This window comes from Cavia porcellus, unplaced genomic scaffold (genome assembly GCF_034190915.1).
Source record: "Cavia porcellus strain 051 isolate PalLab524CR breed Dunkin Hartley unplaced genomic scaffold, mCavPor4.1 scaffold_5, whole genome shotgun sequence".
NCBI classification, from domain to species: Eukaryota; Metazoa; Chordata; class Mammalia; order Rodentia; family Caviidae; genus Cavia; species Cavia porcellus.
The window spans coordinates 29,727,500-29,799,588 of NW_026947488.1; the positions used below are offsets into that span (position 1 = coordinate 29,727,500).

The 72,089-nt window shown below is 39.3% G+C and overlaps 3 protein-coding genes across 3 annotated transcripts; 2 read left to right on the plus strand and 1 right to left on the minus strand.

The window, feature by feature from the left end:
* The first annotated feature begins 13,981 nt into the window (after positions 1–13,981).
* LOC100735126 (beta-defensin 119) lies at positions 13,982–19,784 on the plus strand. Its single transcript, XM_003476337.3, has 2 exons — positions 13,982–14,166; positions 19,522–19,784. Exons 1-2 carry the CDS (start codon positions 14,109–14,111, stop codon positions 19,707–19,709), a joined length of 246 nt encoding a protein of 81 aa, XP_003476385.1. The 5' UTR covers positions 13,982–14,108; the 3' UTR covers positions 19,710–19,784.
* Positions 19,785–23,033: 3,249 nt separating this feature from the next.
* On the minus strand, positions 23,034–28,314 carry LOC111753409 (defensin beta 118-like). Its single transcript, XM_023560112.2, has 2 exons — positions 28,191–28,314; positions 23,034–23,702 (listed from the first exon to the last, which is right to left on the minus strand). Exons 1-2 carry the CDS (start codon positions 28,246–28,248, stop codon positions 23,443–23,445), a joined length of 318 nt encoding a protein of 105 aa, XP_023415880.1. The 5' UTR covers positions 28,249–28,314; the 3' UTR covers positions 23,034–23,442.
* Positions 28,315–50,347: 22,033 nt separating this feature from the next.
* Defb116 (defensin beta 116) lies at positions 50,348–59,403 on the plus strand. Its single transcript, XM_063249467.1, has 3 exons — positions 50,348–50,397; positions 53,366–53,433; positions 59,237–59,403. The coding sequence occupies exons 1-3, from the start codon at positions 50,348–50,350 to the stop codon at positions 59,401–59,403; spliced, it is 285 nt and encodes a 94-aa protein (XP_063105537.1).
* Positions 59,404–72,089: the final 12,686 nt, after the last annotated feature.

A 72,089-nucleotide genomic window follows, 5' to 3' on the forward strand; every position in this document is an offset into this window, starting at 1 on the left:
AGCCGCCCAAGGAAGAGCAACTGTGGCATTTGTCAAGCGTATTCTAATCATGAGGACCAAAGAAAATAAAGCATTACGAGTGGGGACCATGTCCATGCTGTTTTCTTAGGAACACGAGGTCCCAAATGGATGAAGCAGAAGAGGGAATGAAACATCAACCTTGAGCAAATGGTGTCATGGAATTGGAATGAAAAGAAATGACTAAAAACAGCATTTCCTGAAGCACTGAGTGTGGTGGTGACTCTTAATATTTCTCCTACTATTTTAAAGGATTGTAGATGAAATCCTCCCGGTTAGCATATTTCTTCTATGCATCCCTGCTTGGAAAGGATACAGTTGGGAATGTGCTTGTGTGGAAGATTTGTCCAGAATCCAGCTCCTCTGCAATATACTTACCCAACCTTCATGCAATCTTGGTCTTTGTATATATTTCCCCCAAACCACAGGCTCTACTTGGAAGGTGAGAGATGGCATGAATGCACAGAAGTGAAAGATGTCCTTCAGAGGATGTAATTTTACAGTTCTCACTTATTTTGCTTTCTGATATTTTTATTAATCTACTAGGTTGATGGAGGAAGGCAAAAGTTCTGGCCTGCGCAGAAGCCTCCCTGGGAACTTGATAACCAGTGCGTAGTTCCCTACACTTCCTGCTGTGGGATTCAGACTGCAGGATGTGGGTGGTATCTTAAGAACTTAAAAATGCAACTGTACAATTTGGGGCGGTGGGTGGTGCCTGGTCTTCAGAACTGGTAAGGCCAGGCTGTACCTGAGTGGGAGAGTTAAGAAGTCTGGAGCCACAATAGCATAGATCTTGAGGTTCGTGGGGAGAATGATCATGAAAGGATGAGACAATGAAGAGATGAATGGGGTCAGGTGGAGCTCCGCCTCTCTTGATGGGAGGAAAGGAACTGCTCCCTCACTGTAAGGTATTTATTTATACATTTAACAACTTAATATCACATGACACCCCATTGCCCGGTAACATGCATGTATGGGCATGATGTTTTGGTGCTTGGAGTCACTTGTTTCTACAGTTCACCCTAGGTGGTCTTTGGTTTTGAACCTGGTTGGCCAGCTTCCACAGATGTGGTCAATTTCTAACTTCAATGGCTCCAAACACTTCCCACTTTTCTGTTTTGTTGTAGCAAAGAATGAGTGATCATTTGAAGCTGGAGGAGCCATGTTTGAAGAACTCTGTTGGGAGATCTTTTTTATTCTTGCACTCTTTCCCTTTTGAGTAACCAGTTAGGTTAAAGATTTCCTGTCCAAGGATTTTAAGTCTCAGCATTTAGCAATCAAAACCCTGTATAGTCCAATTAATCCATAATAGTAGTCAGATATCTGTGTAGCCAGAAATTGTCAGAAGGTGTTAGTGATGTGAGTTTCTTTTATAGCTAACATTTACTATGACATTGTTTACACCTCTTGTAGTTATATTTTTCGGCAGGATGTTCAAGACCAAGTTAAGGTGAGACCTGTATTAATTATAATCAGTTTCTTACTATCTATCAAGGTCAGTTCAAGTCTCGTCAGGAATATCTTGGGACCATTCATAGAACATTTTAGCTCTTCTGTCTGTGTCAGCCATCTGAATGAGTCACAACCATTGCTTGAACAAGTTGCTTTCTGTGAAAACTTGGGAGATTTTTTTTCTCCTGGTAACTCTCCTTAGGCTTGCTACACACTGATGATCACATTTCTCTGTGGTCTCATAATCTTGATCAGAAGACAAGGACTCATTGAGTACAGGATGATGTAGCAGAGGTTCTATTATGTACTAGGTCCTCATTGACCTCGGAGGGCTAGGGCCAAAATATTGGCTAACCTCTAAGCCCATCTGTCTTTAAGTTTTGGTCTCTAAATCTCAGTTGTTGAACATCTAGAAGTAAATATTGATAAGAGTACAGTATAGAACAGGCAGTAAGTTTAACATTATTATTGTATCTAAATATCAAACACTTTGGAACATAAAATGAAACCATTATTAATTGATTAATTAATTAATTTTTATTTTAAAGAGAATAAAACCAAGGTTAATAAAACAGAATAAAGCCAATCAAAACAAACCAGTGTAAGTGATACAGGACTTCAAAACATTATGAAATCAACAATAGTTACCATAATGCCTTTTGTTGTCTTTGAAATAGCTGCAGATACCTTCGGACATAGTAAAAATCAAACAGAATAGAATAGAATAGAAATAATAAAAACAAAACAATGAATACAATAAAGGACTTCAAAACAAGCCAATAGTAAATCCAAAATTGCTGCCATAATATATCTTGCTAGTTTTGAAATAGCTGCTCGTGCCATCGGATTTAACATAATCAAACACAACAAAGGAGAATAAAACCCAACACAATAGAACAATGAAAATGATATAGGACTTCAAAACAAGACAATAGGGAATCAACAATGGTACAACCCTCAGAAGGTGATCCTCCTCGATGCAACACTGCGCACTGCTATCCTCTGAACCTATGATCAGACCACTGGCGCTAGACCTGCAAGGTCAGGAAAACACCAAAGGACCACAGCCATCTAATTGCATTTCACCTCCATAACTGTCATCACAGCCTGTGTTTCTCCAGATCAGCCGGGCACTTATGTGTGAGGGGAGGGTTTGGCACCTCTTGTTTTCCAGCCTCACCCTGGAAGGGGTTTGGATGTGGCTGTCCCATCTGGCGGTGGCCTGGGCATGGCTCTGGTTCCCAGACTGGGTTTACTTGCTGATATGGCTTTGTTCTCTCTCCCTGAAGTTCACAAATGTCACTGACTCATGGGGGAAGACTGGGGTCTGCAGTCCAGCAGTGACCCGTGCATGGCACTGGTTCCCAGTGGTGCTTGCTTTTTTTTTTTTTTTTTTTTGAGATGGGGTCTCGCTTTGCAGTTCAGGCTGGCCTTGAGTTCACTTTGTAGCCCAGGCTGGTCTCAAACTCACAAGGATCCTCCCACCTCAGCCTCCCAAGTGCTGGGATTACAGGTGTGAGCCACCACACCCGGCTGGGGCTTGCTTTCTGGTGTGGTCTTGTTCTCTCTTCCTGCAGTCTGTGAACGGCCTATTTTTTTTTTTTTTAATTTTGAAAAGCAAAACAGAAAACAGGTAGAAATGATACAGAATTTTAAAAAAATAGTAGAAAATCAACACTAGTTCATATATTGCATATGGTTATCTTCAGGTTACAAGATCTAGGCATAAGGAACAATTATTTTTTACTGAACATTGATGCATAAACATTTGAATCGCTATAGAATGTTAACAATCAGTTACATATTTTACACAGAAAAATAGAAAGCAAACTCATACATGTTGTAGCACAACAATCATAATGATATTTTGTCATGAAATTTCATTTGGTCATAAAATACCCCCTTCTAGTCAGTTGTCCCTATCTAATACATAAGAAAGTTTTATCCTACTTGTTTACCTTTAATGGGATGTACATCTGATAAGTTTTTGTTAAAGGCAGAAGTCTGAATCTGAAACAAAATTTTGTCATCACAAACAAACCCTGTATTACATTTTGGAAGACCTGTACATGTGGAGACATGAATAAATTAATATGCCATGAGGTTAATGACAATCATTTATTATAGCCATATGAAAACCTTTGTATGAAAATCTTTAAATCAAAAACATTGTTGTCTAGAAAATTAATCTTTGGCAATGACCAATATAAACATATCACAATAATATATTTAATAACAATTATTGGAGTGTCTCTCATAAGGCTCTGGAGATCATTGGGACCTCTCATTAATGAACATGAACTGGTTAATGTTACCAAGAAGTCATTTTTTCGTTTTTTTTTTTTCATGCAGGGTTTCAATATATAGTTCAGAATAGCCTTGAACTCACTTTGTAGCCCAGGATAGCTTTAAACTTGCAGTGATCCTCTTGTCTCAGCCTCCTCAGTGCTGGGATCATAGGTGTGTGCCATTAAGTCTGGCTTCCACTGTTTTTTTATTTATCAATTGAAGTCCTGTCTAATAATCTTGTCTTACCCTAAGAGATTTTTGTTTAAGTAACTTACTAATTTTTTGATGATTTATGAAGATGCAGTCACAACATTTAACACATTATTTTTTAACAAGTTGTAATAACAAAAATACACATTTCATGTACACAACCAATTTTAGCATCATTTTACTAGCTGAGAACTCAGGTGGATGGGTGCTTTTTAAATCTGTAACCAAAATTAAATTTTGAAATGATTTAAAAATGTAAAAGAAAAGAGAAAAATATTGAGCTCAAATAAAAAGAGAACAGCTGTTTATGGCTGTGACAAACAGATGAAGAAACAAGGGTACAGATTGTCAGTGTCTCTGAGAACTCTCTAAGCTTACACCCCACGTTTTAGGGGCTGGAACACCCGTTCACCTCCAGCACCTCATGCACTCAGGACTCTTTTTAGGCACTCTATGCCCTTAGGGCACTCCTGTTGGTGTGCTTTTGGGTCTGTATGTGTGAATGATCACTAGCTCATCCAATTCCCAACAACAGCTTAACAGACTGGACAAACAGACAAACACATAGACAGGCTGACTGACAAACATCTTACAACATCAGAGTCCACTCAAGTAAATTTTTTAAACCATATTGAATTATGTTAACTTCACACAATTGTAGAACTTATAACTATAAATAGATTAGTCAGATTTTGTTGTAGGACAATAGCAGAGATCTCTTGTAAAAAGAATCTGGAAAGGTCAAAATCTTATCTATAATTAATTTGTATTTTATCTTAAGAATACTATTGACTTTTGTGTCCCCTTATTTCATGTCACTTTTAGTTTGGTCATCTCTGTATACTGTTGTCACCTATTACACATTTGGCTTTGGTTTTTTGTTACCATCTTTTGGGTATTCTGGGAATCCTGGGTCAACTAAGATTGATTTTAGCCACATTCTTTTCTATGGGTTGTGGCATTGTGTCTGAGGCATCACTCTTATAGGACTGAGCATCAGCTTTTCAAGAGGTGAAATCAACTTCTTCTCTGGGTTTGGGTTCATGATATTGCCACACAACATGCTCTGGTACCTGGAGAGGCCATTCAGCAATTCCTGGAAAGACACAAGCATAGTCTTGACCTCAAATTAGCACTGGGTACTTTCATTGTTCAATATAAAGATCTTTCCAAAGGACTCTTTTGAGCTTTTATTTGATTGCATTATTTTTCTGCTGTAGTACTTTCATCTTTATTAGAATTTAAAAGATGAATAGTATATACATCCAAGTGAAATGTACTATGAGTTATAAATTTTTAGGTAGAATTTCCCTTTTTGTGACATACTTAACAACTTTTAGATCTTGAGGATTATTAGGATTTTCTGTGTAAAAGTGTAGAGAAAAAACACCTGTATTCTGTATCAGGCATACAGGCTCTAGCTTGTCATTTGTCACTCCCAGCTTGGGCTGGCTGGTGGGCAAGCAGGCTGCAGGGCTTAGCTTGACAGTGGGCAGTGCTGAAAGGAAGAGATGTCCACGAAGTCCCAAGCCACCATGGGTGGTGCGAGCTTGGAGCTGACTGTAGGTGCTGGGCACACCAGCTGTTGCTCTCAGTCTGGTCACTGGAGGTCCCACTGCTGCTGAGGGTCTGAGTGCAGGCCATGCTGATGTCACATAAACTTTCAATGCATGAAGCACAGGTGCAGTTGGTGGTGGGGAGAGCCATTTAAAGGCTCAGCAGGTTCCAGCAGAGTTCATGCCTGAAAACACCTACTCCACAGTGCAGATCCCACCTCACTAAGCCAGGCTGGGCCAGACTGCCCCAGGGAAGCTCTCTGTGCCTTACATTACTTTCTGCATTTTCAAAAGCCAGCTGTTCTGGTGAAAGGTAACGAGCATGGGAGTGGGGGAGAAGCAGCCAGCCCACTTCCTGTGAGTACACTGGCTGCCATCAGGACTCTCCTGTGGGTAGCCAGTGTGAGCCAGGAGACTAGCTAGCCATGCCTTGGAGAAACCATGAGGGTCTGGAATAACCAGCCCCACACCCCCCTGCCTCCTGGGGAACCTGGGTTAGGAGAAACTTAGGTGCCGCACCCAACTCCCTATACTGTGGCCAATGTGGTAGCCAATGTGCAAAGCACCTGGGACCCTGCAACCTGCTTATCTGTTGGAGCACAGGAAAATGTCAAGACAAAGGAACAAAAGATGATTTCTGGCCTCCAGCCCACACATAGCAAGCTCAGGAGATATGGACATGGAAAAAAGGAGAAGTTACACACCTCAAATTTCTGGGATGAAGTAAAGAAACTACTTCATGAGGCTATATTAAAAAAATCAGATCAGAAACAATATCTCAGGTAAAAGAAGAACTGATGAACATAACAAAAGTGTTGCTGAGCGTATCTAAAGATGACATACATACAAAACAAAGAGAAGCATAGGAGAATGCAGGAAACCTTGAATGAACAATATAGAGAAGAATTGGAATGCATGAAACAAACTCAAAGAGACATCCAGGAAATTAAAAACCCCATCAAAAGCTGGCAAAATCACTTGAAAGAAACTGAAGATAGACTTTCAGACCTTGAAGACAGGATCACATCTAGCAATTGTGAAAGGAAAGATCACTGAAAACTAAAGAGGAACCAGGAAATAACAATCCAATGACTGTAAGTCAACACAAAGAAAATAATTTAAGAATGATAGATGTCAGTGAAAAAGCAGGAGTCAACACAAATGACATAGAGACTATTTACAGAAGTAATAACAGAGAAGCATGGGAAAAGGATCTGGCATACAGATAAGTGAGGCATATAGAACTCCAGCTAGCCATAATCAAAGTAAATATACACCCAGACATATAATAATCAAGATCCCAGAAATTCAGCCCAAGAACAGAATTTAAAAGGCTGTGAGGGAAAAGAAACAGATCACCTATAAAGGAAAACCCATGACAGACTTCTCAACACAAACCGTCAACCCAAAAAGAACTTAGAGTGAAATGTTTCAAGTCCTGAAAGAAAACAACTCCAACCCAGAGTGATGGACCCTGCAAAACTGTCTTTCAGAATTAATGGAGAAATAAGACACTTCTATGACAAAGAACAACCTAAGGAATTCATGACCACCAAACCAAGCCTACAAAGAATACTAAGGATATTCTGGAGACAAATAAGAATGACCACTGTCCCAGTAGCAACTAAAGCAACTAAAGTCACTGAGCAGGGCAGACAATTCAGTAGAAGGGAGAATTAGGGAGCCAGTGGCAGGAAAAAAGTGTGGCAGAGATGAATCAGTGCATGTTGGCCATAACCGTTAATGTGGATGGCTTCAATTCATCAATAAAAGAAACACAGGCAGAGTAGATCAAGCAACAAGATCCATCAATATGTGGTATAGAAAAAACACATTAACTTGAAAGGAAATTCACAGATTGAAAGTCAAAGGAGAGAAACCAATGTTTCATGTGACAGGGAATCAGAAAAAAGCAGGAGTAGATTGCCCATCAACTGCAGAACTGATAAGAAAGATATAGCGTTTTTATACAATGGAAATCTACTCAGTTATAAAGGAGGATAATCATGAAGCTCTCATAGTAAAAGGATGCAACTTGTGACCATGCTCTTGGGTGACATGGTTCAGACTTACCTAGGTAAATGTCAGGTTGTCTTCTTAGAAAAAAACTGAAGGAGATACTGTGATCCAAAATGCACAATAGATATTGTGAAAGTGAAAGGAGAGGAAACATCTAAAAAGGAAAGAGATAGCCATTGTTAATTCCCTGTAACTTTGTTTTAAAGTCCTGTATTATTTTCATTGGTTTTATTCTTTTTTGTTTGGTTTGATTTTATTATATCTGACGACATGGGTAGCCATTTTGAAGATAACAAGAGGCATTATGGCAGCCATTGTCCATTTCCTATTATCTTGTTTTGAAGCTCTGTATCATTTTCACTGTTTTTTTAAAATTTGCTGTATTGTTTTACTCTCTTAAAAATAAATGTTTTTTTAAAAGCCAGCTGTTGAACTATTAACTAGCTAGCTTTTTTTTTAACACAATTTTTTATCAGCTTTCAATAAAAGTGCTGCAAAATCCTGAAATGGTTCTTCCAGACTCTGTTGAATAGAAGTCAAATCTAGGGATGCCTCCATCCATTGCAGGAAGTTCCCTCCAACCACTAGTGGCTAGGATTCTAAATTGATCATAAATTTGCAACTCAAAAGCAAGTTGATTTCAGGGGATAGCAAAGGCACATTCTACATTTAACATATCTTTTGTAATGGCTATGTTTTGAACAGCACAGATTCATGTACAATTCAAAAAAATTTCCTTTCAACAACAAATAATCCCTCAGACTGAAACATGTTTTAGCTATTCCCTTCCAATCATTTGAGGCCATAATCTGTTTTAGGAGCTTCACAAAACCAAAGCAAAGGGGCTGCTGGGCCATGTTGTACTCTAAGGAAAATAGCTTCATTATATTTGTGTTATAACAAATCACCTGTAACATGGCCATACTGTATATATGTTTTCCTTCTCCCTCTGGGTGACCTAATTGATATGTTAATCAATGCTCTCCTCTGTAAAGAAGTGCAAAATCTTACCTAATTGATATGTTAACCATTGTTGCCCTCTACAAATAACAGATGTGGTGCTAAAATAAGGTAACAAAAGGTTGTTAATTACTGTTAGACTTCTCTATTCTCTGCTGAAAAAAAAAGATATTTGCTTAATCTAAACTTGCTTGTTTGCAGGGAAACTTGCTTGTTAGCACAACCCTTACCTGATCTTGCTCTCCTCCCACCCCAAAAATGTAATCTTGCCGTATTTCTGTTCTGTAATGCACCCCCTCTTGTTCTGTATGTGCCGAAAGGATTAAGTTTCAAATCCTTGTAAAAACTTAAGTTTCAGCTTCTTGTAACTTTTGACCCCTTCTCACATGTTAGTGCTAACAAGTTGTCCCCAAATAATTAACTTTCTACTTTCTTCTCCGAATGTTATTGCAGATGTGCTATTCTGAGATAACGCTTATCTGCAGACTGGGACTAACATGAAAGGCACCAAAGGCTCCCGATATTATTAGAACTAAGTGGACAGCTTTACAGTTTCCAGACTTGAGTCAACAGCTTATCAGCTCTGTAGGGTTTTTTTTGTTTTGTTTTTTTTCTCCCTCTCCTGCTTTTAAAATCCCTTTCTTCAGTCTCTGGGGCGTGCAGTCTCCAAATTGGCTACCGGAGGCTGTGTCACCAGGCCTGGCCTAAAATAAAGCCTTTGCTCCCCAAATTTTAATTTCTTGCTTCCTTGGGTTTTATTCCAGGGTCCGAGCTATCACAGGCCACAGGTGGTGGTGGCCTGCCTCAATTTCTCTAAGAACTCTAAAGGTACTGCTTCATGAAGATGTACAACCTGTGCCCAGACTATTGCAGACTGCAGTTCAGCCACATGATAGACATGCGGAAAACCCTCCATACTTTCCCCTGCCCATCTGGCTTCTTTGAGTGCTATTTGTGAGAGACAGGGGGTGGTGGGGGAGAGAAGAGAGAGAGAGAGAGGAGAGATAAGGCAGAAGTTCCAATTTGTGGCTCAGCAAAATTTTTCTGAGCCAAAAAGGTGACAGTTGCTGCTTGTGGCTCAGTTAAAGTTATTGGATGTTATAAAATGGAATTTCTAGCAAAGCTCAGCTCCAGCAGAAAGGAGTCATCCTGTATCACACTTTTCTTATCTACTTGAGCAAGGCTAGAGTCTTAAACTCTGTCAGGGTTTCTGTTGCTCTTCCATCTTTTTCCTGCTCGGGGCTTGATTTTAAAATAGTGCCCAGAGCCAATTTCTTTGTGGCTGTCTCATCAAGCTTACAACCATTAAGATACTTCCTAATCCAAACCCACAAAAGAAAGGTAAATACAGAATCAAGCATATAACAGACACTTTTATATATACCTGAGAGGTTCTTGCCCCAGTATAAATTACTGTGCAGTTATGGCAGTGGTCTTACGTGTCAGAAGGCCAAAGCGGGAACATCATCACTTCCTCCTCCTCCCTCAGCTCTAATTGCAGCTCCCTTTCCTGTTTATGTGCAAAGAAAATTCCAATCAGATCCTCACACATCATCAGTGTCCACCCTCTGTACCACTTCCAATCCGAGGTCATGTAACCCTCTGCCTCTCTGTATCTGGTCAAAGGAGACCGCCCACCTGCCACGGGGTGTGTGCTCCTTTCCACGTCCTCGATAAACCCATTCTTTTCCTTTTTTTTTTTTAACCTTTCACTTCTCTATTGCACTAGAAAACTAACAATATCTATATACATCTGTGGTTCTTTATAATTTGCTTTCCTCATGTCTAACAACTGATAAAATCAATACTCCTTCCTTTGTGGTTGTCGTTTGTGTTTCTCACGAAGCCTCTCATAACTGTGGCCCTTAGAGAATCTGCCTTTTTCAGTGCCCCAAGCTTGACACCTGATGGGAACAATATAAATACACTGCAGAGATGAATACTGGCCTTTGCTAGCGCACTTCTCCCTCTCGTTGTACACACGTGAGAAGGCTTCTCGCACCCTCTAGTCTCTTACCCCACATATGATGGCATATGATGTTAAGGCATCATATGCCATGACCGGCACAGCTCTTGAGGGTCTTGGGGAGAAGGACCGTGACAGGATGAGGAAATAAAGAAAAGATGAAAGCTGGGTTCAGGTGGAAACCTTTCTCTCTGGATGGGAGGAAAGGAACTTCCCCCTTTTGTAGGGGTATTTATACATCTAGCAACTTAATATCACATGATACCCCATTGCCTAGTAATATACAGGTTTGGCAACCTAAGGGCTTGATATTTTGGTGTTTGGAGACACTTGCTTCCGCTGCTCGCCCCAGGCAGTCTTTGCTCTTGGACTCTGCTGCCCAGCTCCTGCAGGTGTGGTCAATTCCCAGCTTCTAGAGTTCCTAACAGTCTGGGACTACAACTTGTCCTAAATTAAAGGGGCTATGTAGACTTCGTGGTTTGTTTTTGGTCCCTGTCTTGCCAGGCTGAGCATGAGCTTGGTCCCCTCCAGCTCTCCAGTCCTGTTCACAGAACTGTGCTATGATGACTTCTCTAGATTGTGAATCTTTTCTCCAGGCCCAAGCCCCCAGCCTGCAGAGGAGCTGAGACAGCAGGGCCAAGCCAGTTCAAGGCTCCCACAACCTCCTCCCACACACCAGCACTGAGAAACTGATGTAAGGATTAGCCTCTCACTCCCTTCCAGGTGCTCAGCTAAACACTCAGCTAGTTGTGATTGAACAGTGACTGCAAATAGGCACCAAGGGTATTTGGGGAGGGATGGGATGTTTTAAAACTTACACTACAGTGATGGCGGTGCAACTCTAAATTTACTAAAATTATGAAATTTATATGGTGGTACAGTCTAAATGTACCAAAAATCATGGAATTTGTACTTAATGAGAAGTTTGATAAATCTGTTATAAATTATACTTTGATAAATCTATTAAAAAAGGAGGTCACAAATTTCTCTGATCTTATGTTCACCTTTTAAATTCTTCAAAGTGAGACTCCCTAGAGGCTTCTCACCTCCTCACCTGGCTGGACCCGGCTTCCCAGGAGAAGACAGTCATCACAAGAAGCCTCCTGTTTGGGGACCAGTCAGGCCTGGGTTCACACCCACGATTACACCATGTATTACTTGGGCAAGATGTTCGCCCTCCTGAGTTTTGTTTTCTTAGTGCAGTGCTACGAGATTGGAATGAGACAGCACAATGAGCACCTGTCCGCAAGACTAGTAGAGTCAGTGTCCCTTAGCTTCTGTGCAGCTCAGCGGGGAGGGTTTTTCCGGAGGGCTCCAGTGCCCTATGATATCTTTCTTCTCTCACTTCCTTTGTGCTTATGCATTGTCTCTCAGCCTCTGTGCAGTCCTTGTCATTTCACTGAGATATGAAACAGCCTTTACTAATCCTCCCTGCCTCGCCTCTGCCCTGGGAATTATCTTCAACATGGGCTTTAGGTCCTCGATACATGTTCTAGGTCACACTCCTGTTAAAATACCTTACAACTTGCTAATGCTGATACCGTGGATCCCGAGCCCTGACATGGCCCGACAACCACGCAAGGTAAACGGGTCTTTCGGCTTCACTCCCCCTCTGTCTTAAGTCTTGTAGTCACAGCTGCTTACTAACCATTTATTTTCTGGACTTCTATGACAATTTTATTCCTGTTTTCTGTTCTTTGCTCCACCGGGGAATCCCTTGAACAGTTAGTTCCCTTTTTCCAGTGGAGTTTCAGTTTTGTCCTGTATGAATTAGGGTTTTATGATTTCTTATCAGAATTGTTTGGGGGGTAATAATGATTCATATGATCATTACAATAGTAACAAGAATCAAAAGCAAGAGTAATGATTCAGTACCTGCTACGTGTCAGGTAGATTCTTAAGCAATTTATAGAATTTATCCCAATTATTTAAATTAGACGGTGTTATTAGTTGTATTTTATCATTGGAAGCTCATTCAGTTTAAGGCAATAAGCATCAGGGGCAACACCCCAACCTAAATCTGTGTGAAATCAAGATCTGTTCTCCAAGTCTGGCATGGAGTGGTGTTTAGTGAGTTTTTGCCTTTCTTTCTTCATCTTTCATAGTCTCTTGTTTAAGTTCTGACAGAGGGTATGGCTCCTATCTTGCTTCTCCAGAAGCATGGCTGGAATGGCTCTCTCTCTCTCTCTCTCTCTCTTCTCTCTCTCTCTCAGGTGCTGATGAAAAGAACCTAGGGCTTTGTGCATGCTAGGCAAGTGTTCTACTGAGCTACATCCCTGGCCCCAACGACTCTCTTGGATATTAACTGGGGTTTCTTGAGAAATACATCAATTTCTTCCAAGGGCAATGACTCCATGACCTAATTACCTTGCACTAGGCCCATTCAAAGGTTCCATCACCTTGCATCATGTCCACACTAGGGACCAAGTTTTCAATACAATACACATGGGGAGGATGCATATCCGTATCCAACCCATAGTCCAAGGCAAATTTCTGATATTACATGAAGAAATAAAGGCTAAATATAAATCTATAAAGATCACAAAACCACCTATGATCTGGAGTGGCTGCAGGTGGGAGCGCCGCCACCTAGCATGCCCAGCCAAAGCCTCTCCAAGGTGGGCATTTGAGATGAGGTGGAGTGAGTGGTAGGAGATGTCTGTGCAAAAGTGAGAAGGAAGAACTTTATAAGGAAACTGTCGTGGTTGATGGACTGTGTCAACTTGAGACAGTTAGAAGCTTAACAAATGGGTTTAGCAACTCTACACCCAAGGATGTAGAAGGCCCACGCTAGGGTGGCTCATCACCTTGAGGTATAAAAGGGAAGGAGGAAGGATGAAGGTATTGCATTCTTGGAGAAGCTCCAGTCTTCACCTTTGGGTTGGACGTCGTCTCCTGGCTTCCAGTGTAGAATCTTCAGCTTTCCGGCATAGACTCTTCAGCCTTTCATCACAGAGCCTTCAGCCTTCTGTCGCAGACCCATCAGCCTGCTGGTGTGGACTTGTACAAGACACTAGGGTAAACTCCAGACCTTGGGTTGCATCCTTCGGCCTCCAGTGTGTAGACACCCTCTGCAGGCTTCCTCATCAGACTCTGTGGCTGACCATCATAAGCCAATCTTGTCATTTCTTACACATTTGTATAATCTTGTGTTATATCTGTTTTCTCTAATAAAACCCTGACTAATACAGAAACTAAAAACAAATGCTAACTCTGAAGTGGGAACAGGATTGGCAAGTTCAAGATTCAGAAAGATGTACAGGTGTATATCCTTATGTCAGAAAGCTGAGGATAACTAATTCTTTTTAAAAATTAAATGTTTCTTGACATACGTTTATGTGTTAATTAATCTTCTAATTCCTTTGAGGCTCTTGAAAGGTCAAATGGCTTTAGTTTCCCTGTTTCCTTATCAGGAGGGAGGCCTCCTCTTGCCAGGGTGCTGGCCAATTTCCCACACGGCCATCCTGTGCTGAAACATCTGCTACACATTGTCCCTTAGCCTGACCTTGTACAAATTCCTTCCTGTTCTAACTCACTGCCTCTGGCCTGCTAATAAAAGGAGGCTCATCCTCACTGGAGAGAACTGTATTTCTAAGCCTCGCTGCTCAGCTGCCACCTCCTCCCAGGTCCTGTGAGCCATGAAGCTTCTTTTCCTGTTTCTTGCCATTCTTCTGGCCACGGAACCAGTGATGCCAGGTAACACGGGATCTCTCAGGGCTCTGGGATCCTGGCCTCTACCTTCTCTCTGCCCTCTCACTGGAGGCGGCATCCCAGTCTTTGCTCATTTTGTGCAACCTTCCCAGGGTTGTGCCACATTAACATTTCTCCCTGATTCCTTCTTTGCTGACTGGTGGGATGATGGAAGTTTGAAACATCTAACACTTAAGGGCAGGGATGGCATCCTGGTGGGTGCCTGAGAGAGCTTGTGGCTGAAGGATGGGGTGCAAGTTGGGGGTTTGTTTGAGATTAGACTGAAGGCTGGAGGTGAGTTGGAATAGGAGGGACCTTAAGGTTGCAATGACTGGAAACATGAGGTTGAGCTGGAGGTGAGGAGCCAGGATCCATTGATGGCATGGGGCAAGTTGGAGAGGGGATGGAATTTTGACTTGGGTGGAGCTAGTGCTGGGCATTAAATTTGGCATGAGTTCAAGCTGGGAGTTGGTGCCTACTGTGCTTTTCTTCACATGATTGTTGGGTGGCTGCTGGGAGTTGATTATATTTGAGCTTGGCTTGGAGTATCTGATGTTCAGGGGCCATTGGGTTGAGTAAGACTGGGAGTTGGCAGGGTTTTGAGCTTGCACTAGGTAAAGGCAGAATCAAGGAAGGCTGCAGACGGGGTTGTGGCTCGAGCTAAGGTTCTGTGACAGAGACAGTCTCTTCATAAGGAGTTGGGTCAGTTGTAATGTGAGTGAATCTCCTCCATTGACTAAATTACAGGCAGACACCATTCCAAGCTTCTTTATTTGCTGAGAACTTCAGTAGCATCCACACTGATTCTGAAGTAAGGAGGAAAAAGTTGGGGAATAAGATGATAGAAGAGTGGAAATCCTCTCCTGAAAAAGGCTTTCTGGAAAACATTGGAACCTCCAGTTGGAACAAATATCTTCTTGCTTTCCTCTTTCAATGTCTTTTCTTGGTTTTCTTGGGACCAGGTCCACCCTTACTTACTGAATCCTCTCTTCTCTCCCCTTTTCATCCCTACTCCCTTATTTCTCCCCATCTTCCTTTTGTCTCCCCACATGAGTGACTAACATCTGCTTAATGACTGCTCCTGTGCCTGAAATACAGCGTTGGAAGGATGGACACTGCTGGCTGGTGTGCAGAGATGCTGAGGACAGCGTCATATGCTGCTGGGATTGTAAATGACTCTTATTTAACGATCCAGCCAATAACAATTGATGGAGACCTTGGTTAGACCAACCCTATACAGTTCATGTGATTCAGGCCAAGAAAGAAAAACAGAAATCACAGATAAAAATGACTTTGTTCTAGGTTCTTTGTTTCTACATTTCGTTAATCTCACAAATGTGTTTCTTATGTCAGTCAATCATAAAGAATGACACCCAATATGGATTGAAGGTGAGAGATAGCAGGATAGGCCTACCTGGTAGTAAAGAGAGGTCATTAGAGCTGGACCCAGAGAAGCTTTGCTAAATTGTCCTAGCTGGCTTTGAATTTTTGACCCTCCTGCTCCAGCCTTATGAGTAGCTTGGGTTACAGGAGTGTACTATCATGCCCAGCTACTACAATTTTAGTTTTGAAGAGGTTCCTCATCTCCAGCCCCAAGACAGGGCTGAGTCAGGGGTACATTGAGGGAATTAATGTGGGAGGAGCTGTGAGATTTAAAAGCACATCAGGTGCACGGAAATTGGGAGAATCCTTGGGCTGGAGAACTGGTCCATCTTGTGGTGAATGGGCATGGGGTGGACAGGGATGAGGTGGAGTGCTGAGTGAAGCTTGTCTCAGGTTTCCTGGAAGGTGGGCTCAAATACTTTCTCATTCTGCCTGTAGCCCCAGGGTCAGAAAGTTCCCAGGCGCTAAAAAAGATAAAGGATGTACATTTTCTCATTTACATATTAATATATGAATTAGTTCATTATTCATTTTTTAAAATCTTGTGTGTATTAATTTATTCATTCATTCATCTCTGGTCTGCCACAGACTGCATAAACTAGCAGACTGTATAAAACTCTCAGAATCTGAGCTTCTCCATCTGGAAAACTAGAAAATAGTATTAGCTGCCTCAATGTATAGTTAAGAATGAAATGAAGTAATGCACAATGTACTATACATAGAAAGCCCTTGATACATGTTAACTGATGCGACTGTTCAATGATCTATTCAGATATTCACTGAACATGTACTACATGCTTTCTGACTGTGCTAGACTCTGGGGGGACAGAAGCTTATCTAGTTTAACAGACAACTTAGCCTTGGAGAAGACTAACTCATGGGGAACATTTCAAAATCCTGCCTGGAAATCTAGAGGACCTGAGTGTCTTCCCAGGCTTTACTATCCCAGACTTTGTTCTTAGGGCCTTATTTGTCCCAAACAGTCCTTTTTAGGGACCTGGGTGCTCAATAAAGCACTGTGCATGGTACTGAGATAAGCAGAAGCCCAGTGCTATCCAGGAAAATATTTTGCTTTCAATTCAACATTTCTTTTTTAGACCGTAGAAAGAGAGACCCCTCTCCTGATCCTGGTCCTATTCCAGGGCTCCTCTAGCTAAGCCCCTTCCTGTAAAGGCAGGAGTTATTGGAAGAAGAGGGACACATCTCTTGCCCCAAGCCTGTGACTGCTGTCCTCACTCTCTGGAGTGTGGTGTACCTGTCCAAAGGGCTCCATGCCTGCTTCCATGAGCCCATCCCAAAGTCTTCCCCTGGAAGGTGTGTCTGGCTAGGTGTTCACCCCTAGGCAGCAGAAGTGCCACGGACACCCCTATATGCAGGGAGCCTGGGCAGGGCTCTGATGTCCAGGCTGGAGTGTCTGCACCTATCATCTATGTCTGCAGCTGTGGAGTTTGGGATGCCGGGGGTAGGGGTTGGGCCCATTGCCCCCATGCTGCCTGGTTTCTGCATGAAGTCTGAGAAATCCAATAATTACAAATTCTAATCTTATTCCTCCGGTTAGTACAAAGGATGATCTCACAGGAGGGAATAGGATATATTTTATTTATTTCCTTCATTAACTTGAGTCATAGCATTTAAGAATTCTGACATACGATATGAGTCTCTATTTGCATTCCCGCCCTAGATTTCCATCTCATCTTTGTAGGTTATCTCTCTTTTCCCAACTGAGTTCCGCCTGGCTTCACAAATTGTCACTTTTAAGATGTTATGTATCACAATATCATGTAGTTATTTGAGCCTTTGTTTTCTTTCCACCAATCCTCCAAACAAGAGCATATTAAATGGAAACTTTTAGGGGTTCAGGCAAGATCTTATTTATAGTTGTATGCTTGGTTTAAGCCCAACCTCTGTATAAATGCTAATACTTTGAGTATTTCTTGATTGATTGATAGATGAATGATGGGCTTGTGAGTGCCAGCATGAATGAATTTGGTGTGGGTACACCAGGTTCCAGAAATGAGGGTGGCATCCTCTGGGTTTGAGGGAACAGAAGACTTCTGCAGAGAAGGGTGCAGAGGAGTACGTGGATCCCTCTCAAGTTCTTGGGTCTTTTTGTTCCTCAGTTAGCTTGCTCTTGAAGCACACAGGCTTCATAAAAACGGAAGGTGGTCTAGGGATGGCCCAGAGCTCCCCAAAGCTTGGGACCTGGCATTGACACCTTCACAAACAGCAGCTCAGCCTCCACCAACTCATTCACTGGCATCCACATTTCCTCATTTGGCTAATACCACTTATTAAGAACCTTCTCTGGTCTTTGGCAACAACATCCGGGATCCCTTCTGTCTCTCTTAGAAACTTCCTTTCTCTCAATGAATACATTCTGCTCTTAAAAAAAATAGAACCTCCTCTGTGCCTAACACATGAGTAACAACCTCTGGGATGAAGAAGGGGCTTTGGTCTCCCCTTTGAGCCACAAGAAATCTTCAGATGATGCTTGCCCATGTGCTTGAATATTAGGGGGTTTGAAATTTTAAAAATTCCCTCAAATTACTCCTTTGGCAGAAAAGGCACCACCCCCAACATTCCTTCATTCTTCAGAGCCCTCAGTGCTCAGAGGATCTCTGTTTTCCAATTTCACAGATGCAGAAATCGAGATTTAAGGAAGGAAAGGTGACCCACACTCCTAGTTAGACACAGTGCTGGGACAAAAATGGTTCTCTTCTGACTTTGAAGATCAGGCTGAGAACACTGAAGATGGCGTTAAGTAGGTGTGGGTAAGACAGAGAGCAGTGGCACTGAGTGACACGGAGTCACAGGTGGGTGAGTGTGAGAGGAAAAGCCCTGGTGAAAGTCTTGGGGGTTAGTTTGGGCATCTGTGGATCCCCTGCTGGGGCCCGAGTGCCTTTCCCCACCTTCTTCAGTCCGGCTTCGCTGTCCCGAAGGTCCCGTGCTCCCCACCTTCCTCCCAGTGCAGACTGGCTCTTTTCCTCCAGGATGATGGGAAGGGAGCTCATCTCTAGAGGATGCCATGAAAAGGGATGCGGCTTTGGCCTTTACTTTTTAAAGGCTTCCTTGGCTCTCTCTATTCCTCCTGGTGGACTAGGGGATGTCAGGGATGGAGAGAGGGAGGATGCTTGTCTGTGGAGAGGGCCGACATGGCAGGTACAGAAGCGTTTTGGAAGAATGCCTCTTAAAGCTGAAGACCCAGGTCCGGGGCCTGGGCCTGCTGCTATAGCTGAAGCCCTGTTCAGCCTCTGCTTTGCACACCAGCACCCAGAATCTAAACCACATGTGATGCTTAATATTCATTTTCTCTTCTTGCCCAAACCTCAAAAGGATAAATATATTTGCTTAGGCAACACAAGCTCTCAGACAAAAACAATGGGCGGCACCGTTTTTATTTATGCAAGGACCTCGTGTGTGTGTGTGTGTGTGTGTGTGTGTGTGTGTGTGTGTACACATTTGATTTTGTGTTAAACCCAGTTGAATACAGACGACCCTTCTGTGCTAAATGCCAAGTTTAAGACCTGACAACACTGGGGCTGGCAATCAATCATGGAGTGAGTGAGAGGACTTGGAATGGCATGTTTAAAAGCTTGGGCTCAACAAAGAAGGCAAGTGAGATTCCAGCTGTCATCACCCAAGGAGGCACTGATTTCTCCCTGAAACAGAGTCCTACTACGTAGACAGGCAGCATGGCAGAAACAAACCGAAGGGATTTGTGATTGTAATTCCTCAGATCTTGAGATTCCCTCCTGGTCTGTCTTCTTGTGTTCACCTTACAGAGTCTTCTTTCATTGGTTTTATGTACAATGCCTAGCGTTCTAATCTCTACTTAGAAGGACAAGTACAGAAAAGGGCATTTACTCTATTTTTGTGGAAGTGGAGATTACCTTCAGGTTTGCCAGGCTCCCCAACCTCTACCCCTCTCACTTGCTAAGTGGAAACTAATTAGTATTATTGTTACTTTTTTCTGGCCAGGAAAATCTCTTCGCTGCATGGCCACCATTGGAACCTGTAGACACTCTTGCAAAAAGAATGAGCACCCCTACTATCACTGCAGAGATTATCAAACATGCTGCCTCCCGTCCTTCATGAGGATAAGCATTACTGGCACAGATGAAAATAATGAATGGTCTGACGGAAACTACTGGCCCCAAGCACCTTGAAGGGGGCCATCACAATCCTCAAACTTTCTGGGAACACAGACCTGCTGTTAGCCCTCCCTCATTAAAATTCGTGCACCTGCCACCCTGTTCTGTCTTTTATTTACTGGAAACCACAGTGAGAGATTGAGTTCTGCATGGCGAGATATCTCTGCTATAGCTTGTGGCAGAGCTCTGGGGTGATGGTCAAGGGGACTAGATCAGCCAGAGAAGATGGGGACGTGGTTGGTGGGGGGAAAGCAGTGGACACAAATGAGGAAAAGTGGATGGGGGTGGGCAGGGCCATTTAGGACCACAGGGAGGGACTAGGACAAGAAGGAGGGATGTGTGGGGCCGTCAGGAGAGACCTTGTAGACAAATTTGGCTTAGCTCTGAGCAGAACTTCCTAAGCAACACAACTGTTATCGAGTGAAGTAAGTTGCCTCAGCAAAGCTTCACGTTGTAGGTTGGGATTCTATTTTGTGATTAGTGTAAGAGAAGCTTGAATATTACTTGCTGTTGTTGTTCATGATCGTTAAGATCTTTTCATTCTTGAAAATCTAGAAGTTTACTCCTGCAAGTACAATCATCACCAGATTTTAACCTAAAATTCGGATTTTGTTTTTGTATCTTACTTCTTCCTAATATCTTATTTCTTTCCTTTTCTTTAGTTGAAATTTTATCAAAAGGAGAACATTTCCCCTGGCCATGATCTTTCTCTGCTCCTCTGCCTCTTCAGTTCAGTATAATTTGCTTTTTCTCTGATTATTCTAAAGAACTGGCTCTAATCCAAGTGAGCAGTGGACCACCTTTTAGAGAGTTCTGGGATGTTGTCTGCTTGTATCTCGCTCTGTCTCTGGACAGCATTTCCACCATAGCTTATTCTTTCCTTGAAAACCTTAACTGCCTTGGGTTCTGTGGCTTCCTTCATCGTTTCCCTAACTTTTAGGCTTCTCTTCCTCCTTTACCTATGGGGCATCTTGCATTGTCCTCTTGCAGTCCTGGGAATTAAAAATCCTCTATATTCCCAGTGAAAAGCTGCTAGTTTAACAGTTATGATAACAAGCGGGAAAAAAAGCCTCTAAAACATTTTGTTTTGCTGATCAATGACAACTTTCTTGAATGAACACAGCTCTAACAACACATTGACAATGATAGAATTATGCTTTGAAATCATTTTCCAATGATCTCTAAATTCCCCGCACACTGTAACTGACCCTTCCCATGTCTGTAACAATACAAGCTCATACTCAATTGTTATATATGCTTCGCTCTGCTTAAAGAGCCCAAGCCTGGTCAGCAAGCTTCTCCTAGACGTAAGGAAGCAATTATTTTAGCATTTTGGGGTTAGGGTTGAGCAGTTGCTTTCATCCTTTGATGGTAATCTTTTCTCCTTCCTCCTGTGATGCTTCCCACACTCTCATACATCAAAGCTTAAGATCTAGAGAAAAATGCTGGTTCTAAACCTGTGCTTCAGGAAGGATATTGGTCTAAGAACTCAGGTGGTATTCTCATTGCAAAGAGCTTTTAAAAAAGTCACTAAAATATACAATAAAACCTTTTAAGCATGCTTGACCTTGCACAAAAATAAGGCCAAGAACATCAGAGCCAAGTGCCAGCAGACATTCTTTTGAGGGCAATAGGTGAATCTGACTTTTGTCTTGAAGACATTTGCTTGAATCAGGTGAATTTGAGCTTTGGTTGCTGTAACTTTGGGGAGGGCAGGACTGGGCAGAGGAAGGGAGACAGTGCCTAGGGTTTGAAAAAACACTCTACTAAGAGATCTCTACATGTTCCACAGTCCTGAAAGTGTGACATACAAATGTAAGGACAAACCAGTTACATTCCTTCTCCTTCAACAGATGTCCTCAGGGAAAAGGGCCTCGTTTTGAACTTCAGTCCTCAGAAAAAAAATTTCACTGAAAATTTATAACCTTATACTGACCCTTATTAGTCTCTCATCCTGAATTCATGGCATATGAGTGGTTTTTTAAAAAAGCAAACAAACCGATAATTTAGTTCAAAGTGACTCAAGGTTGTAATGTCAAGATTTCGGACAGAAATAAATGAGTAGACCTTTAACTGAAGATTCAACCAATTTTCTTGGATAAAGTTGCAAGGAAAAATACACAAACCAGAACTTCAAATTAAAAAAAAAACACCCAGGGAAAGAAGGCACAATAAATTAAGCCCCCCCCCCAAAACCCCAAAACATATGCTAGAGGGCTGGGGATTTACCTCAGAGGCATAAGTGCCTGCCTGGAAAGTGCAAGGTTGTGGTTTGATTCCAGTATCAAAATCAAACCCCTTCTCTCAAACCTATGCTAGAGACAGCTTTCTAAAATAGTCTCTGTTATCAATTGTCCAAAATGGCAGATAGGTATGAAAAAAATAAAGTTTATAAGGCCTGACTTTCTCATTGTGAAATGGATATTGTGTAATGTAACCTCTTGAATAATAAAATGAGAATCGTGAAGAAGCATTCCAATGTTAGGTGGAAATCATAGGTTCAAAACTGAGACTTAACAGACCTGGAAAGCATGAGCTACAGGAGTGGGCAGCTCAGTGGCTTCTGGTGTTCATTCCTGCTTTCTTCTTTATCCATCGTATACTAACACCTTCCTGTGGAATTTCCATGGTTAACTGACCAAGGAGGAAAAATCAATGCCAGCTCTGTGCTGTGGTCTGCATGGTATGCGGGTACAAGCCAGAAGTGTTGAATTATGTCCAGATGGAGGAGTGCCTCTGAAAGACTGTGGCTAGGGAAATCCCTGCAAGAGTCAGAGGGATAATCTCATATAGGAATCTACAATAATCACTGATAGTGGAAATAGACTGAATGACTTTTCCAGGACTTGCAATGAGCAAGCTTAGAAGATTTGTAAGAATTAGGTCTGTGATAGTTATGTGGGTGGACTGCAGTGACAAGAGACAAGGTGTGAAAGTATTTTTAGTGCTATCAGGAGGGCGACATAAAAGCACTCAATGATCAAGTGGGCAAATGGCCCATCCTCCATCCACAACTGGGGCCCTCCCTGCCACTGGATGCTGGGCCAACAAAATAGGCCAATGGAGCCAGTTTTTTCAATGGTTTCTATTCCAGCCTTGCAGCAACTGGAACAAGGAGTCTCTCAGCTCAGAACTCCTGGGTCAGTCCTCCTCCTCCAGTGAGAGATAAGACGGATGTCAAGGCTAAAGTTAGCAGGAAACTGGATGCTGTCATGAGAGGTGTCTACTGTTCTACAAAGAACACTTTTTAGTATCTGCGCAGCTACACTAATCAATGCAAAGATTTAGAATTTTTATTTTGACTTGTTTTCATTATACTTTCATCAGAAGGCAGGACAAATGTCAGGAATACCCCTGGTATCCTGGACACTTGTTCAGAAGACAGAGGATGCAGGGAAAGACCAGTGTTAGAATATTTAACAAAGTGATTGAAGCTGTACATAGGTCACCTGCACATGGGAATGCCAACAATGGGTTAAATCTTGTGGAAATTACTGGACATTTGAAGAAGAGTGTTGAAGAGTTTATCATGGGAAATAGTGAGCATTTTAGACTTTTACACAGCTGTTTTTATCTAGAATTACATATTGATGGGGAGTACGGGTACATCATGAAGTGTTTCTAGTACCTGATCTCTATGACTTCGTTCACTGCTCTGAAGACATGGGTCAATGACACCGAGAAGTCATGAAGTGTGGTGAACCTCCAGGTCCATCTGAGCTCCCCATTCTCTGTCAGAGTCTTCACTTCACTCATAGCCATCGTCTTCAAAGGGGTTCATAGAGGGCATTGTTAAAATCAGATCAAAAAAACCTGTCTGTAAATCACCCCAATTGCTGGGAGTTGTCGTGGGAAGTTGCTTGCAACAGGGCTCTGGGCTGCGGTTTCTACTTTCTGGAATGCAGCAGATGCGATGATTTTTACAAGCTTCTTTTATTTCTTCTCCATCTTTGCAGTGTTTTCTGCAGGTCCCGGATTTGTTCAGGCATTTTCTCCCTTCATTGAAGGCTAAACAATCAAAGGAAAGACCACTGATGTTAGGTTGCTGTTATTCTTAGTTTTAGTAGTGTGACTGTGTATCCAGCCTCCCATAAGAACATTATGGACAATAATAAGACTATGGTTACAAGACTCTCAGTTCAAAAGTGAGATGTATCTTATCATCAATGAAAAGAAACTGGCTAGTCATAAGGAATTGCAGCAGGTTTAATGAAGCTATCTGGCACTGTGTCAAGATATCATATCAAGAAGTTCATCTGGTAACTGTGATTGAGTTATTTGCATTGGTTAAATTAATTTGAATATAAGCTACTTCAAATTATGCCCCAGCATATAAAATGCTTCTATGTAATGAAACACCCATGTAACGGCACCCTGATTAAGGACTAGGGTATTACCAGAAACTTACAATTGTGTATTTCTATATGACAGATTCAACTTGTTTGAGGATTAGGCCAGTGATTCTTAGGCCCTGATATGCATATGAATTCCATAGAGGCCTTACAAAGAGGTGATTTAATTGGAGGGATAGGGCCTGAGTTTATACTTTCTTAACAAATTCCTAGGTGATGTCAATATCGCTAGTCCATACACTACATTTTCTGTAGGAAGGCTTGATGGCATTAAAAAAGACTTAGTAAGTTCCGTGTACTCAGCATTATACATTTAATGATTTCTAGCCAAACGCAGTAAAATTAGAATGAAAAATCCTTTATATTTGGAAATTAGACCATGTGATAAAGAATAAGAATAAAACTTAGATAAGAGTAGTAAAATGTCAGAAATAATGAAGTTAAAAGTAAATCAGAAGACTTCTGGGAAGATTGATCAAGGAAAAGAGGATGATAACAAAATCAACCGTATGAGACACTGAAATAAAAACAGATACAGCATATTAAAAACAACAAAAAAGAATTATCAACAAGTGTATGCTAATAAAATTGAAAACCTAGATGAAATGGCTAAATTCCTAAAAAATTTCCAGGGATGACACTGAACAAAAACCCCACTAAACTAATAATTATTAAGAAATCCAAATAGTGGTGTAAGAGCTTCCTTCCTAAAGACCTTGGCCTTGGATGATTTTTTTTTTTCAAATTGTAGTAAAATATACCCAACACAAAATTGACCATCTTAACTATTTTTAAGTATAAAGTTCAGTGTCGTTAGGTGCATTCATATTGTGCTAATATCAACATTGTTGATTCTCAGAACTCTTTTTTATCTTTCAAAGCTGACACCCAGCGCCTGTTAAACTGTGAATCTCCATTCTCTCCCTCCCCTGCTCATCGTGGTAACCATCATGCTACTTCGGTCTCTGTAAGTCTAGTTACTTCTAAGCTTTTCATAAGATGGGAATCACACAACATTTTCCCTTTCATGCTATAAAATCTTCACGATTCATTTATAGTATCATGTGTCAGAATTTCCTTCCCCTTTAAAGCTGAGTAGTATTCCATTAATGGCATCTATATACCACGTTTAATTTATTCATTCATCTGCTGATGGATGTTTGAGCTGTTTCATCTTTTGGCTCTTGTGAATAACACTGCTATATTAGATGATTTTAAAAATGAGTTCTACGAATTTCAGATGACTTTCGTAAGATAATTAATAAATGTAATGAATTGATAACCCAGAAGTAGTTTTAGGAGACTTGAACATTTTACTTTAAAATTTAAAAAAATTTTAGAATGTCTTGTTAGCACAGTAGGTCAATTTCACAATTTTTATTTTATTAAAGTATACTAATGAGTTTCACTTGACATATTTCATACATGAGTATAACATACTTTAGAATTATAAAGAGGAATAAAGGCCACTGATAACAGGAATGCTTTTTAAAAAGACAAAAGTGTGTCCTCCTACACTAATATACTGTAAAACCACGTTAGGAGAAATACGCTATTATCACAAGAATAAATAGAAAAGAGAACACACTCAAGAGTTAAGATTATACACAGTAACAATGACACTGCATATCCACAAAGAACCATAGATTATTAGTATGTCTTGCTGGGAAAAATAGCTCACCCTGTAAGAAAAATAAAAGTGGATCTATGCATCCCATCCAGTGCCCTAAAAGTCTGTATGTGAAAAGCTAATTTACAAAGTTACTAGAAAATAATGTCCCAGGATTGCTTTGGGAAATAAAAATCGAAAAATATTTCTTTAACAAATGCACAAGCACAATGCTCAAGGCAAAACATGGTTGAATTTACTTAGGTCAGAATGAAGTATTTCACATTCAAGAAGAGCAACATAATATAGGCAAGGTTCATGCACAGGTAGATGACAGACTGGGAGTTAAAGTCAGTGATCAAGGCTAAGTATGAAATAAGATCACAAGCAGATACAGAACTACACAGTGTTAATACACAGCAAGCAGCTCAGTGGATCCATGGTCAAAGGATGCAAACAGACAATTGATAGAAACAGCAATAGTCATTGCTGTTGAAATATTTTCCATGTTTGTTTCATATTTGCAAATCTATTGTCATTCAGTAGTTTTTTTTGAGAACCTACTGTACACCAGGCACTGCTCAAGATGCAGAGGTTATGACCATTCAAAAAATAGACCAAAGTTCCTACCATGGATATTTCAGTCTTTTCAGGAGACAATAAATAAGACAGCAGGTAAAAGAAGAAAGTGAAACCTATTTTACGTTGATATAGTTAGATATGGATAAGCATCACCGAGAGAAATGAAGTGGGCAGGGGACACTTTTATTTTTCTAATCACAAAGTATGTGATTAGAAGACTTCGAGAGGAGGTTAGAGGGTGAGCTACGAGACTAAGTAAGGAGACTAATTAAGAAAGAGTGTACCAGGCAGAGGAAGTAACAAGTGCAAAGGCCCAGAGGCAAGGTTTATCTTAAAGTTTTTGAAAAACAATGAAGTGGCTATTGTGAGTAGAATATGCTGGGTGGAGAGTAACGGGAGAAAAATAGCTCACAAGGTCATTGAAAGGAAGCCATTCAAACTTTTTGATCACAGGAGAGGAGAAATGCAGATTGAAGCAACCGAATGAGATAATTCTGTACCCAGCAGACTGATAAAAACAGCGCTCAGTGTCAGAAGGATTGTGATGCTTAGCAAAACCCTTGTGCTCTGTGTGAGAGTGTAGACAGCTTCTTGTCTCTACAGATGTCCCTGAGTTTTAGTTTCCTTCCCTACATGTAGGTGCTATGCAATATAAAGAAAGATTTTACACTTCTTTTGTCATCTCAGCTCTTCTTTCCAAGAAGGTGGCTTTACCTGTGTGTCTCTTACCGGAACCCTCAAACTAGAGACCCTAGAACATGTGCTGCTTCCTTCGCTCCCAGATGTCCTGAGTTTCCATGACTCATGGTCACCTTTACAAAGCCTTTTCCATGTGTCTCTTGCCTGTTTTCAATATTCCCAACAGAATTCAAAGCACACACAACAGGTCCCACGTGAATCACATTTTATGCCCGATTGTATCTTTAACTGCAACTAGAGAATTACAGTGGTGCTTTGGTTGACGAATTTAATTTGTTCTGTGATTTTGGAAAAGATAGCCACGCCTGTGCTTGTGTGAGAAAGATGGGTGTGGTCATATTTGTCACCCCCAGCAGAGTCTGAGAACAAGAGTAAACTTTTGCCAGATACTTTCTTGAGAACCACATTGATTGCAAACAGAAACATTCGTGAACTGAGGCACCACTGTACTTAAAATTTTGAAAGCCAGCAATTTCTGCTGGAAGTATCTTGAGAGATATATAGGGGAAGAATTAACAGAATAAAATTTTAAAACTTACCTTATCTTGGCCATCTGACTTCTAGACATCTATCCTATATAAATCCTTGCCCAAGTGCATAAATATATTTGTACAAGTATGTTCACTAATGTGCTGTTAGGAAATGTTCCACATGATCATACACAAAAAGAATGTAGCATTACCATATGTTAGTGTGTCAACTCTTCTATGAGACAAATATTTAGACTCATTTTTATGTGAGCTGGATTGTATGCTGGAATTCTCCTTGAGAGATACACGGTGGTAAAATGCTAGATCTTAGATTTTCACTGCCGAAGGGAGAAGAAAAATCAGTTTTATCTTCTATGTAGCAGCTCTGCAGATATTTTTCTGACCTGTTCACCAAATTATAAAGTATGAGGAAACTACAAGGACTTCATTTGAAGGTATAAAATGATTTTAAGACAAGAAAACAGGGACATTTGCTTTGAGAATGATTTTCAAGAATTAGTACAAGCTACAAAGGGCACTGCGGGGAATAAAGCTCTCCCCTGACGCCTCAGGTGGTAACTGGAATACAGACTCCAGGGCACCGGTTTGCTTCTGTCTGCTGAGGGTTGTTTGTGCTCCCCCAGGCTTATTCCTGCCAAAGACATAGCTTTAATGTCGGCACTGTGCAGCTGTTTGGGTGTGAGGGTCCAGCTGCACACTGCAATTTCCCTGGGCCAGAGCACATTACGCGGTCATTTTTGTAGCTCCCTTGGGTTATGATTACCTGGGATCACGGGGAGTAGTAATGAAAAGACAGAAAGAGCCATCAGCAGAAACTTCATGGTCCTCAGGAAGTAGGAGGCAGGAGATCCAGGAGTCCAGAGCACTATGTGCAGTCTGAATCTGGCCAAGAGTTTTATTGGCCTCTGTGTGGTGGTGGAAGAGGGATGGGCTTGTAACCAGACAGGTTGTTAAAATGTATCCACGTGGAGCCCTCTGTTGGCTGGTGCACTCAGAGGGCTCCTGGTACAGGCACTAGGGGAATACACAGCTGGCTTAAGTTTGGAGTCATGAAGCACTCCTGTATTCAGACACCCTCCCGGCTTCCCCAGATGTCTGGTGAGGGTCCAGCATTGGCTCACAGTCCATCACGCTCTGGCAGAAGCCTGTTTTTTGAGTTACCTCTGTAATTATGCATCTCCATACTGGGCTGAGGTTGGTAAAAGTAAGGATGAAATCTCTTATTTTTGATCTCCCAAGTCATAAAGCACATTCACAGGGAAAGTCCATGGAAATAAAAGATAATGAACACATGACCATAGAAAGGCAAAGTCTTTCAGGTCAAGTGACCCACCTCAGTTAAACAGAATCAACTCACTACAGAGTTTGAGGAAGATCATTTATAACACGATCCAAACAGGACGCAGTAAGAAGCTGCCCAATGTGAGCAGGAAATGCTCCCTTCCGAAAGCAGCTCTGTGGTGACTTTGATGAGGACACACAGGGGCCCTGGAAGACCCAGTGCTGGATGTTCAAATCCACCCCCAGGAGGAAGAATGTTAATGCAGCCTTCAGATTTGGCCTGGATCCACCTTGCTGCTGTTACTTAGTTCAACTCCTGCTTCTTGTTTTATACTTGGTCCTAGAGTTTCCCATCAGCTGTAGAGGAGTTTGCTGATTTCTCATCTCTGGAACTGATGGCTTTTGTTGAACGACTCAGGAGGGATGTCTGGTGGGTGAACAGATGCCATGTGAAGTGTCTAGCACGGTGATGGCCTTTGTCTGTATTATTTCTAGATGAAGGTGCTCTCTCCTGTTAACAGCTGAATTCCCTTACCATGGAAAGGCTGCTCAGACTGGGAAATGGTGTTCTCTAATTCAGTTGTTTTTTCAAGCTGGAGCTAAACAATGAAATAGGAAAGATTTTTACAGAGGATGAAGAGTGTCTTCCCTGGTTTCTCTCAAGCATAAAAATCCATATTCTTAAATTTTTAATGTTCTACCCACGTCATGATGATGAGAGAGGTCTCTGACCCTTTCTGAGCTGTTCCTTAGAGGGAGTCACGCTGTGGAAAAGCAGGAAAGTCTGGGTTACTCCTGGCTGAACCCCTATGGCCTGCCCTACTCTACAATGATGGTGGTGGTGGTGGTGGAAAGGAGAAAGAAAGACGGTTGGAAAAAAGCAAATGAACAAATAGTGTCTTGAAGGGGAAAGGCCAAGGTCATAGAAATACAGTAACAGACCTCTGAGATAGACACCAACATTTAGATATTGAGAGCTTTCTTTCTTTCCTTCTTTCTTTCTTTCTCTCTCTCTCTCTCTCTCTCTCTCTCTCTCTCTCTCTCTCTCTTTCTTTCTCACCTTCTTCCTTTCTGTTTTACAGACAGGGTCCCTCTATGTAGTCCAGAATGGCTTTAGACTCACTATGTAGCCCAGGCTGGCCTTAACCTCACAGTGATTCTCCTGCCTCAGCCTCTCCAGTGCTGGGATTACAGGCGTGTACCCTCATTTCTGGCTAGAATACTTATTTCTTCTTAAGTGAACTTTGGTAGTTTTTATCTTCAAAGACACTTTCTCATATCATGGCAGTTGTCAAATTTATCACTATAAAGGTGTCTATAACATGTTCCCTAATAGTTTTTAAAATACCGTTTAAATTAATGGACTTTATCCTTGAATAGTTATAGGTTTACAGAAAAATTGAGTAAAAATGCAGAATCCATTGCAGTTCCCTACTTCCATCCATTTTTTTTCTTTAATATCTTGTATTATTGTGGTACATTTGATGTAATCAATAAACTAGTGTTAAATATTATTATTAAGTCCCACAGTTTCCATTAAGGTTCGCATAATAGTTTAGTTCCTTTTCTTTCTTTACTTTTAAATTCTTTGTTTTCAGAGGTTGGAAAATACTTTTTTTAAATCAGTGTATGTTCACTGTGCATAATGCTTACATTCTTACCTGTCATATGTATAATTTCCAACATTCTGGAAGAAGGATGAAGCGAATGAACACGTGTTTACACAATGCACGACACTCTAAGGATTCTTGCAGTCAGGATCTTTGGAATCAAGCAAGTCAGACTCTCTTGTTTTATAGATGGGAGCACGGAGCACGGAGGCCTGGAGGGGAGGACTGAGTAGTGGGCAGCAGAGGTTGCTGAAATAACTTTTCTTGTAGTGCTGATGACCGAACGTGAGGGAGAAGACTCTTATTATAGGGCTTGGTGTCTAGAAGTGACCTCTTCCCAGAGTAGGCGAAGTATGGAGGAGGTTGTGTTTATGACTAAGGCAACCTGGGGAAGAGCACAGAGCCTTCTGTGAACACTCACGCACAGAGCCAACGTGGGAACCACATGTCACCCAGAGTCAGCTCGGTCCTGTTTTTCTCAGGCTTTGCTTTACTCTGTTACCGGCCCTTGCTGGATGAGCTATGTAACCTTACACTCATAAGCCTGTGTGGCCCAAGAAGTTCCAAAAAAGCCTGAGAGGAGGTTCCAAATATTCCTGGTCTACATACAGCTCCAGGTGGTTTTATTCTTTTGGTGACTTTTTGGTGGTTGATTTCTGGTCTTAATGGACTACGGTTGGAAATTAGGCCTGCAGTCTCAAACTTAAGTCTTGACAGGAGCTGAAGGTTTTTCTACGCAGCCAACAGGCTGGCCTTGCCTATTGGTAGGAGGTTTCAGCTCCTCTCCTGGAAAATCTGGAAAAGGAGACTTTCAGGGAGTGAACAGGTTGAGAACCAAGGCGGTGGGGTGGAAATAAGCTGCGTGCGAGTGAGGGACAGAAACGGGGCTGACTGGCCTGGTTCATGCCCCAGCTCCCACGGCTCCAGATAAAGTGCCTCAACTGTGCTCCAGTCCCTTGCCCAGCACCTAAGCCAGAGCTTTGCCACAGTGCCATTCATCCCATCTGCTAAAAACGCTTTTTATCAGCACGTGCTTCCATGACAACGTTTCTGCCCTGAGCCAGCTAACCATGAACGGAACCCCCTAAAACATGAATCACCTTCTTCAAATTGCGGTGTCCGGCATCACGTCCAGCAAGGTGAGAGCTGATTAATACAGTACTTTTTCAAAACTCTGGCTTTCAATTCTTGTTAGTACATAGAAAAATGACTGACTTTTGTATGTCATCCTTGTAGATTTCCTGAGATTTTCTATGTAGGTGATCATATATGAGTAGGGACAACTTATTTCTTGAATCTCAGCTAATTGAATTCCTAAGTTGAGGAAGTATTTGGTTATTATTTATTTGAATACATTTTGGGGGGCATTAACCTCTTTTACTCCTCCTTGTAGAACTTCAGTGACGGGGATGGTCCAGAGGTTCCTGAGCTCTGTTCATGTTTTCAGCCTTATTGTCCTGCTTTTCAGATTGGATAATTTCTATTGATACATTTTTAAATTCATTGACTTCTTTGTCTTTTCATTCTTCCATTGCTCTTAACCAGTGAATTTTTATTTTAGATACTGTCTTTTTCATTTTCAAACTTTCCACTTAAAAATAATTTTCCTTTTTCTACTGAGTAGCTTCGTCTTTTCCTATATTTTAAGAGTTAACTTCTGAGGCATGATTATACTATCTGCTTTAAAGTATTTGCCTGAAGGTGTCAGTATCTGAGTGATTTGTATCTGACATCTGTTGGTTATCTGCTCTCTTGAGAATTGTTCACATTATCCTAGTTGTTTATATGTATGGTAACTTGGATTATAGGCATTTGAATATTAGATTGCGAGAATCTGGGTCCTGTTAAAATTCCCCAGAGGATTTTGTTCTCCTACTTCAGTTAAGATGTTGCATTCTGTCTTAACTTCTGTGGACGGCCGCTCCTGTGTCATTTCTGTTCTCAATGCCTTTGCTATCCTGGTTTGCATTTGCAATGCATGCAAACTTCTTAGGGGTTGGTGTAGGCGGTGGATAATGTTTTAAATCATAATTCAGTTGTGGAATCTTTATCATACTGCCCTGGGCTTCTTCTGCACACCTTTAGTTTGCAGGTAAGCCTGGAATTTGTGCCAATTTGTAAACAGTATTTGTGAATCTTCCTTTAGATTTGTGGCTTCTATCCTTAATTCACATACTACTTTTTAAATATTTATTTATTGTCTTTTTGAGACAGGGTCTCACTATGCAGTTCAGGCTGGTCTTGGACTCACTTTGTAGCCCAGGCTGGCCTTGAACTCCTGGTGATCCTCCTGTTTCAGTCTCTGGAGTGCTGAGATTACAGGTGTGCTCCCAGCCAAAGACTACTTTTTAACTCTTCACTTTCCTCAGGTAGTTGCTTCTTGTATTTTTTCCAGAGTTAAATATTTTAAGCAGCACAAGACATGGGTCACAGTGGCTTCACTTCAGATTGGTTGGTACCTCAAACTTCAATACTCCTTTTAATGCTCAAATTGTCATACTTTGGACAGTGAATGCCTTTCAGACTGGTTCCTGTGTCTTTTTGTCTTGATTCCATTAAATTTCAAGAGCTTCTTTCATAATGTCTAAAATCAAAACTTTATTTTATTAGTGATATAAACACTATAGTTTCTTCTTGTTATATAGAAAGGAAGTTAGTGATGTTTCTTTAGTCTCTACATGAATAGAGGAAACATAAAATGATTTTTTTATTTCAACAAAAGTTTGGCAGACTTTAATCACTTAAATTAATAATTGATTAAGTTATTTATTAAATTAAGAACTGATTTACTATACCAGGCTGAGTATTTGGGGTGTGAACTATGAGGAGTTAAAAGAGAGGTGAGATTTATTCCTTTTTTGGGATTTAAAAACATCTTTACAGAACAACTTCCCCAAACCTATAAAGTTATTGTGAATTTTAAAGAATATTGAAGTTGAATATGGAGGTAAGGCTTTTACCCGAAGCATCTCCACGAGGAGATTGGGAGTTCTGAGATACCATCTGTGATGTTTTCAGAGAAAGAAACCCTGTTTTTGTCTCCCCACGGTAAATGTCTCCAGGTTTGAGTTTTGATTAGTGTAGCATTTTATCTGCTCCCCGGCAAGTGGGATTATTTTTTAGTTGGTGGGGACTAGCTTTGGGAGTACGGAAAATCCCACACACAAAACACTTGGCTTCAAATGGTGCCTGTCTGCCTGCGCAGGGAAGTGCTGCTCCCTGGAGGTCAGGTTTCATACTAATTTTTCTACTTGAAACAATTTTTTGCAAGTGAAGAAATTAAAGTACTTAATTGCTTAAACTCTTTAAAATCTTATATTCTTTCAGTATAATGGATAAAAGTATCACCTTGTACTGCACAATACAGACAATAAAAAGTTTAATAGATAATTTAATAGACTGAAAGTGGCACCCCAAAAGACTAGTAAATGTAATATTATAACTCTTTTAAGAATAATATATATAGAGAATCTAGACATTTCTTAATGTATAAAGAAATTTGTCAAAATCAAAGAGATCTTAAAAGTCATTTTAATAATGTTCCTATGTTCCATTATAAATACTTTCATTTCAATATGATACGGATGAGAAAAGGGGAAATTTAATTTTAGTGAAGGGTCTCAGTGTTCCTTCTGAGCACAAAAGGGATACAAATTAGCTCCAGGCTTATTGTGAATAACCATGAAAGGTATTAGGAACTCATCTTCAAAGTTTTTTTAGTATTATTCTTTGAGAGAGTTTATAGTTTTGTTCAGTTCCCATCCATACTCCCAAGCAAGGGAACATTTTCATTTTTATTTTTTGATGAAGTTTGGATTAAAAGAAGTCTATACTTATTCTTCCTGGATTTGCTTCAATAAATTGATAGTGATATTTGTCATTTTATAAAATGGTTAAAATAAATACCTAAATTTCTTAATCATATAGATTGGATAAGTTCTTGTTCATTGTAATATTTAAAAGTATGTAAATATAAACATAGATCTTCAACTAAATTGAACCAGGTTCTTTGAAACTTTAGAATATATTACAATTATGTGGCTTGTTAGTTTCACCATTTATACCAGTTGTAGACATAGTTAGTTGTAGGGAGGTTCTTATTTCTCTGTTAATTGTCACTGTAAATTGATTTCATTGTCTTTTATTGTTAATTTAAATGTATTTTCTAAAGTTCATCACTGTTGTAGGGTCTTTAGAATAATTCAATATTATGGTAACTGAGTAGAGAGTTTTCTTCATCTTGATAGCTTTAAACAAGCTGACGTTTGGAAAGACAGAAAAAATGTTTATAATGAGAATCTTATGCATTCTTACTGATAAAAGTTAATTTAATTTTCAAATTACCTATGTTATGGCAGTTATATGCATCAAATTATTTTATTATACATTGTCCTAAAATGCTGGATAATATATTTTATGTTTAAAAATTGTAACTTTTATGCTTAAATAACACTTAATCTTTGATTAAGCATATATCTTATACATCATTAAGATACATATTAAGATACATCGAAGGTAATAAAAAGGAAAATTAAATTAGGAGGAGGAAAAAGGGCTGATAGAGCAGAACAAGAAGGCTGACCCTAGTAGAATTAAGATATGCCACGTGCAGCAATCTATGAGCCTCAGCGAACGCAGACATTCCACGTCATAAATATGAGCTAAAAAGAGTAACAACAGCAGTCAAATGGGGGGGAGGGTCAGAGGTGGAGGGAAGAAGGTGAGAGGGAAGGGGATTGAAAAAAGAAACACGTTCTGCGATGCACATGCGCTCCCCAAGATGAATGCAAACTTCATGGACTGCAAACATGTACTAATAAAAGAAAAAACATCTGGGAAATTAAAAAAAAAAAAAGAAAGAAAGAAAGAAAACTACCCCTACAATATGGAATTTGTTCTTTTGAGGCGCTAGTGAGTATTTCTTTGCTTTCTGTTTGTTTGGTGCAGGTGGTAAACATTCCCTCCTTCATCAAGTGCGTTTCCTCAGACCGGAGAGTGCATTGACTCTTATCATGCATTTAAGGCATCTTATAATGTATAATTGTAAAAGTCATGCTTTCCTTGCTAAAATTTCTAAAGATCCTTCTTTGAATACCTACAGCGGTGACCCTAAAACACCACCACCCCTGTGCCTCACTTAGGCGGTCCTGGGGGTGTCTCTCCGTCTCATGTTCTCGTGTTCGCTTGACGTTGCTCACAGATGCCACCCTTGTTCTTCAAGTCAGGACTCGGAGTTAGATGTTCAGAAATGGACAGACGTATTTTGCATACAGATTGACCTTCGTGTTCACAGGTAGCTGCTTGTTTGGCTCAGAGAAGTACTTACTATCTTACACTGCTCACGTGTCTCTACCATGATGTACACAGAAAAAGAAAGAATATTTTAGCAATAATTAAGCTTGGTGAGTGTGTTTCAGATTCTTTCAGAATTGCTCAACAGTATTGTCAAAGCAGTTTGAGCCCACAGTGTTCAGGGAATAAAGCAGTTTATGGGCTCATCTGGGAGCAGTTTATGTGCTGTTATAACTGTTTAGGTGGATTGCACATGTGAAGTGGGGCCTGGATCAATATGGTGGGGTTTTTTTTGACAGGGTCTATCTATGTAGTTCAAACTGGCCTTAAACTTGCTGTGTTCCCCAGGTTGGTCTTGAACTCACATCGATCCTCCTGCTTCAGCCTCCGAAGTGCTGGAATTACAGGCATGTGCTACCACCTTTGAAAAATATTGTTTTATTGAGTTTATGTACTTTGTTGGGAGGGAGAGCTGTGCCTTTGTGTAAAAATGTCTGTAGTGCATTCAAGGCTACCTCACAAGGGAAGAAGCCCTCTAGCTGAGCAGGGCAGATGCTGTTGAAGAGACCTGGCATGAGTTTCGTACTTATTTTTCTCTGTGGAGACCTTTGCTGCACAGCTCAGTGGAAGAGGCCTCACCAAACACTGATTGCTAACAGGATGTCCAGGCCTGAGACTTTATTTTAGATGTTTGACTCCTACTTTTAAAAAAAAGTTGTAACCCTCACCATTTAACAACGTTGTACTAAATTTCCTCTTGTAGGCACAGGAACAAAAGCCTCCCTTCCCAGTAGTGGCTGTTTATGGGAAGTTCCTGATAGTGTCCTACAGTTACTTGGACAGCTGCAAACCTCCCACCTCTTTAATCTCCTTGACCCTGGAATGCTAGTCTCCAAACAACTTCTGTCCCACAACAATTGAAACAATTGCTGATATTTCCAATGAGGAACATTCAGCTTCCTTCCTGACTTTGCTTTGACCTTCACAGGTTTATACCTAAAAATTAGATTGCAGCTATCTATTTGTCTCCCGTCAACACATGATCTCTTTCTGCTAAGAATTTGTTCATTTCCTTATCAGGAATTAACCCTGTACTTCAGACATAGCTCACAACACCAAAGAGCTGTACAAAACTGCTTATCTTTTTCCTTTCTCCAAAGAAGTTAATCTCTATAGTCAATAGTGCTGACAATAAGCCAACACTTATGGTTTGATATTTGCTATTTGTTTTACAGAACTTCACAGACTGGTCATTGAACTTTAATTATAAAGTAAACAGTGCTCACTTTTAAAGATTACAAAACAGAACTATTAAGGCTATGTCTAGGTACTTTGGCTGTGCTTTTGACTATGAGCCTAAAAACATAAAAACAAGTTCATTAATTATTTTATTTATGTGCAAAAGATCTCAGTATTTAAAAATACTTGTTTACATACCACATGGCACTGAGGGAGAAAATTCCATGGGGTTTCTCTTGGAATTGTATGTGCAGTATTTCGATAGCTGAATATTAAGAACTTCTTAATATTTATACTAGGACAGATTTAGGTGATGATGCTTTTGCTTTATCACTGTGGTAGGAAAATATGGAGGTACTTGTCTTTTATATAGTTGTCAATATTCTTGGATTGTGAAGATATCAAGATTGGCTTTATATTAATGCTGATGACCACATCCTGAGTTACATTACAAATGTCATAGTTGCAGAATATAATGCTATATTATCTGCTGCCCCTTATAAGTTTAATAAAAATGCTCTGGATTCTGCTTCTCTTGTGGGAGCAATAATTACTGTTGAAGGCTGAGTTTCAAGGTTGAGTTTCCCCCTTCTTTATTCCACAGGCTCAGCACTGGTGAATCCATTACTAACAAGATGATCCTGCCATTGAGTTTTGCCTAAGGAATTTGACCTACCACCTAAAAGTGTGGGGGCATCTCAACCATATATTCCATGGGTTCAGGGGTCCTTTCTCACCTCTCCAGTGCCAGAGTTATTCTTTCCATTCAGCTTTGGCATCTGGATCACTAAACTTTGATCTTTTCATTGCCTTTTGGGCCTTGATCATATTTTTCTGAGAACTCTTCTTGACCTTCTGAACCACTAAAGTGTTTTTCCAGATGCGGCTGAGGTTGGGGTCTCTGAAAATACACTAAGGCTGATTTGCATGTAGGAGGGCCCTCTCTGTGGGGGAACAAAGGAAGCAAAACTGGGCAGAAGAGGTGAAATTAGAGCCAGGTGCAGCCCAGAGGACCCCTGGAGCTGGGACAGCTTTGCAGAGCTCTCCCTGGTTGAAGCAAGGATGCAGAGCGTGCATTCACTCTTGGCCCAGTCGGTAGGTACAGGGCTCCTCTCAAGGCAAAGCTGACACATGGGACGTGGCAGCCTCTGTGGGGAAAGGGCGATTCGCAGAGAGAGACTGAGTTATGAGGAAGAAATGTCAAATTATGTTACGTGCATATACTAATATGCCAAAATGAAATGCAATGGTTTAACTAATGTATGCTAAAAAATTAAGTAAATAAACAATAAAAAGACATACTCTTTATAAAACTAGAAGAGGGCTACATGTAGAAATTTAATTTTAAAATTAGATTGTACTATTTTTCTTTGAGAATGCATGCCATGATTTATTACTAACTTATTAGCTGAACTGAGGTGGTTTTGGTCTTGCAGATTATAGACACAATATCTGACACTCACAATTTAAAGGAGGAGAGGTTTAATCTGGCTCATAGCCTCATGAGATTCAGTCCATGGTATGCCAGTGGCTAGGCAAAAGCATCATGGAGAGAGGGCCTGGCAGACCAAAAGTGCTTACTTCACAGCAGCTGGGTAGCAGAGCAGAGGCTGAGTGCCAGAGAAGAAAGGGGGCAGAGACCATTTTTATTACCCAACCTCATGCCTCCACGACCCACTCTGCAGGTGGTTTAGTAAGCGACTAGGTGTTTCTTATCCTGTCAACTTGATATATCAAGATTAATGGTCACATACAAGATGAGCGGCTTTTCAACCAAGTTTACAAATCCTCACACAAAGTGGGTGTCCAAGGAAAGACCAAAGCTTGACATTAATTTATCAAGTTAATCTCTTATGCAATTTTGCATATAAGTGAGAGTTATGCAGTGATGGTTATTACCTGATTAAGAGATGAGGATATGTTCAGAAAGGCTTACACACAGAGAAATATAAATGAGCCTTCATAGAAAAGATCAGGGAAACAGAAAGTGTATACAAAAGGCTTCAGAGGATTTTGAGATATAAAAAAGAACTGAAAAAGACCAATGCTCAGCTTGTGTTTTCCTGTCTTTAAAATGTGTAGCATTATAGTGACGCTGTAAGAAACTGTTCATATTTAGCTGTGACACAGTTGGACACTAAAAGGTAGTACACTCTGAAAAAAGTCTGGAAAAAAGGAAGTAAAGCATCTTCTCAAATTGCAGTCTAAGGTAAGGCGGGAATGAACTGCAGTGGAGAGAGCACTGGGAATATAAATCACTACGTGTGCTACATTTTGCTTGGTAAATTTTTCTTTGGTTCCATTCTATAGAGTAGCTTGCAGCTCTCTCCCCCTCTCGGGAATTACTGGGATTCTAGCGTTTGTCCTTGAAGCTGTAAATCCTGCTGGTGTTGGCAAAATAAATTTCAACAAGGACAATGTATTCCCTCCTCCTACCAGGAAAGCAGCCTACAAGGAAAGCAGATACTATTCAGTTTGATATAATTGTTCTTATGAAGACTAAGATAACACAGAAGTTTTGCAAACCACCTAGACTTAAGTTTAATGCAACATTCTATGAAATTAACCTTACCCTTCATGAAGTCTATAATAGCAATTAGTTGGCATATTGATTATATTTGTCATATTTTATCTTTTCTCAAAGATTAAAAGTCAAGAAAGAACTGCTGATCTTCCAATTCCTCCCACAAACACAGAACAAACAAATAAAAATAACCCCAGAAGTTTCCTATCTAAGTCAAATATTGGACACATTTAAATTCATAATGGGTGTTAAGAAGACTTGAATTTAAGTGTATCATTTTGCATTCTATCTTTTGAAGAAAATGTTCTTTATTCACAGCTTCAGATAAATCTGCGTTCCCTCCCTGTCCTCAGAGCTGAAGGCCTTGAGGACGCTCTCCCTGTTTGACCTTCGTATCTGCATCTGCCTCTGTAATCAGGGCACAGGCTGTTACTTAGAAAAGGGATGGGCACAAGCAGTTGCTGTATCACTTGCCTCCTCCCCTCGCTCCCACCTGCCCTCAATCTGTCTTCCCACCTCTTTGTTTCTGTCCTTGTTTTCTGGGTGCCTAACCCAAAGTCTAATGCACGGGAGCTGCCCCATAGCGCCTTCATGGTGCGGGGACCAGGGCATGCTGTTAGTGTAAATGTTTCTCTTTAATAGCAATGCACTGTATTTTTCCAAAGATGGAAAGAAATGATAAATGTTTAAGGTGCGAGATGTGTTTACCCTAATTTAAATATTACACGATCTGTACATGTTTTGAAACATCACGTGGTACTCTGTGAAATATGTCAGTTAAAAATAAATAAATCATAAACTCCAAAACTTTCCATTATTTCTGGCTCACATAGAGGACAAATGGATTTTTGGAATGAAAATAAAATTAATTTTCAGCTTTATTGAGGTGTAACTGGCAAAATTTGTATATTTAAGTTCTATAAGTTAATGTTTTGCTATATGCATTATTAAATGTTATTATAATTAAAGTAATTAACAGAGTTACCAATTTCTTTACTTTTTTCTTTTTCAAAAATTTTTGATGGTGAGAATAGTCATTTTCTAGTAGGAAGTTTCAAGCATACAATATTTTTCCTTATAGTCACCATGGTGCACATTAGGTCTTCAGAAATCATTCATCTTGTATAACTGTGCCCTGTGCCCTGTGACCAAAATTTTGTGCCCTGTGACCAATATTGTCCTACTTTGTCCATTCCTGGAAACCATTTTACTCTTTGTGTTCATGTGTTTGATAATTTTTAATTCTATATGTGAGTGACGTTGCATTTTTGATTTTTTTGTGCCTGGCTTATTTTATGTAGTAGAGTGTTTCATTATCTGGATGGGCACCGGGCTCTTCCAGGAAAGTACCATCATGTAGAGAGGGGGCCAAGAAAATGAAAATAGGTTTGGGGACTGGAATATTTACTTTGCTGCTTACCATATGGAGATTCTTTCCCATCATTTCTAACTACAAACACACAAAACATCTATGACGAATTAACTACTTACATTTAATTAACTTTTCAATGTCGAACATATCACAAAGTTTTTAAAAATCCAACATTGGGGAAATGTTTTATTACTTCTTCAGTTAAGAGAAAGATTCTTTAGTAGGACAGAAAATAATGTCATGGGTTGCAACATACTTAGTTGGAGGAGATTACACAAGGACGTCACCTAATTTTAAAGAGATGAGGAACCTTAATTGGGCTACACATAATCTTGACTTTCCACACATATTTTTAGACTTGTCAGGACAAAGCTGCCAGGAGAATAATGGTCTAAGAGCAGCAAAGTTTTAAGAAGGCACGGAAAGAATTCCCTGTCCCGAGTACCATGCTGAGCAGCAAACTTTGTATTTGCTCCAACTTTACCTTGAACCCCATTTCCAACGAATGTCAGAGTGAGTACTTGTCTGATGAATACATCTTTTTAAACCTATGTTCCTATATTTTCTTAAATAATTTATAAGCTTGCTATAATTAAATAAAACTAACCCAAGAAAAGAACTAGGAAAAGAATTCTTTTAGGAAAAGAAACACTGAAATGGGGCTTTTATTATGAGAGTGTTCCCTAAACCTTATTAACTTGAACTGATTTTCATAATCTTGTGGAACCTGGAGACAGAAGAAAATGTAAAGTAAAAAAATCTAACAAAAGACTCCTTCATCAGTCTGGGAGTCCAAAGAACTGCATTATCAGAATATGAGTAAATCAGAAATGCCCACTCCAACAGGATTACAAAGAAAACGGACTGTTTTTAATTTTGGTAATGAGAGGAATGGAGGAAAGTTTCTTTTGAGTTTTGTAATTGGGCCCAAGCAATTGAACTTGTCCAAATTCGCAATACTCTGGTGATCTGAAAAATATCAAGCTGACAAGTTAGTTAAAACAGACCCAGAATGATAATGATCTTAGTTGCTAGACAGAAACTAACATAAATGTTCTCTAAAGGAACTAATATTAATCCCAGGCCTCTTCTTTTTGAAAAAGTATTGCAATGGAATATTACTTAACCATGAAAAGAAGGAAGTCTTTTCATTTGTGATAACCTGAATTTGTAAGAAATTATATTAAGTGAAATAAACCAGAAACAATGCAACAAATATATATATATGTTGGTCTTGTGGAAGTACAAAGTAGAAAATAATTACCAGTAGAATGGTGGCTGGTGGCTGGGGTGGTGGGGACAGCTGGGGAGATGTTGGTCAAAGGATCCCAGATTTCAGCAGGATAGGAGGAACAGATTCATGAAACGTATTGTACAACCCGAAGTCTATAGTTAGCAATTTTATTGTAGTCTCAAAAAATGCAAAGAATAGATATAAAATGCTCTTACCACAAAAACAGTAGCTATGTGAAATAATGCAAAAGTTAATTATCTAAGTTAATCATTCCACAATGTGTACATATTTCAGAACAATATATTGTACAGGATAAATACATGCAATTGTATGACAGTTTATAAAAAAAGGTTTCACAATGGTTCACGCTTGTACAGCACTGGGAGGCTGAGACAGGAGGATGGTAAGTTGAAGGCCACCCTGGCATATATGATGAGACCTCCCCTCCTTCTTTTTAAAAAGAGGTTTTAAAGAAAATGAGCAAATTGGAAAAAAAATCACAAAACTCCCAAGGAAGTGAAGATTCATGAATAAGAACCAGCAGAAACAACAGACAATGAACCCAAACCTGGAAGAACTCAGGTAATGACAGTGTCAGGCAAAATACTTCAAACAATTAGCTTGGATATGCTTCAGGGAGGAAACACCAAGTCTTGAAACCATAAATAGAAAGTAATCAGACCTGAAGATGAGTAGATGAAGGAACTACATTGCAAATAGACACCTGGGCTTAACATTAGACAGGATAACATTGAAGAGAGAATTGGTGAGTGGGTGGTTTGTTCAGAAGAAATTTTTTAGAGGATAACACAGATCAACAGAAAGATTTGAAAAAGTGGAATGACTTAAAAGATATGAAGAATACAGGGAAAAGTTCTAACATGTTTATTTGGAATTTTAGAAGGAAAAATGGCAGCCAGCGTATGAGAACAGAAGTAATGTTACAAGTTAAGATGACTGAAAATTTGTGAAGAACTGATGAAAGAGCCCAGTCTTCAGATTCGAAACACCTAACTAGCTCCAAGCAGAGTAAATATGAAAAATGCACAAGGAAAATGTAAAAAGCAGACACAAGGAAGATAATGTAAAACAAGGCAGTATAGAAGGAAAGGTCCTAGTTCATTCAGAGCGTCAGAAATTAGACTTCTAGTGATCCTTTGAACACCCTTAAAGAAAGGACAGAGACAGTACACTATACCAAGAGGCAGAGAGAGAGAGAGAGAGAGAGAGAGAGAGAGAGAGACAGACAGACAGAGAGAGAGAGAGAGGGAGAGAGAGAGACAGAGATAGACGGAGAGAGAGAGACAGAGAGAGAGACAGGGAGAGAGAGACAGAGAGACAGAGACAGAGAGAGAGAGAGAGAGGGAGAGAGATGGAGAGAGAGACAGAGGGAGAGAGAAAGAGACAGAGAGACAGACACAGAGACATAGACAGAGACAGGGAGAGAGACAGAGACAGAGACAGAGAAAGAGACAGAGAGACAGACACAGAGACATAGACAGAGACAGGGAGAGAGACAGAGACAGAGGAAGAGAGAGAGAGGCATATGGATCTTTACACTTGAAATTGTAATTTTAAAATGATCTAAAAGAAACATTTCAATAAAAATTGGAAGAACTGCTAAAAAAGGCTATCATTAAAGGAAATTCTAAGGGTTTTTGATATGCTTCAGGGAGAAGATCTGAAATACAAGGAGGAGAAAAATGTAATATTTATAAACACGTGGTTAATATAAGAAATCCTTCACTTATAAAACTCCAGTAATAACTCCTTTTGTACCAACTAAGAGAAGTAGATAGAATTAAAATGACATGTTGGTTAGGAGATGAGTATTAGGACGAAAATAAAGCAAGTGGAAGCCAGGCTTAGGCACGGTGCACACATCTGTAACACCAGCACTTTGGAGGCTGAGGCAGGAGAATCACGAGGCCCGGGTCAGCCTGGGTAATGTAGCAAGACCCTGTCAGAGAGCAGCAGAGAGAGGGAGAAAGAGACAGAGACAGAGAGAGAGAAGTGAAGATGGGATAAAATACTAACTCATAGAAAGTTAATTTGGCTAACTTCATATCAAGCAACATAGAACTCAAAGAAAAAAGATTGGTGAGATTAAAATGATAATAAAATGTTCAATTCACTAAAAAGATAGGTTTTCTAACATAATTTTGTACCTAATAATGCAACATGGAAAAAATATATGTTTATGAAAATAATCAGAAATAAGGGAGCAATAAGCCTATAATTTAAGTGGAAGAGATTTAAAAACACTTATCTGATACTACAGTTATATAATTAATAAACATCAATTAAAAAGATTAAGCTAATGCACATATATAGAACACCACATCCAAAGAACAATTATTCCCAAATCCAGAATATTTATAAACTCTGACGACACACTGAGTGCTATGGAAATTCTCAACACATATCAGTGTATTGATTAAAAATATCTTCCATTTTAATTTATGTATTGTTAATTGACAAATTATAATTCTATATGTGGGATCTCTGTCTTTTGCTTGTGTTATTAGCATGAATGAGAGGTACTTTTATTTGCTTTTTTTTTATCTATACAATATTTCGTAGAGAGATCCAATGTAAATAGCTAAGAAAAATTCTGGCACCTCAAAATATTAAAATGTAAACATCTTGTTTTTGTCAATTTAAAGTAAGGAAACAGTACCAAGATTTTGGTCTCCAAGTCTCCTCCTCACTAAAAGAAGCCAGGGCTGTTTAGACAAAGGCTGATTCCTAGTGCTAGGGACTAACAAGGAGGTCCTGGAGGGTTTTTGTGAAGAAATTATGGAAGCTTAAAAAAGTAATGGGTTATGTAAAAGAATGCATAATTCAGTTAGAAGATATTTCTACCTAATAAAGTTACAATTGGAGCATTAAAATAATACAAATATAATGCATTGAAATATATTGAATCTGTGAAGAGACCTGATTACTTAATGCTACCCAGGCATGGGATAACTGAAAAAACTAATATGTGACCAAATGAGACAGTCACTGAGCAAGCCACTGCAGGGGAAAACCTGCAGCCAACAGGAAAGAATTACATGTTTATACTGTCTCTCAGGTAGTGCTGTGTTTCTAGCCACCAGTAAGGCTCTGTTAATGAGGAAAGGCTGTACTGTACTGTATCCTGCAACTCCTAAAGAATTTACGGACTCAGACAAGGACTATACTTTGTATTAAGTGTAGACTTTTTTTTTTAAAGACACAATCTTACCGTGTAGATCAGGCTAGCCTTAAACTCACTGGCCTCGAACTCACAGTGATCCTCCTGCCTCCGTCTCCTGAGTGCTGGGATTACAGGAATGTGCCACCCCAGCCAGCCTATACTTTATTAAAACCATTAAGCATCTGACATGTAACCAGATAGTTGAACAGATTATACTTTGAACACGAACCGCAAAAGGAAAAGAGCATTGTTGACGGCTATCACGTTTAGTTGCGAATCCAAATACTAAGTAATATCCAGATATTAAATGACTCCTGAGATTAAATTATGCAGACTAAAAAAAAATAAAAATAAAAATAAAATTATGCAGACTATAGCTTCATCCCTTGTATTTTCAACAAAAATATTCACTTGAATCCATAAGACCGTTAGAACTAATACCCTACTTACATTATATACCAGTGAACAAGCACAAGCATCTGGACACGGTCAGAACCCCTAGCACAGTATCTTCCCTAATCTGTGTGACAAAGGAATATAAAAGTCATATACAGTTGTTTGGACATATCGGCTTTACAGCACAATTGGGGAAATATGAATATATAATGAGTATTAAATGAGATGAAAATATGTTAAAATTGGAAGCTTATTAATTAGAGCAGATTACAAGGCATTATGTTTAGCAAGGTTTTATTTTAATAAAATTCATGCATAAAAATGATTCAGAGTCATATAAAATACAGTGCTAACTATGGCCATCTCAAGGTAAAGGACTGTTGTAATTTTATTGTTTCATTTTGCTTATCTCCACACTTAATATGCAATGAAGTACACTGCTTTTGTTTTAAATGAGATGAGGATTAAATTTTAGATATTAGAAAAAAGCAGGAGAGACAAAGAGATAAGATATAATTCATTTCAGGCACTCGGCTTTAATCCAATCCAAATAGATGGAACAGAAAGAGACCACAGTAGCAACAAATAACCAAAAGAAAAAAAATAAAATTAGGCTCATGAATCAGTAGAAGGCACTTATTTAATATCCCTGACCTTGATCCTCAGCACCACACACATAAAAAAACCCCAGTATCTTAATTCTTGGTAAACATAACAGATTTTTGTTCATTTTAGCAAGGAAAAAGTGGAGATGGAGTTCAAAACAATAAACTAGACACACACACAAATAAGCTAGACACAACAAAGATTAATACAACTATGATAAGCAAAAACTCATAATAATTCAAAAAATATTTCAAAGAAAAATAATCAAGAGTCGAACTGGTAAAAATGCGAATTTGAAAACATCAACTAATCATGAAGTAATTAAAATGGGACTGAGAGACTCTCCTCCTACTGAGTCCCAGATTCGTTAGTATTAATGTCGAGTTCTAGTTTATTTTGCTTAGAATAGTTCTTCTTGTTCCGTGCATGCTCTTTTGTCCTGGAACAAGTATTAATAATGTCTATTTTTCTAAAATGTGCCCTGGTTACATAAATCATAGATGAACTGCATGATTAACTTAGATCTAGTAAACTGTGAAGGAACAGTGAATTCTTGTAAGGTACGAGATGCTCCAAACCACAGAAAATGAAAAGCTGACAAAATGATTTTAGGAGGGACATGTTATGGTGATTTCAAAGTCAGACAAAAACAATAAAAAGCAGAAAACGATAGGCTATATCTCCTCTGTAAGTGCATGTCAAAATCACAAATAAAATTTTAGATAATCGAATCTACTAATATGTTAGTAATTGACATATTTTAAAATGGGATGATATTGCATCATAAGTCTAATTTAACTGCATTCAAAGATGAGCTAGAACTATGATCACCTCAAGTAATACAGAGAACTCCTTTATAAATTTCAAACACCAATTATAATAGAATACCTTAGCTAAGTGTGAAGAGACAAGAATTTACTAAACATGTTAGGGATTAAATGCTGAAATCTTGTGGCAAATATGTTTAGCCAAGGATATTTAGATATTAAAATTCCTTTAAGATCAGCAAGAAAACAAGAGTCCCAACTGATACTGTGCATATTTATTGTAGCAGTGGAGAGCCAGCTGATGCTACTGACCAAAGAAGTTAGTTCTCCAGCTCTTTGGAAATCAACAAGATAATTCAAAGGCTCACGGAAATAAATGAGCAAAGAATAGATAAAATAACTTGGAAAACAAAGTTATAAACCAAGGGGATAAAATAAAAAATAACTTACAAGATTACATGAGAAAGTGTCCTGGAGAATGGGTGAGGAAAGTATGTGTGTGGCTGGATTTTAAATTTATACCCAAATAGTTTCCCAAAGTGTTGTACAATTTTAATATACTTCCACTGATTTTGGCCTTTGGATGTTCATTTCAAGCATTTGGCTTGATTTCTGAGTTTTTCTTAATGAGTGTAAGAATTCTTTATGTATCCAAGGCCCAAGATATTTATCAGTTATATGCTTTGAAAATAGCTTCCACATTTTTGACTTGTCTTTTTTTCTTTCTAAGGGCATCTTTTATTCAATAGATGTTCCTAATCTTAGTAAGTCGAATTTATCAGTCTCTTCCTGTACAGTTACTATAATCCATGTCTTACTTAAGAATTTCTTGCCTACCTCAAGGTAAACATTATCTCATGTGTTCACTCTAGAAAATGTGTTGCTTTCTCACTACTGTTAAGATCTACAATCCATGTGCAACTGAGTTTAGGTGTGAAGGAGAGGTCAATGACAAAATAGCCCATTATTGAAAATACTCCTTTCCTCCACCAATTCTCTAGGGCACTTTTCTCATGTAACCATGTAGGTTACTTTCTATTTCATTCTCTTGGTTTGTTTGCACAGTGCCACATGTTCCTACTTACTTTCTTAATATCCGAAATTTAAGTCTATATCACAAGAGGAATGGTTATGGGAAATCAGACTTAATCTAATTCTACTGGGCATAGTGAACGATGTGCAAGTTAGGGATATATTACTACAAAGTTGACCATGTTTTAAGCTTAAGCATTTTAATTATTTCACTTATACCCATTGAGATGTCAATTCACAATTTATTACTTTTCTTACTTGTTTAACAAAATTTAAGAATATTTGTCTCTGACCTACTGTCATTAATGCAGATCCCTAATTTGTTTTGGTAGTTACACCGAGCTTACTCTCACCTTCTGTCATTTTAAAATAATTCTTTATCAGGTTTACTCTGATACTCTGTTCTTCTATGCTTGCCCCTGACAGTACATGCAGCATATAAAATAAACCACATCCTTCACCATGCCCCAGGAGGATTAGATTAAATCTAATTTCTGATAAGCATTCCTCTTTCGGTGTTCTCCAGTAGCAGGATCTCTGTAACACTTGCATTCCAGTATTGGTTTGCCTTTGAGTTGTATTAATGTTACACATCTACAAATGCAAAAAACATATACACAGCCAAGCACTGATCATATATTCAGATGACTGCAAAACTTTAAAAGAACATTGGTTTTAGAGGCAAAGCCTTTGAAAACATTCTATTAGGATGATCATGGTAGATATTAGTTAAAACAGATCATATAACAACTTCACAGATTGATGACTAGTCTTAGTAGCTTGCTTTTCTGTGTGCTTTAAATTTCCAGCTCTCCTATTAGCTTAACCCCACTGATGTGTACTATGAAGTAGTCAATATGTAGAGTTTCATAGTATGAGGTTTCAATTAGAAAATTTTCTTTCATGGCCCCATAAATTTCTTTATGAATTTAATCAATTGTTTAAGTTATGCTATTTTAAAAAATGAAGCCAGTACCTATAAAATATCTCCATCTTCTCAAATAGTGTTTCCAGTTATAGAGTGTAAATAACCTATCAACTAAAATTTCATTATGAGATGCTCATTGGAAGATACATATAAAATGATTAATTTGTAAGGAACTGGGCTAAATGTGTTTCACATCATGGGACAAATGCTCATCTCCTACCCTCTCGGTATTAATGCTAATGTTTTCTGTGTGCTGGTCATTTGAATGGTAGCATATTTATTCCATGTCAATGCATAGAAAAGAAACATCCTTTTGTCACATTTGTTATGTTGGCTCAATTATTAGTACTTTCCATTTGCAATGCTAATTTTCAGATTGTATATCCATGATTTAGTCTTTTTCTAAACCATCCTTTCTTAACTTCCACACCGAATACCTAATTGTTCCCACAAGTAGGTTTGATCCTGTATCTTGTAACTGTCTGATTGTAACTGTCTAGTTGTTGTGGGTTTACACAGGTGAAGCCTGTGGCCATTTTTTAGACATCGTGGCATTTACACTGAGGCAACAAGATATCAAGCAAGCTGTCCAGTTCCAAAGTAGCCTCCAATTTAATTCTAATTTTGATCTCACCTAAATCACGTTTCTGCAATAGTTACAAAACAATATTTGTCAACATTTCTATATCATAAGAGTTGCAGTTATAGCCTCAGTGTGAACCCTTCCTACCATAGTGTTCAGTAACTCATGTATGTATGCCGCACACAAGTGCTAAGGGTAATCACAGCAAGCATCATGACGATTCATTAACAGTTCCCTCCAGTTAACTCAGGGCTGAGGAACCCAACAATAGGTGATCCTTCAGATTGTGCTATTTAATACGTGGGCAATATAGATTTCTGTCTGTGGGAGGATTTGAAATTTTCTATTTTTAAAAAATATTTAAATGATGAAGAAGAAGGGGGTCACAGTAAAAAAATGTTTACCCCCCTCAGTCAATAAGTCTGAAGCTTTTCCTCCATATTCAGGAAAAGTTATGGTCAGTATGACATTCTGTAAGATAAGAAACTCATTTTTAAAATGATAAGCTGCCATTTAAAAGTTAATGGTTGGGACGACTAAGGAGAAAGAAGAAACAGTCCATTGATCTGGTCAGTCTGATTAAAACTTTTTTCTGCATCTTGGGTTCGTTTTCGCGTTACCGTCTGGAGACTGTTAGGGGAGCTACAGCCCAGAAGTCAGTCACTAGCACTGGTCTCGTGTGAATCGCATGCCTGAATTACTGCTCTGAGTCTGACAATAGTGTGACTTAACAGCAATACCTAGAGCAGCCTTCGCAGCAGGATGACAGTCCAGCTTGTCGTTGGAAACTTTTTACATAGCTGTTGTCTCTAGTGAGGAGCTTTCTTCAGGGACGAGAATGTTATTTCACGATCTGACCACACGGTAGCGTAATGAGCCTACGGAAGGAAATTAGCAAACCATGTCAGGTTTCATGTGTCTGGTAAGAAGCTAGGCTCAAATGCACAGCATTTCTGAACATTAATTTAGAGAAAGAAAATCATGCTTATTAAATGCACTTAACCTTAACTTTTATAGAATCAATGTAAGGCACTGGAAACCAGTGGTTTGTTTAACTTAGCTAAGGAATTCTTTTGGATAAGATTCATTCTATTTGGCCAGAAAAGTGGGAATGGTGTTTGTAGGGTTTTGCAGAACTGTTGAATTACTATAGGAGCACAGTGATTCCCACATCAGGTTCTAAATGTTCAGGATTCCAAACGTTGGAATAATGTGATCCAGGCAGCCTTCAAACACCATCTAAGTGCCATTTCAGCCAAAGCAAACCCTTCTGGTGATCCAAATAGCAATGCCAACAGTATTTATGATCCAATAGTTATCAGGTCCTAGGTAACATTGGCTTCAGTGAGCCTCTTTGGCTTACCTTAGATGTTTCCTGTTAAAAAATAAACTTTCTGATAGCACGTATATATTATTTATGGAATTATTTGATCCTTAGTATAAGAATTATAAGTGATATTGCTGATCAGATGACATGGAAAACCATTTAAGTATGCAACTGGAAGGCAGAAATAGTATTAATTGTGTGTGTGTGTGTGTGTGTGTGTGTTACTGGGGACTGGACCCAAAGCCTCCATATTGAATTACATCTCCAGCCCTTTTTCTATCTGTTTTGAGACAGGGTCTCACTAAGTTGCCCAGGTTGGGCTCAGACTGTGCTGATCCTGTCTCGGCTTCTCAAGAGTGCGAAGCATTCTCTATATTCTTGGAGTGCTCTTTTTTTACTCTTTTTGATGTTCAATTTTCTAATTTGGGGATATTTTATATTTCTGGAACTGTGAATAGGAGCCTTTGGGTAGGCCCAATTGGACTTCCATTTCCCCAGTCCAAACCTTAGCAGCTCTTCTTGTGCAAATCCATTTAGCTAGTTCATATTATCTGGCGTGCCATTTCCCCAAATTGCACAATTTGGGGAAATGGCAGTGACTACAGTCAGCAGTGTTTCCATGTGACATTTTTGTTCTCAGTGGTGTTGGAGAGTGCTGTTCTTCCAGATCTGGTTTACAGCATCATGTTAATTATCAGTATCAATATTCTTCTTTAGATTGATGGGCAATTTAAAAATTCACATAACTGCTGAGGGCTGCTAGTTATTCATAAGAATGAAAATCCTGAAAAAGAATGTGGCATCAACTGTATGGTTTCCATTTTCATTTCTGATTTAATCTGTTTGGGTCTTCTCTCTTTTCTTTTTAGCCCAGTTTTAAAATTTATTGTTTTGTCTTAAAAAAGAAAAACAATGTTCTGTTGACTTTGTATTTTTAGTGTCTATTATTCATTTCTGATCTTTGTTATTTCTTTCCTGCTGGTGCTTTTAGGTTTGGTTTTCATCTGTGTGAAGTATCTTTTCCTGTACCTTCACTTTCAGTCAATGCACGTCCTTTTTGGTGAGATGAGTTTCTTGTAGGCAGCATATTATATTTGGTCTTTGTTATTTTCCCATTCTGTTAGGCTAAATCTTTAATTGCAGTTTAATCCATTTATCCTCAAGGGCATTATAGATGGGTAAGGGCTTACTCCTATTAATTTGGTATCTTTTCTGATTATTTTGCAATTCTTTATTTCTCCTTTTGTTTATCTCTGCGGTTTGGTGGCTTCCTATTTCAGTAAGGTTTTTTTGTCTTGTGTGTGTATTTTACTGAGGAGTGTTATACTTTGTCATTTTTTGTGATTTTTAGCTACTGTTCTTTTACTTTTAGTAAAGGGGCTTCTAATAAAGACACATGTTTAAAGGTGATTTATTACAGTTAAATATTAACTTTCTCATTACTTGCTTGTTTAAGTCATTCATTCATTCAAATTCATTCACACAAAATGCCAATGGTTGTAACTTGCCTTTGCTTCTTACTTGGAAGGCTGCCTACCTCGGCATGGTGGATTGATAACTGGTGGTAATTTGTAATACCATCTGAACTGAATCTGCATGGTGATGAGCATGGATGGCCCACCTGAGGATTGTTGCCAAGATAGAAAGAAGAACTGGAGAGGAAGAAGCAGTGCTGTTGATTCTCCATGGTGTTGTTTTCTGTTGCCACTGGCTCTCCTGGAGGGGCTTGTTCAGCCTCTTTCTTGATGTGAACTTGGCTGTTCTCATAGTCAGAGGACTCTGGGGCCTTGATGTCACTGAGAATGGCTGCAGTTCACCTTGGGGGAGCTCTGATCTTGCCTTTACCACTTTCTGGCTCTGAAGGGGAAGAGGCTTGTCATGGTGGCTTCCTGATATGAACTTGGCTGCTCTCATCTTTGAAAGAGCTTGGATCCTTGTTGTCCACTGAGGATGGCTGTGGTACTTTTTGGGGGCGCCCTAGTCCTTACTTTGAGCATCGCTTCCTGGCTCCAATTCAGAACCCTCAACCTACTGGCACAGATTCCTCATCCCTCTGGAACTGATTTTCTGGCTTTCACTGCTGACCTTTGGGCCTTCCCAGCACAGGTCCATGAAATAGACTCACATGAGTCATTGTCGTGGGCTCTAGGTCTTCAGCTGGACTCATGCAGGACATTGCTGTGGGATCCAAGATCCTTTAGCTGGATTCCTTGGGTCTTAGTATGTGGAAGGATTTCCAACTTCTTTTATTTAACTCTTTAGGTGACTGTTATAAAGTAATTCTGTAAATTATGTGTACTGTATTGTAATCATTTTCCTTGCAAACCTCTTATTACAACACTTGGCATGAGTGTTTCAGGAAACTCTTTCACATTTATGCAAAATTCTGAGTTGAGATATGTGATACATGCTATCCTTCTGCTTGACTAACCTCAGCATCTTCCATTCTTTTTACCTCATTGCACCCAACCCTGGCTCATGTCCAAAACTAACAGAGGAAAGGAATTGTCCTGCCACAGTGGTCTCTATTCAGTCACTTGCAACACGGCTCTCCATTTTGCAGCGTATCAGTTATGAAGTCCTATTTAGTGATCATTGCTATCCTTTTTATATTGGCTCAAAAAACTCCAGGTAACTCAAGTTTCTCTCAAAGGTTCTGGGATCTTTTATGTAGTATTAGTATCTTAGTGACTTCTGAGATGACTCTTACTTGGGCACAGTAGGCAGTACTTAAAAGCCTTTTCTGGTTTCAGGTTGAAAATGTTATCCCTGAGGTCCATCACCTAAGGATCTCCTCTGGTTCTTCCGTGACAAGGGAAATTTAAGAGATAGCTTTTACTCCAGGCGTAGTGGAGAGTCAAAGCATGAAACATTTTAGGTAGAGCTGCCACTGAGATGGGAGCTTGACTCATGCGTTAGGTTTAAGAGACTGTGTACAAGTGCAGAACTGTGTAAGAGGAATGAAAGGCTGTTTGGTTTTGGATAGTGAGTTGTAGTGGGAGATTGTAAAACCTTAGAGACAGCGTAATAGTGGGAAAATGAATGGATATGAGCATGGAATGAATGAACATAGAATTTAGCTTGACTGATGTTTTAGTGTATTCTAGAGAGGGAACAGTATCCTTTGTTGAATGAAGGGAGGGTTGAATTGGGTAAATGAAGCTGGGAGAAAGATCTGTAGTTGGACTACGTTTTGAATTGATGCTAAAAATTGGGATTGAATGCCTTTTTAATGTTATGTTTTATAATTGGGATGTGAGAGGTTATCAGAAGATGTGGGCCTTGAGTTGAAGTTAGATGTTCTACTCAAATGAGTGACTTATTCACCTAAGCCGTATGTAATATTTGCTGAGGAAGTGCTGGTTTGGTCAAGGTTCAGCATGAAGTTTTTTAAGACAGCTTAATTCATCGTAGCAGGTCTGTGGCTACCGGAATGGGGAGAATATTAACCATTTATCGAGTGCGCAATTTGAAATATTTTCTCCCCTTCTGAGTTTGCTTTCTCATTTTTTAAATGAATTTCTTTTTTTGTGTGGAAGCTTTTGAGACTGATGCAGTCCCACTTGTTTATTTTTGATTTTGTTGCCATGATTTGAGGTTGTATCCAAAAAATCACTAAAGCCAATGTTAGCAAGATTTTCCTTATGTTTTCTTCTAAGAGTTTAAGTTTATAATCTATTTTGAGTTGATTTTTGTGTGTGGTGTAAAGTAGAGGTCAGTCTCATTATTTTGCATGACATTCTCCAATTTTCCCAACATGACTTCATTGAGATTTTGCTGTTATGAGTTAGTATTCAAGATCTTCTGTATAGCTCTTATTTAACACAGTTTCTTTGGTTTGTTTATTTTCTGAGACAGGATCTCACTATGTGACTCAGGCTGGCCTCGAAGTCATGGCAATGCACCTTCCTTAGCCTCCTAGAGCATGCACCAGCACACTCAGCATGCTACTTAACGACATTGTGCTGTACATTTTTTAAACTGATGAACATAAATCTTAACAATATTTGTTAAACAAAAAATAACTAAATTAGAATGGGGAGAAAGTTTTCAAGGTAATGATAGGTTTATAGCATAGATTCTGATGCTGGTTACATGGTTGGATACTTACTTCCAAACTCCTCAAGATGTAAAACTCAAATATATACTGTATGTGCATATTGATCAATAAAGTGGCTTAAAAAGAAATGAGAATAAACACTATTGAAAAATATCTGGGACTACTTTCAAATTCTGAGGAAGTTTCTTGAGTGCAACTTTTCAGGGGCAGTGAAGGACCATAGAACTGTGGGCAGTGAAGATAAATGAAATCAAGAATCTGGAATGTTCCCAAGTGTCACTTATCAAAACTTGGGATGCACAGAGAGACAGAGAGCAATCTCAGCCCAGCTCTATGGAAAACTAGGGTTATTCTTTCCTTAGAGAGGCCGAGGTCAGAGTCAGTGTGTCTGAAGTTCTTTTCCCTGCCCCCTTTCTCTTCCTCCAACATTTTCTCATTCACCTGTTCCTTCCTTTTCTGTCTACATCCTCTTCATATTTCCCTACCCACTTCTCTCCTTCCTTCATTCTCTTTTCCAGAGACATTTATTATGCTTATAAAGTTCATTTGCCACATTGAGAAAGCAGTAGAAACCACAGGTGGGCCTGAAAAAAAAAAGCAGACACACAAAAATGAAGACAGCACTCCATGCTTCAGAAGTTGTACGTAATGTTACTTCCTTAATAACCGTTTAATATTTCATCTGGTGGAGTTTATGGAAAGGAACTGTTCCAGATCATCTTTTCCGCTGGGGCAATCAAAGTTATTGCTTTCTTTTTATCACCCCAAAATATGCATATGAAATCAAACTGTTCAAATGTCAAGAGTCTGTCTCAACTTTATGTATCCTTGTTGAATTGAGGGCTTTGAGGAGGATAAATTTTGACGGATGTTTATTGAATGAATGAATGAATATATAAATGGCTACAGCTGATACATGTATACGGAAAAGACACTCAATGGGGGTGGTGCACAGTGGCAGAGGAATAATGTCACATCGATCTGGGGTCCAGATGGAGCTGTTAGAAAGCCTTTTTGTTCTTTAAATTTTTTTGATGTTTTAATTTTCTCTTACAAAAGTTCCCCTGTGCAGTGTCTGTATTTCAATGTGAGAAGGTTCTGAAGGGCTGTGGCTTTCATGTCAAGCTAGAGCCCATGAGTAAATATTGAATAATTCTTAAAAAGCATCCTTACCCTGACTTTTCCTGAGACCTACTGAATCAGAACTTCTAAGAGTCCTGGTGTAAATACTCTTAATAATTCCCCACGTAATCACAAAGTATGACATCTTTTTTTACCTCCTGCACAGCTGAGAGCTCACGATCTGCTGCAAACTCTCCCTCTCACCTCCTTTTCCCTCATAGGGAGACCGGGTTCAGAGAGCAGACAAACAACATTGCCTAAAGGAGCAAAGACTGTGCTAGGGCTCAAAGTTAGGTCTCCTATGATTTCAGTTTACAGATGGAAGGATCATCAAAGGTGATCTTAATATGATGTGGGTGTTAAAATTTGTGGTAGTGCAAGGCAATGTAGGAGATGTTTATAAGTCCATGACAAAGTCTTTATTTTTAAAACTATTTTTTTTTTGAGTCACCATAGGTGACTCTTGGGGCTGCCATGTGCAGAGAGTAGAGAGAAGGCAGCTTGCCTGGTCCGCATTCCTGGGCTCCATACTCCTACCTATTCTTTACAGAGAAGAGAACTTATATGCCTTAGCTTCTAGCCAGTGTATTTGGGGAAAAGGAAAACACATTAAGGCTCAGAATAATGTAATAACAATCTGAGAAGGCTCTGAGGGTGTCCTCCGATAGAGAGAGAGAGAGAGAGAGAGAATAGAGAGAGACAGAGAGGCAAAGACAGAGGCAGAGACAGCATTATGAACTTGCGTGGGGTGAGGTGGGACACACAGTGGTACCACGATGCTGGAGAGTAAACAGTGACTGGTGCCTTTCTTTGAACTGACCAGCAGACTGACTGATGTAGCAATCTTGTGCTTTCTCCGGATTTGTAGGACACCAAGAAGCAAGCATAATGGATGTCTTCCACCGAAGCATTTTTCTTTTCTTCTGTATTTCCCCTCCTACTCTCCACTTCACCTAAACTTGGAAACTTTTATTTTCTTGTTAAAAAGTTCACAAAATTTCCCTTTTGATGTCATACCACAGCAATTTATGTGCGCCCATGTTTATAGTGGCACAATTTATAATAGCCAAATCTTGGGAACAAATGCCCATCAACCAAGGAATGGATAAAAAGATATGGCATTTTTATACAATGGAATACTACCACTCAGCTATAAAGAAAAACTCAAGGCATTTATAGGTAAATGGATGCAACTAGAGACCATACTCATAAGTAAAATAAATTAGACTTGCAAGTGTAAACGTTGTATTATCTCCTTAGTGTAAGACACTGAAAGAGTAAATAAAATCCAAAATGCACAATAGATACTGTGAAAGGAGAATAAGCTGCTCAAAAGGAAAGAACTGAGAATGGAAAAGGAGAAGAGAAGGAAGGGAAACACACACACACACACACACACACACACACACGATAACCAATAGTTCATGGAAAGGAAGTTAGTGCTTATATTGTTTGATCAATTTGGCATGCCTCTATCTAGTAGTCTGAACAACTATTTTGAAAATAACAACATGCACTTTAATAACTGTTGTTAATTTCCTACCGTCTTGTTTTGAAATCCTATATCATTTTGTTGTTTTTTAAAAATTCTCTTCAAAATAAAAAAATTTCCTTTTAATTTTTATGCAGGAAATAATATCAGACTTTCTTTGATTAATGGTTATAATGAATTAGTTTTGTGATTAGAATTAAGGGCAGTGAGGTCGTAGCTTAATGAGGGTTGAGAAGTGGGTGTGGGATGAAGACCTGAGTGGATGCTTGTAAGGTCCTTGATATTAAGTTAAGGGTTTGGACTTTGTTGAAAGCTGCAGAGGCACATTCCTGCAGACATGATGAGGGAGAAGACTCCCTGTGAAATTCTGTCACGGAGAGGGAACATGATCCACAGAGAAAACAGCATGGGCTGATGTCCTGTAGCCAAGACACTGAGTATAAGCTTGTCCAGGGACAAGCCATGGGAATGTGGACAAAACAGTCTTCTTGATCCTCAGAAAGGTTTTGATCCTCAGCAGGTTTTGATGAACATTCAGTGCAATAATATTTGTAAAATGCCTGGTACATGGTGGGTGCTGGACCACATCATGGTGGATGGTTGTTAATATTATTTTCTAATACCTCCTTTGTCTGTGAGAGAGCCAATAGATAATTAATGATCTTGATAGCTAGTATTTTTTAAATGATGATTAAATGTCAAGAACTTTGTTGCTCAGTATTTTCAGGCAAAGAGCCTGCACATATCTGGAGGGCTGCTGCATAGCTGTTAAGATGGGTTTTCACCACATGTGGAAGTATGTGGTGGAGATCTGAACAGAGAACACAAATGGATGGCTCAAGTAATGTGTGAATGTGGCTCTTTGGGTAGAATGAGCTGTGCCAATGTGCTACTCATGTATACACGTCTCCTGTCCCTGAGTGGCCCAGGTAAAGATGAGTATGGGTGAAACACGTTTACATCTACGTTTCAAAACATAGGGGCAGGTACGTACATGTGTCAAATTTGCGTGTCCTGTCTCAGAAGATCCTGGCTGTCTCTGATGAGCTGCACGAGAAGGACATGGGACTTTGGAACATGTACAGTATGTGCTCCCAGTGGCAGCCGTGGAAGCTCTAGACCAGTGGTGGCAAACTTATGACACGTGTTCCTTTGTGTTGGTGTGTGAGCCAAGTAACCCCAGACGCCCCAGCCAAGTTTTGACAAATTATCAGCATACATACAATAGCAAAGATCACATTAATTATGCAAAAGCTTGCAAATTTTTACCTTGTAATAAAAAACTGTTTCATTGAAAGGTCTATTACTGTGTTTTTCTTTTAAGACAAAAGATGTTAATGATGCTATAAATAAGTGGGTTTGGGGTTGCATTTTGAGCACTCAGTTTCTACAAGGTTTGCCATCACTGCTGTAGACCCTCAGGAAAGACAATATTAGCAATGCAATCTAACATTTAATCACTATATTCCAGATGCTTTTCTGAGTGTGCCAGATAATATATGCTAATTTAGTTATAAGGAACTTTATAAACTTAAATCTTGTCATTCCTGCTCAAAAAGTGATGCACTGGAGGTCTAGGGGGCTGAAGGAAGTGCCCAGGGATGGAGCTAGTCAATAACAAGGCCCAAAATGGAATCCAGGTTGTCTGACTCCAGGCTCTCTCCTCTTAACATCCTTAGGGATTGTTCTCTTGTAGTCAGGCTTTCTTACTCCTGTTGTTACTGCTGCATGCAAACTAAACATGGCTATGTCTTCCCCAGGTGACCTGTTCAGTGCCTTTTACAACAGGAACCCAGAACGTTGGAATCCATGTGAGCTGAATCAAGGGAGGTGCAAAACCAACTGCAACAAGCGTGAAATTCAGTACTTACACTGCCTAAATAATAAAAAGTGCTGCCTGAGTCTTTATATGAAAGTAAAGACCTAGTTCTAATGCTGTATAAAGGAATATGGCTTCAATTACAACTCATCAGTTAAAAAAACTTCAAGTTACTCTGAAGTTTGAATCTCAGCAACGTCACTCCCTCTTGTAGCAATTCTTCTCTATTCTGGAACTCTTTCCCATAAAAGTGCATTCTTGCTCATGTGTGTGTCTTTCATCTGTGAGCAGTCATCACTGACAGGAAAGGTTAGGCTGGAGGCTGGGAAGCCATGAAGTACAGGAAAAGGCACAAGCCTAAAAAGCAAGTATGACTCTAGAATAGCTCAGTGGATACAGAGGACATGAAGAAAGTCCCCTTATGGAGGTGCAGAAGGGAGGTGGCAACTGGATTGAGTCTGAATGATTCAGTGAATGTGAAGGATACATCTTTAGGTCCTCCCTCTAAACATAGAAGTCTCAGGACAGGGGCTAAAGAGTGGCTTTTGGTATTCATGGAGCTAACCTTGTCTGCTAGGTACCATGCAGTGTCCTCAGGAAAGGCCAGAACCAGACAGATGAATGGAACTGAATGTAAGAATTTGTTGGAGAAATTAGGGTAAAACTTTCTAAGTGGTTATGTTTCTCTCATTGATGGGATAAAATACCAGACACCAAAATGAAGGAAGGAAGGGCTTATTTAGCTCACTGTTTGTAGAGATTTCACTCCATAATCAGCTGGCTCCAAGGCAGGGTGACCTGGCACTGGGGCAACACTTCAAGGTAGCAGCCAGCAAAATCAACCGGAGCAAAAGGCTGAGAATAAGTTTCTTCTCTTCCCTTATATTGTAAGCAGGCTACCCACCCTCCAAGGGCAGGTAGCAATCACACCACTTCTGTGTCCTCCACTTTCACAGGGTGAGGATATTTACTGGCTCCCTGATGAGTAAGGATCCTGGCTCCCTGCTGAGCATCTTAAATTTCTAAATTTCTTAAGTTGATCCAATGCATCAACCATAACAATCCACCCCTTGTTAACTTGTCAAACAGCCACATTTCTTTAAACTAGTCAAGATACAAAGACATGCTTATTCTTATCGTTTCACAACTTGAACATTATTACACAGCTTTAAGCCTTTAGAACCAATATAAATTCTATCAACACCATATTACATTAGAATCATAACATTTTGCCCCATACCCCCAAATACTCATACACATCCTTTTATGAAAAAGGCATTTAGTCCTTCTGCAAGAGTTACCAAAGTTCTAATGGTTTCAGCCTTGCTGAAAAGCTCAAGTCCCAAGTCTCTGAGATGAAAGGCAAGTGCTTAGCTGCATAAATGCATCTCTGACATGGAAGACAAGCTCTTAGATGTCAAATGAAAACAAAGTTAGACACTTCCAACACTCAGCGGCACAAGATAAACATTTTCATTCAAATAAAAAGTTACAAACAGGAGGACAAAAAGGATTGGGACAAAAGTAAGTCCAAAATCTAGCAGGGCAAACATTAAGTCCTGTAGCTGCATGTTCATCATCAAAAGCAACCTGTGGCACATTGTTAGCTCCAAAGGGCTTGTGTAACTCCACTCCTAAGGCATTGCTGGTGATTGTAGCTCCCACAGCTTCTTTCTTAGGCTGGCTTTGCTGCCTCCTTGCAGCTTTCCTTAGATCATCCATATTCCTGGCTTTTCCAAACTTCTGGGAAGTCTCACTGCACCTTTGGTTTCACATTCACAGCTTCACAAACTGCCCGCTCAGAGACAAACTGCCTGGCCTCCCAGGCCTTCTGAAATTGGGGTGGAACCTTTTTAGCCTCAGGACTCTTGCATTCTATATGCACCTAAAATCAGCACCATGTGGATGATGCTGAGGTCTGTTGCCAGTTGGAGAAGTAACCAGGCTTTCTTCTCTCTTGGCTAGAGAGGTTGAGTGCCTGGATTGCTGAGCACTGTGAATCCAACACTGAGGAACAAATCTTTTATGCTGCAGCCATTCTGGAACATGGTTCTCTGCAGCTTTTGCCTCAAAGCAAAGCCTTTCACTTTTTTGGGTTTTTTTTGTCTTTTTCCTTTTTATTGGTACCGGGGATCGAACTCACGACTGCCTGCTTTCAAGGCAGGTGCTTATGCCGCTAAGCTAAACCTCCAGCCCCAAGCCTTTCACTTTTGCAGTTGTGAGGTGGCAAAGATTTGAGACTTGCTTCTTTCCGTGATGCCTTCAAGCCATCCTTTTTAGTCTCCTGCTCCTTTTCAACAGTTGAGATTTTCTCAGCTCTATCTTTGCAGTCCACACTTTTATTGGAACTTCTTTTCTGGACAAACTCATGATATTTTAAATCATACTGTTGGGCTCTTTGCTCTTGATTTTCAATATAGATCTAGCCAAAAGCTCCCAACTATAGCCATGCTACAGCCTCAACACTCAACAGCTTTGAAATTTCTTTTGCCAGATTAATTAGTCCACTGCCCTTAATCTCAGGCTCAAGGAAAATCTTTGCATATGAGCATAATGCAGACAAACTTTTTGCCGAGTCATAGCATACACCATCTGCAGCATGCAGATCAGCCTTTCCAGCAGAAAACTCCTGAGCCCAGTCTTTACCAGCAGAATTTCTATCAGACTTTTCATCTTCTGTGCTCTGACCAGAACTTCCAATATAGAATACCCTAAGGTGTTCCAGATCTATGCTTTGAGGCAACATCTCAAAACCTTTCTAAATTCTTCCCACAAGCCATTCCCAAAGGCTCTTGAACCACATGGTCAGATATAGTCACGGCAATGACCCTACTCCTGATACCAAATTCTGTCTTGGTTAATTTCTTCAATTTGCTGAGGCAAAATATCTAACACCAAAACTGAAGCAAGGAAAGATTTATTTAGCTCACTGTTTGTGGAGGTTTTAGTCCACAATCAGCTGGCTCCAAGGCAAGGTGACATGGCACTGGGGCAACACTTCAAGGCAGCAACCAGCAAAAGCAATCAGAGCAAAATGGTGAGAACAAGCCTCTGCTCTTCCCCTATATTGTAAATAGGCTACCCACCCGCCAGGACAGGTGTAGCACTCACACCACCTCTGTGTCCTCCACCTGTACAGGCTAAGGATATTTACAAAGTAAGGAACCTGGTTTTCTGATGAATGTCTTAGTTACATTTCCAAAATTCTCAAGGTGACACAATGTGTCAACCATAACAGTGGTAGAGCTGTTAAGAAGTGGACATATTTCCAGTTTAGAGGCTGGAAGATGACTTCTGAGTGTAAGACTGGACTGAGGAGATTATGGTGTGAGAGAGGGTGGCTTCCCAGGAGCATGCTGTCCTTGAGGTTTTCCACTCCTAAGACAGAGAATATTGTTTTCCCAAACTGAGACTTACTCCACAACCAGTATTCAACATTTTGTGAAAATTTTGTCTTATGCATATTCTTTTTCTGTAGCTAATGTTTCATTGCTTTTCCTTTATCTAGTGTTTGCATCTAAGTTCTCAAAGTTCTAGATTCCTTGACTCACTTCAACTAGGAAAAATTTGGGTTCTGTGCTTATTGGTTTTTGTTGCTGAAGTCTTCCTTGTCAAAAATTTTAAATATTCTTTACATTTTACCACTTATTTCTACAGCAATTAATTGTTCCTCCTTAAAGCTCTTGTTTGCTGTGACTTTTGGATTTTATTTCTTAGCAATTTTTGAAGTTTCTTCTACCATCTATCTCATGATATTTATTTGATTTCTCTCTGCCTCTCTCTGTCACTCTCTCTCTCTCTCTCTATATATATATATATATATATATATATAAAACATATATATATATATTTCTCTAATATCTCTTTCTATACATATGCTACATTCACTGCTTATTACTGTTTAGACACACGACAATCCCGACAAAGTCATTGGATGAAAGGACACACTTTAAATGACCAGTATATACAATTGGCTTTTCATTTGTAGGTAACCTTAACATCTGCTGGGAAAGTTTAATGGTATTTATATCTTTGATATTCACACATATTCATACCTTTGTCAGATATAGAAAAAAGCCAAATTTCAAGGTGGGACACAGAAATTTGCCGGAGTAGTAGCAGAAAGAAATAAATTTGACTTTGAAAGAAAGTGACTTTGGTCCAGCACAGTAGTAGATATAGTATTTCTAGACTTGCTGTGTTAGTAATATTTAAAGAGGAAGAGTGAGTGTAGAATTCCAGGTTTAAAGTACCGATTCTCATCTGCTTGATTTCTCACTGTTAGGCAAAGAAATGTGACTATAGAGTCACAGGACTCGATCCTTTTTCCCATCACTTTTCCATAGCTTGGGCAGACTCTATATTGATGTATTCAACCAAGACTGCATCTCCCAGACCCAAACTCATGTATTGAACTACATATTTTCTATGTTATCTATAAGAATCCAAGAACAGAGGATGTGAGTATGGAGGTGACTGTTGAAACCTCTTCTGTACCTCTCTTCTGCTGCCCAGGAATACCCTAGCCCAGCTAAACACTTGACTTCAGAAACACTTTATATTCAGACAGAGATCATAAACTGAGTCTGCGTGTATTTTTTGCCCATCTGTCAACACTTATCAACCCATACTAGAGAAACATCAGACTCCTGTTGTGTGGGTTGCACCCTGCAGTGAAATGGTCAACAAGGAAGTCCATTTCTGTTCAGCTTATTTTAAATTACTAGTATTAAATTAGTAGTATCAGTTAATACATTTTGTAATTGGTGACCAGAGATAATGCCCAAAATAATGAATCTTCTCCTCCTTTATCCTGAGGGTAAGATGTCCCAAAATACCTACTAGAAAATCTGGAAATCTGTTTTGTCCAGAAAGCAGTCATAATATTTGTGGAAAGAGAGTTACAAGGAAACAAAAATTCTAAACTCTATCCTTCACAAATATACCCATGAAAGGTTGAAATATATGTTACAAGTCCCAAAGAAAATAAAACAACATAAAAACCAAACTACAAGACATTTTGTCTTTTCAGATATACATAAAAGCCCATGGTGATTTGTTTTTAAAACACTTTAAGTTTGGGGGAGGAGCAAAGATGGTGGATAGATAACAACTAGCTACAGAGGCTCCCTGAGACAGTCAACTTAGAATTCAACATAATACAGAGTGGGGGGCCCCAAACAGTGGGAGATGAGTTCTCTCGTCCCAAGAAGAAATTAAGGCGACTTGCCAACCATCCGAGGTCCCGCTGCGACTTGACAAGATCTTGCTGGGACTTGCCAACTTGCTGAGCCATCCAAGGTCCCACCACTTCCACTCACTGGAGGCACAGTTACATTGAGTTCAGGGGTCGGCAAGCTGAAAGGAGAGCTGAGTTGGTATGGTGCCTACATCGACCTGTGGTGAGTGACAGGAGATGATCCATTCCATAAATAGGGCTCTGGCGGAGGTCATTCTGGGACCGGGCAGGACTGGCAAGTACAATGGGGAGCAGTGACTTCAGTCAGTTGTTCCCTTCCTGAACGGGATTGGTGGAGTGAGCTAGGCCTTGGTCATGTGACCTGGCTGACACCCAATAGGTTATCTGAAATCAAGTCCCTAAAGTGGTGGCGCACACTAACCACACTAACCCAGTGAAGCCTCAGAAGTTTGACTGATCTGGAGGGGAGGCTGCGCAAAGTAATACAATGCAGGCCACAGCAGCTTGACTGATCTGAAGGGGAAGGGCTAGCATATGTTGTCCCTGTCTGCAACTCTCTAGCACATGGCAGTGTGAAGGGTCATCTAGCCAGCGCACTTCAGAAGAATTGTAACCAACAAAGAAAGAAACTGGGGCCTCCTGGAAGAAGCAAAAAAGATGGGAAGAGGAAGTAACAACAAAAAGTCCCCAGGTCCCAACCCTCAAAACATTGACCCAGGACAGGTAACTACAAAGGGGAATGAGAACAGCAAACATGCAATATCAGACATGGCACCAGTGGACATAAAGAGATATATTCAGGACCTCATATACAAGTTCAAAAAGGAAATATTTAGACAAGTAAAGCAAGATATAAGAAGATTAATAAAAGAGATACTAAGCACCCCTCAAGAAGACACAGACAGAAGAAGGGAGGAACTCAAACAAAGGAGAGAACCCTTTGATGAAGAATATAAAAAAATATAGAATACATGAAGCAGATTCAAAGAGATTACCAGGAAATTAAAAACTCTATGGAAATATGGCAAATCTACTTGAAAGAAACTAAGGATAGATTATCCAAACTGGAGTAGAATTTTGCAATGTGGGATTATGAAAGAGAAAACTTTTTAAAAATAACAAGGAAACAAGCAGTAACAATACAAAAGCTAGAAGATGACAAAAGGATCTATAACTTAAGAATAAAGAATGTGAATGAAGAAGCTGGGATACAAACAAAGGAACCACAAAGGTTATTCACAGAAATAATTAAGGAAAACCTCCCAAACATAGGAAAAGGAAATGATATTCTGATACATAAGGCATACAGAACTCCAGCCAGCTACAACCAAAACAGAGCCACACCCAGGCATATAATAAACAAGATCTCAGAAATTCAATATAAGAACAGAATATTAAAAGCTGTTAGAGACAAGAAACAGATAACCTACAGAGGAAGGCTCATCAGAATAACAGCAGACTTCTCGGCACAAGCCATCAAGTCAAGAACAGCCTGGAGCAAAATATTCCAAGCCCTGAAAGAAAATAATCTCCATCCCTGATTGATATACCCTGATAAACTGTCTCTAGAAATTAATGGAGAAACAAGATGCTTCCAAGACAAAGAGGAACTTGGGAAATTTGCAACCACCAATCCAACTCTACAGACAATACTGCAGGGCATTCTAGAGAGAGAGAAAAATACTAAGATTCCAGGAACAGTGGCAGACAGACCACAATGAATGGAACAGAAAACAGAATGAAGAAGATAAGCAGACAACTGATGGCAAAAAAAGAGCATAACAGAAATGAGGCAGAGAAGATTTTATTCAAAACTGGTATGACTGATAGTATCAAGTCTGAGAATATAGGCAACTACACTGAAGATGACAAAATTCTACGATACACATTCTGGCTTGATAACTGCCAGTTTTTGAAGTTCTGTACTATATACACAGTTGTGTTTTTATTAATACTGTTATGTACTGATATATTCAATTATACTATGTCTGATGATATAGCAAATTCTATTGGAGATAACAAGAGACAACACAGGAACCATGGTAGAACTCTTTGTACAACAGTCTTATATGTTTATTTCATTTCATGTGTTTATAGGAATATGTTTTGTTTTGCCTTGCTTTGTTTTGTTACTCCCTCTACTATAGAAAGGATAGATATACATGTTAAGACTCATGCATGTGTAGAACCTATAAACAAGTTATGAGAACTAATTTTATGACACATGATGAAATGAACAGATACTTTGAAGAAAAAGAGATACTAAAATACCCAGTGCTGATCCTGGAGTGTCATAATGTGAAACCCAGCAATAGTATTATTCTTTGTTCAGAGTGATATTAGCCTGCTTGGGTTTATTCAATCTCAACATAATTGAAGATATGGATAGCTGTATGTACGTTTAAGTATATAGGATTAGTAACCATATTTCTAAGTTTTTGTTGGATAGTTGAACAGAACTGGTTGCAGTCTCACAGTTTGAATCCCTACTTTATATGCTCCACTTTAGTATCTTGAATAACTATTTGTAAGAAGACAGTCTATAATCATCAACTAGTGATTTCCTATTGTTTATTTTTTCTTTGAAATTATGTATTATTTCTACCCATTTTCTGTTTTGTTTAGTTTTTCTTTAAATTAAATTTTAAAAAAGACACTACAGTACCCAGTGCTGATCATGGAGTATCATGATATGAAATCCAGCAATACTATTATTCTTTGTTCAGAATGATTTTAACCTTAGTTTGTTTAATCTAAACATAAATGAATATATGGATAACTGCATGTATGTTTAAGTGTATAGGATTGACAACCATGTTACTAAGTTTTTGTTGGACAGTTGAACAGAACTGTTCAAAGTCTCACTGTTTGAATTCCCACTTTATATGTTCCATTTTTGTACCTTGAACAACTATTTGTAAAATGACAATATGTAAACATCAACTAAAGACTTCTTACTGTTTATTTTTTGCTCTGAATGTATGTATTATTTCTCCCTATTTTCTAGTTTGTTTACTCTTTCTTTAAATAAAAATTTTAAAAAACACTTTGTTTGTTTCACAATTAAAAGCCAAGGACCTGTGATATAGCTCAGGGTTGGAGATGTAGCTCAGCAGCACAGCACCTGCCTGGCAAGTGTAAGGTTGTAAGTTCAGTTCCTGGTACAAACAAAATTAAATTAAATTAAATTTTAAAACCCAACCTGGTCTCAGGGTTTTCATACATGTCCAGATCTTTTATGGAGATTTCAAAGACTCTATTAAATTTCATTAGTATAAGATTAAGGTATCAATACATTCTTACTAAAATTTCTTTTTTAGTAATACATACCCTAAAAACAATAGTAAATGTTCACAATTCCACTTAGATCAAATGCATCAAAAAAACTTCACCAGATTAACTCTATTTTGTAGAAATTAACTCTTCTTCTGGCCAAAACATAATCAATCTTCCCCAAAGAGTAAATTTAGGAGAAAAATAGTAAAGAGATAGAGAAAGTGCTTATCTATCTCCTTTCAATCTTTCCATTCATTCTTCTGTGCTGCTGCCTCTTATAGATTTTCCTAGATTACAAAAGTCCTTAATGACTTTATTCTTCTCTTTGTAATCAGGCTTTGTAATTGTATTTTAAACAATATAGGAAACCTGTATCTAAAGGGAGACACTGAACAGACATAGCATTCAATGCTTGCAAACTGGCAATTTTGTGTTCACATATAAAGTAATTTATTTTATGGATAAGAAGATTTCTTCCTCTCAGAGACAAAAAGTGGGAGTTACCAAAAATGGTGGATCAGTGAGCAGCAGCATACAGAGCCTCCCTGAGAGAGACAACTCAGATGCCAGAATAAAGCATCCTGGAGAGAGGTAGTTGGATCCTCTTGACCCAGGAAGAAACTAAAGGGAAAAGAGCTGTTCAAACATGCAGTCCCAGGGCTACCATTGGAGCAGTTAAAATTAGTGGCCATGGCACTCTTACTGGAGAACTTGCACCACTGCAATTTGCCAGAGCTGCCCAAACTTGTACCACTGTGAGCCACCAGATGTGTGGTTGTGCTGAAGTTGGAGGTCAGCAAGCCCAACAGAGAACAAGCTAGAATGGAGACCTGCATTGACCCACAGTGAGTGCAGGGAATAAGACCCTTACAGGAAAGGGGCAACCAACTGGACAACATGTTGGAATCGGGCAGGACTGACAGGACCAACGAACAGCAGTGACTTCAGTCAGATGTCCACTTACCAGAGCAGATTGGTGGGATCTGCTTGGCCTGGGTCATGCCCCAATAAGTCACCCAAAACCAATTCCATATGCATGGCACACACTAATGCAGTGAAGGCCCCTAAAGGTTGATTGACCTGGAGGGGAAGGACCAGCATGCACTGCCCCTGCTTGTACCTCAATGACCAACAGCAAACTGGAGAGGGCAGAAAACCCTAGCCAGTGTACTCCAGAAGAACCATAACCAACAAGGAAAGGGGCTGGGACCTCCACTATCCACCTCTATAGAAGAAAACAAAACCATAACAAGAGAAGAAATAAAAAAAGTCTCTAGCCCCCAACCCTGAGAATATTGATCCAGGAGAGTTAAATACAAAAGAGACTGAGGGCAACAAACATGCAATATCAGACACAGCATCAGTGAACATAAAGAGATATCTTCGGGACCTCATAGATGAGCTCAAAAGTGAAATAGTTAATCAAGTAAAGCAAGACATAAGTAGATTAATAAGAGAATGCTAAGCACCTCTCAAGAAGACACAGATGGAAGAATGGAGGAACACAAAAAATGAGAGAAACATTCGATGAAGAATATAAAGAAAGCCTAGAATACATGAAGCAAATTCAAAGAGATTACCAGGAAATTAAAAACTCCATTGAAAGCTGGCAAAACTGCTTGAAAGAAACTAAGAATATCAAAACTGGAAGGCAGGTTTGCAATGTGTGATCATGAAAGGAAAAATTTCTTAAAAATAACAAGGAAACAGGCAGTAACAATACAAAGGCTAGAAGAGGCAAGAGGATCTATAACTTAAGAATAAAGAATGTGAATGAAGAAGCAGGAGTACAAACAAAGGAACTACAAAGGCTATTCACAGAAATAATTAAGGAAAACTTCCCAAGCATAAAAAAAGGAAATGATATTCAGATCTATGAAGCACACAGAACTCCAGCCAGCTACAACCAAAACAGAGCTACACCCAGACATATAATAATCAAGATCACAGAAATTCAATATAAGAACAGAATACTAAAAGCTATCAGAGAAAAGAAACATATCACCTATAAAGGAAAACCCATCATAGCAGACTTCTAGACACAGATCATCAAATCAAGAAGAGCTTGGAGTGAAGTATTCCAATCCCTGAAAGAAAATAACCTTCAACCCAGATTGATACACCCTGAAAAACTGTCTCTAGAAATTAATGGAGAAACAAGATGCTTCCATGACAAAGAATTTGCAACCACCAATCCAACCCTACAGAGAATATTGAAGGACATTCTAGAGAGAGAGAAAAAAATACCAGGATTTCAGGAACAGTGGCAGAGAGGCCTTATTGAATGGAGCAGACACTGGAATGAAGGAGAAAAGAAGACAACTAATGGCAGAAAAATATCATAGCAGAAATGAGGCAGAGAAGGTTGGCTATAATCTCCAACATAGATGGCCTTCATACACTAAAAAAAAGAGAGAGAGAAAAAGAAACACAAGCAGAGTAGATCAGAAGGTAGGGTCCACCAAGATGATCTGTATAGGAAATATAATTAAGCTGAAAAATGGTTTATGGACTGAAAATCAAATGTGAGAAAAACAATGCTCTGTGTGGCAGGGAACCAGAGAGCAATAGGGGCAACTCGACCAGAACCTACAGATAGGTTGGAAAGACAGGATACTTATGTGCAATAGAGAACTACTTAGCTATAATGAAGGAAAACCTTGAGGCTTTTGTAGGTAAAGGAATACAACTTGAGATCAAGTCCAGGAGTGAGAAGGTTCAGAACCACTTAGGTAAATAGCAGGTTGCCTCCCCCCAATCTAAAAACTGAGGGAGTTGGTGGGACCCAAAATGTGCAGTACACCCTGTGGGAGTAAAAGGGGAGGAATAGTCTAAAAAAAGAAGGCAGAGGATATTGTTAATAGTGTTAGGACTTAAAACCCACATTACTCACACTCCTCTGTTTAGACGGATTATATCCTGTTCCAGTTTGTCTACTTGTACTAGATTTGAGGGCTCAGACAGCTATCCCCAAAATAGCAGGATATAGTACAGTAAACATCCTTAATTTCCTATTAACTTAATCTGAAGCCCGTGTGATCTTAGTTGAATCTGGTTTGTTAGACTGCTGTTTTGGATTGACAGATTTTATTCATATCTGTTATGATTGATAGTATCAGGTCTGAGAATACAGGCAACTACACTGAAGATGACAAGATTCACTAGGATACCCACTCGGGTTGGATTATTACTTGCTTTTGAAATTTTACACTGTCTATAATGTTTTGTTTTTATTTATATTGTTATGTACTACTATATTCAATTATACTATGCATGATGATATGGACAATTCTATTGAGATAACAAGAGACATCACAGTAACCATTGTAGATCACCTTGTACTGTGAGTTTATATGACTTTTTTTGTTTCATGTTTTTATAGGAATATGTTTTGTTTTGTCTTGCTTTGTTTTGTTTTTCTCTTTAATACAGAAAGGATAGAAATGTACAGACTCATGCATGCATAGAACCTATAAACAGTTTATGAGAACTGATTATATAATGCATTATGAAATGAACAACTACTTTAAAGAAAAAGAGACACTACAGTACTACCCAGGGCTAATTCCGTAGCATCATGATGTGAAATCCAGCAATACTATTATTCTTTGTTCAGAGTGATGTTAGCCCATTTGGTTTTATTTAATTTCAACATACACGAAGGTATGGACAACTATTTTGAAGAGAATGAGAGATACTATGACAACATTGTTGACTTCCCTATTGTCTGATCTTGAAGACCTACAACGCCTTCCTCATTCTGTTCAGATCAGTTCTATACTAGGTTGTTTCGTGTGAATTCTGTGTATGTGAAGATATGAACAACTATTTGGAAGAAAACAAGAGACAAAACGATAAGATAGTGAAGATCTCTGGTTATCTTGGTTTGAAATTTATGTCTCTTACATTGTTTTCTTAGGTTCTGTTTTGTTGTGTTTAATTTTATCCTCTTTAACATAAAAAAGACAAAAAGTAAAACACCATCTCCCCCCCCAAAAAAACTTAATACATGTGTTGCAAAAGTATCATTCTATCAAACAAATCTTTAAGAAAAATCATCAAAATTTAGAATTAAGTAGAAAATATTACTGAGGTAGTTTCAATGAAGTGTTGGACACAATCTAGAAAATCTTCTTGTGATTATATTATTCTAGTAAGGATGTGCATCTTTGAACAATTGTTCATCTACTAGGCTATTTTATTTGATAGAAATTAACTTATTATAAAATGGATATCATTGCAAAAATTCTTTTTTGAGTTATGTCTTGCAAAGGTACAACATAGAATTGTTGCCACTGAATCCATTTGTCTTCTGTTT

What these genes read in the sequence shown, in the direction of transcription:
- LOC100735126 (XM_003476337.3), top strand. Translation starts at nt 14,109, where the DNA reads ATGAAGCTTCTTTTCCTGTTTCTTGCCATTCTTCTGGCCACGGAACCA. An exon ending in CACGGAACCAGTGATGCCAG is followed by an intron (nt 14,167 to 19,521) that starts GTAACACGGGAT and finishes TTTTCTGGCCAG; the next exon opens with GAAAATCTCTTCGCTGCATG.
- LOC111753409 (XM_023560112.2), bottom strand. Translation starts at nt 28,248, where the DNA reads ATGAAGTTTCTGCTGATGGCTCTTTCTGTCTTTTCATTACTACTCCCC. An exon ending in ACTACTCCCCGTGATCCCAG is followed by an intron (nt 23,703 to 28,190) that starts GTAATCATAACC and finishes TTGATTGTTTAG; the next exon opens with CCTTCAATGAAGGGAGAAAA.
- Defb116 (XM_063249467.1), top strand. Translation starts at nt 50,348, where the DNA reads ATGAGCCTACGGAAGGAAATTAGCAAACCATGTCAGGTTTCATGTGTC. An exon ending in TGTCAGGTTTCATGTGTCTG is followed by an intron (nt 50,398 to 53,365) that starts GTAAGAAGCTAG and finishes TCCATTTTGCAG; the next exon opens with CGTATCAGTTATGAAGTCCT. An exon ending in ATTGGCTCAAAAAACTCCAG is followed by an intron (nt 53,434 to 59,236) that starts GTAACTCAAGTT and finishes TGTCTTCCCCAG; the next exon opens with GTGACCTGTTCAGTGCCTTT.